Here is a 72,089-nt window from a genome sequence, read left to right on the forward strand (position 1 = left end):
CCCCCATCCACTCTCAGAGAGGGTAAGACACACTGCTTTGGGGAAGGTCCAAGGCCCTCCCTACTATATCTAGGCTGAGCAAGGTATTCATCCAAAGAGAATAGGATCCCCAAAAGCCAGTACATGCAGTAGGGATAAAGGCTGATGACACTGCCAGTGGCCCCACAATCTGCCCCAGCCATACAACTGTCACCCACATTTAGACTGACTACTTTGGAACTATGCTTGTTTATTCCATGTCCAGCTGGAGTTGGTGATCACCTATTAGCTCAGATAAATTGTTTCAGTGGGTGTCTCCATCATTGAGGGGGAAGGAGAACTTGGGGGAATGGGATTGTCAAGTTGGAGGAAGGGCAGAGATGAGATCAAGGAAAATATTATTTTGATTGAGGGGGAGCCATTATGGGGCTAACCCCATAATGAAATCTGGCTCTAGAAAAATTCCCAGAATTACACAAGGATGACCCCAACTAAGACCTTAAGCAATAGAGAAGGTGCCTGAACTGGTACTCAGACTGGTGAATATTTTAAATATCTCCATAGAGATTAGTTCTGAATCGATGAGGTTTCATAGACATTCTCATGAAAGTCAAATGTATAGAATACTAGTGAATAAATTATTTGACTAGTTTTAATATGGGGAAAATGTCTAAAGCAACTAAAATGTGTTCTAAGGGATTTGGGGTAGGATGAGTGATCACAGTAAGTTGAGATGCATTTTGCCTTTCCATTTATGATTAGAAATAAATGGTTAAAACATTACATTTTTATGTCCACAACATGATGGTAAAGATATTACTGAATGAACAAAATACTGCTGTGCTATGCATTTCCGTATATTCACTAAGGAGAATCATTTGTCTTGAACATTCCAAACAAATGAGTAAGAAGATATAGGGTCTTCTATTAGTAGCGTCCCTAATGTCTTTTCTGAAGCTTTATCTATTTTTCACATTGGTTGGGACTTAGTCCTATATTTATATTCAACCCTACAGGAGACTTGGAGATGGGCTTTTATCTTACACTTTGAGATATTGCATCCATGAAAAACTAAGGAGAAGGTTAGACAACCAGGGGACTTTTTAAAACCACTTCCCAAATCTTAACAAAGTGATTTAGTTAATTAGGAAGCAATCATCTATTCAAACCCCTAAACTGGTTTACATAGAGAGATAATTTGTTAGTTTACATAGACTAAAATCCAAAGGAAAAATGCCTTGTAGGCATAGTAAAATCCAGAATTTAATTATGCTAATTAGAATTCATATTCTGCCCTGCCAACAAGAACTTACCTTAAATGATTTCTTTATAATTAAGCTGTTGACCCTTTCTGTGGTTTTAACTTCCATCAAGTTTGTGCACTTAGAAAAAAGAGAAAAACTTTACACCCAAAACATAGTTCTTTCAATGTTTAGAGATATTTGTACATGAAAATACATATGTTCATGAAAAAACAACTGATGAATAAGGAAAGCCGTGGATTTGAGGGAGAATGTGCAGGAGTATATATGAAGGTTTGATGAAGGAAATAGAAGTGAGAATGTTGTTACTGAAATACAAACTCAAATATTAACATGAAGAAAAGCAGAATGCAATAACGTATGTTAAATTATTTCACATATAAAAATTTGAATCTCACCGAATGGTGGTGGCACAGGCCTTTAATCCCAGCAATCAGGAGGTAGTGGCAAGAGGATCTTTGTGAGTTCAAGGCCAGCCTGGTCTACAAAAGCTCGTTCCAGGACAGGCTCCAAAGCTATAGAGAAACCCTGTCTATAAAAACCAAAGAAAAAGAAAGTTGAAAGATCTCACATTTTACAACAAGAAACTCTGTTCCCCAAAAACAGCCATAATGTACAAGACTTGTAGATTAAGAACTTGTAGGTTTATAAAATTATTTTTCATGCTTTTATAGTTATAAAAAACAGACCACATATAGTGTAGCTGCACCTAACAAGTTACGCTATGTTAATTTGTACTAGTTGTATGAGACTTATAGTATGTGTACGGTTGCAAACACCTCCATGCAGAGAAGTCTAATGCTATGTCTTGATTTTTAGAATGATTTCTACCTTTAATTTTTCATTTGCCAAATATTGAAATATGCAAAATAAGAATTGACAGCGGTGCTGGAGATATTGCTCAAAAGTTGAAAGCACAGGTTGCTCTTCCAGAGGTCATTGGTTCAATTGCCAGCAACTATGTGGTGGCTCAGAACCAACTATAATGAGACTTGGCACCCTCTTCTGACCTGCAGAAATACATACAAGCAGAACACTGTATATATAATAAACAAATAAACAAGTAAATCTAAATAAAAAGAGTGTAATCTGTGAGGAGTTTATTTAAAAAAAAACAGACAAACAAAGACTGAAGGAAATTCGAACTGAGAAGTTAATCCTATCTTTGATGTTACTTAAGTAAATATTTATGCTAATTTGACTTTATAATTATTCTAATGTCTTAGAAACCGCTAGTTACCTGACACTGCAGCAAATAAGGCACTGTATTCAGCCCAGATAAAATCACTTAACAGCAAATAAGACCAGTGAAGTGTCAATGCTGAAAATGTTCTTTGCATTACTTAGTGAAATGGAGGAAAGCCTCATTGTACAAATGGGTTTCTATAAAAGAACTAATGACACCAAGTTATTAAGCTAGCCTCTTTCTGCCCCCCCATTCCTTGTGTAGATGCAATAGACACAGCTTTAAAATTATGCTTTGTTTCATAATTTTGTGATATCCTTCTAACCCAAAGGTAATTTCCAGGGTTTATGATTTTATTGTGTTCAGGGAAAGTAGATGGATCCATGTCAGATTTACTGAGGAACATAGAAAGTACTTTCTGAAATAAATAACTTTTACTCACTACTCATAGTGGACAGTTCTATTATTATCTGAGATTCCAGAACTATACTAATTTTCCAGACCACTCATATCCACCATTCTCATACTTCTTGTTTCTTTTGAATAAAATGATTTTAATAGTTATAGTTTACATAGGCAAAGCTAATATGAAGAACTTTTACATTTCAATAGGTTAAAATTTATACAAAACTTCTAGTCTAATTTGTCTTTGAACTAAAATAGTTAGTAAGTGAAGTGAAAATTTCGTAAATAAGCATCAGAAAATTGGCATAATTTTTAATTCTTCCAATTAAAGTACAAGTTTTGTATTTATTGACAAATTTGGATGCTGTGATTAGAAATTTAATTATTTTAAAATATATCATAAAATGCATAATGCAGTTATGCATTTTAGTAATAACGGTACTGTTGTACTTTGAGTAATAAGTTTTTCTATTGAAACTACTATATTTTTTGGATAAAATTTATAGCACTTTTGTTTTTCACTGTTAAAATCTTTCCTAATGATATGGTTCGAGAAAATTATAGTATAAAGAGAATTTATTCCTTAACATCTGGGTCAACTAATATTGAATTTAAATTTGAACTAAAGGGAAAAAGACATACAATTTGATACTGGAACATACTTTAATAGCTTTACAGATTTTTTTGTTTATTTCTTTGTTTGTTTCTAGCTTTGTTTCTGTCCTAAGTATTATAGAATGCATAACAAGAAAGCATCAAATGTAAGTTGTTTTGACAACTTTATTCAGATCCTTGATGTGCATTTGTTTCATTTCATTCTATGCTAAGATGCCTTCTTAGCAGACCACTAGAAAAGCAGTTATACTCTTGCTCTTCCTGTATTTTCACTGTACCTTTATATTTCACAGTTTCCCAAGGTGTGTGCTCTGCATGGATATTAAATATATTGGTTACTTTTCTTGCTGCTGTTACAAGTTATCTGAACAATAATCAATAACAACAGCAGCAGAAAGTAATTATTTGAGTTTGTTACTTAAGAAAGTATCAACCATAATAATTGAGAGATGGTGGAATTAATAGCTGTACCCCTGTTCAGCTTAGCATTTTCCAACACTTGCAAATAATAATGTAAAGAAAATGCAATGCTTGTGATGTTCAGGCTTTCTGACTCATTTCTCTCTATCTGTCCTCAGATAAATATTTGAGAATTTCCTCAGAGGCACACCCAAAGATGCTCTTGGATAATTTTAAAATCCAACAAAATCGGCAATATAGATTGATCATCCTAGATAAATGAATGCTATTTTCTGATCTTGCCTATGAATCATTGATGTCTCTAAAGCACCAGAAAACAAGAACATTTTAGGAATAAACAGAATGATGATTCTTTGTGAATCTCTACTTAAGTATCCATAAGATGGAGAATGTGAGGGAAATAAAATATTATCATTTACTTTTCTAACTTGTTCTAAAAAAGTTTTAACAAACACTTCCCTATGATTTATTTTCACTTTATTTTTGTTCTATTATTTAAAATATTTTAAATATTTTTACTTTATATGGACAATTATGTAACGATTTGTCTTCCTTTGAATGAGATATCAGGTTTCCCTGTGTTCACTTCTGCATAATAGTGGAGGTGAGGGATTGGGTGGTCAGAGACATCTGGTCATGAAGCTATTAGTTCAAAAGTTCCAACATCTTTCATTCTCCTATTTATAAGGTCCCCTAGTGATAAATATGCTATGTGCTATACAATCATTAAATATCAGATAAACATTACAAGGACAGTAATTTTGATATTGATGTCCCAGGTACTCATCCCATGAAGCATTTACATGTTCTTAATTCTCCTTATATTTGTATCTTGTATGCTTCTATAAGCCCTTTCAGTGTCATGTCTTTGCCTTCCAAAATATGCAAATTATTTTTAATCATATTTTGATTTTTCTCTGTATCTGGAGAGATGTCTCAGGAGTTGCAGTGCTTGCAACTCACGCAGACCACTACTGTTGTGTTGCCTGCTCTTATAAGGAGGTTTGCCAATGCTTATAGCTCTAGTTCCAGGGCCTCCAATCCTCTCTCCTGCTTCTGTGGACATCCTCCCACATATGATATGAATTCATAATACAGTCATAAACATATACACTTTAATGTAACAATAAGTTAACAATTTAGTTCTTGGAGATTTACGAAGATGGAGAAGATGTCAAATTCACTAACTTAACCCATGTTTTCCAGTGCTAATACCCTTGTACAACCATGCCTCATATTGATCTTAATTCCACAAGTGAGAGACTGGGCCAAAGATTCTATTCCAGTCCACCTTTTTCAGGAATTGACAACTTCTGAATCTTGGTTGCTTACTTTGGAAATCCCTGACAATCCATATACAGACACTAGCCAGTTTGCTAGAGATACCACAACCAGAAAAAAACAGAAATATAAGGAGGACAAGCAAAGGAAAAGTGTGTGTATTCATGTGTGTATCCAATTGTGAATATGTGTGTATAACAGCACATGCACATATGTATGAAGCCCAAGGTCAGGACTCATCATTCCTCTACATTTTTCTTGAGGCAGAGACTCTCAATCAAACCCAGAGCTCATCAATATGATTAATCTTGATAGCCTCCTTGCTTTAGGGACCCGATCTATCTGCTTTCCCAAGTTGAAATTACAGATAGCGCACACTCAACAAGGATTTACATGAACTCTGGGGACCTAAACTCTGATCCTCATGATTCCACAGCAAGCACTTTAACCACTGAGCAATTTCCTCAGTTATATTTGATTCCCTATTTATTTTTGAATGATAAAATATTAGATTGAAGAAATGTAATGTCAAAAACTTTAACTCTATCTAATATGATATAATACAGTAAGTACAGATACACATCAATTATCATTTTATTCTCTCATTTGCATTTAGCTAAATTGCTAGAGACAGACTTATGACAGGAGCAAATAGAAGCCACATCTTGTATTTTCATTATAATTATATTTCAAACAATTATTATAGATTTGATTTTTATGTGGGTTTTTCCCAGGAAACAATTATTTGATTTTATGAACATCTTTGTTAGAAAGATGTTCTGCTTCAGTTAAATAAGTATGTGACATCAGTTTTTAACCAAAGACTCTCCAATTCTCCAAAATTTGGCATCTTATGTCTTAAATATTCTTGCAGAGGCTAATTTTCAGTAACTATTAAAGGTAATTTTCACCTTTTCTAGCATGGCGATTTGGTGCCTACAACAAACATCTAAAAATAAGAAAAAAATCATTTTACTCACCTTTTTTACTTGTTCTTTAAATAACCAACCTTGTTGTGTAGTTGTCTAAGATTCTTTCTTTGCATAATGTTCCAGCCTTATCAAATATTTTAAAACTTGAGCCAATAATATCATCTACAAAGTTCATGTTCTAGGACCATATAACAAATTTACAGTAAATGAATACAGAGTCACTTAATCTTTTCAGTAAATTTAAATTTTTGTGTTGAGTTACATTCAAGATATTTTTGTATGTTGTTGCTCCTGATAGCTTTTAGACACTTTTTTAAAACAGTGTTTTTCTTTGATCATAGCTGTCCTGAAACTCACTCTATAGACCAGGTTGACCTTGAACTCACAGAGATCTTCTGTTGTCCACCTTACAAATTCTGGGATTAAAGGTGTGCACCATCACTGTCTGGTCCAATAGTTTTGCATAACTAAAATGTAACTGTTATTTCCAATACTTAGAAATTGTGTACCAACAGAAATTTTTGTTATGTTTCTGAATTAATATATGATTTATGCTGTTTCTGCTTCTATCATATTTAAGATGAATTTTTCTTACCCATTCTACTGCAGCCTTTATATTTCTGCCATTTAACATTAACAGGAAAGCTAAATAAATGATTTCTTATGATGCAAGTTATAATGTAGAATATTTATTTTTGAGCAAACATTTTCCACATCAAAATCCCAATACTTACTTGGTAAATTTTGTCTTCTGCAATGTATGTTTATGGACTTGACAAGCCTCATAATTCACCAGTTTTGAATACTGGTAATTTCCATTTATTACATTATGCTATGTATGTGGTTTGGATTTCAGTTTATTTTCATGACATTTTAGATTCACTTGTTGATATTGCTATATTAACAAAGAATACAAGGAGACAAGTAAGTAGAAGAAGGAAATGTCAGAAAGATACAAAAATAAAGGAGATTTTAGCAAGCAGATTTCTATGTGGTAACATTTTGTCACATAGACATTGACTCCTGGACAGCTTTTTTCAGAATGGGACAGTGAAGACAAAACTTAAAGGTTTAAAATAGAAGGAAAGAATTGAGAAAGTCAAATAAGTATGCAAAAAATGACACAGATACAATACACGATGTTAAGTTTTTAAGACATGTATGGTCCAAGTTCAAGCTGTATGTATATCAGTAAACATAAATTATTGATCTGTTCTTGGCAACATTAACAAAAAATGGTTTAAAAAAATAAAACCACATGTGTCCTTTTAACATTTCCCAATCTCCTCTCTTGCCTTACTTCTCTCTCAGATTTCTTTCTGTGTATAAATAATGATCTTCTTCCCTCCCTATACCATGGTCTATTAGTTAGTCATGATAAAAGGATACACTAGATTCTGTCCCTGATTGGTGCGGGAGAATTGTCTGTATTCTGTCAATCATGTTTTAAATAAACGCTGATTGGCCAGGCAGGAGGTATAACCAGGAAAAATAGGAAGTGGAAATGATGCAAGGAGAGCAGGAGAATTCTGGGGAGGAGGAAGTTGATTTCTTCCACTCCTGCCGAGAACACCGAAGCAGCAGGATGTGAGCTGCCCCACTGAAAAAGGTACTGAGTCACATGGCTAAAATAGATCAGAAAAGTGGGTTAATCAAGATGTGAGAGTTAGCTAATAAGAAGCCAGTCCTAATGGCAGGCAGGAGGTATAACTGGGAAAAACAGACAGGAAATGGAAATGATGCAAGGAGAGCAGGAGAATTCTGGGGAGGAGGAAGTTGATTCCTCCCACTCCTGCCCAGAACACCGAAGCAGCAGGATACGAGCTGCCCCACTGAAAAAGGTACTGAGCCACATGACTAAAATAGTTCAGAAAAATGGGTAAATCAAGATGTGAGAGTTAGCTAATAAGTAGCCAGACCTAATGGGCCAATCAGCTTTATAACTTACAGAGATCCGTGTGTGATTTTTCTCTGGGACAAAATAGCTGGAGGGGCAGGTCGGGAAAGAAACCCCCAAACAAGCAGGCTCCCTCATGTTACACCTGATGACCCCATTCTGCCCAAAGGCCGGATGCATGTGCACTCACTGACATACACACATACTCAAAATCAAAAATAATTAGCTATATAAAAAGATAACTATAAAAGTTATATATAATGGTAATCATATAGTATTTTATGTACAACATGTAGAAGTATTATTTACTTTATATAATTATCTCAGTGATTTCTGGCTTGACATATCTGAGTTTAATGAGATATCCAAAAGAAGAGTTAATGTCGTATTTGGAAAGCAGCATTTCATGTTCCTCAACAGAACACTCACTGTCATTGATTTAGTTATCACCGGCCTGTGGTAATCCTGGTCATAAAGATTATACAGGAAATTCTAGAAGTAAAACAAAATTTTAACATCTTATTAAGCTATACGCACAATCGAAGAACTAATCTCAGCCACACTGCTTGTCACACCACAGATATGACCCTTTCTATGTTTAGCATATAGCATGCTTATGCCATATACACCCACATCTTCAGCAGCTCTCTCAGCCTTCACAGTGACCTCATTGGAGTGCTTGTTTTCGAGTATGTAGAATCCCAAGGTGATATTACTTCAGAGTAATTCTCTTCAAATCATTTTCTCAAACTCACATTGCATCATGTTATACTACCACAAGAAAAGGTGTTTACAGTAAAGTGCTTTTTGAAGGAAAAGGCATCTAGATAAGAATTTCCATTTTATCATTGTGCAAGAACAAGGATAGTATAATGTAGGGTTTGTTGGCATCTAGGGTTTTAGTATCCATACAATTTATTTGAAAGCAGCCTCCATGGAAGGACTCCTATTAATTACTCTCAATACCCTTAACTGATTGATCAGAGAGCATGTATACTGTCAAATTAGTAATTATCCTCAAAATAAGTTCAATTAAATGCTAAACAATCTTAGCATTCCTTTATATTTTAACATTATCTGCACCGATATTAGAACAAATAGCCAGGAGCAGTAGCATAGACAAGTTGGCACATAAAATTACCCATCTCAAGTTAACCTGCTGTTTTTCATCCCTTAAGTCACAAGGCATCTTTCTTCTTGTTAAAATATTTCCCATGGAATGTCCATCATTTTGATTTCAGGAGCTGGAATAAAAAAGAATGCTTTGTGTTTCTCAAATTATTATGATTCTCAGAATAGTAATTTTGTCAATTAAAAATAAGAAACACTATCTGCCACAACTTTAACTTCCTAAGAGATTCCTTGTAGATAGAAAATATTAGTCTCTTGTGTGTGTAATTATTCAGTACTTTTAACATATATTTTAGTTTATCTTATACAATTTATTAAAAATACCTACATTTTACATTCATGTTATAAGAGCTCAATTAGTTATTTATGTTCCCACATACATTAAATATTATGTAATATTATGAAACTTTAAGTTTTTTTTATTTTTATGTGTTTGAAAATTCTATGTGTGAGCTCTGTATGTACATAAATTTCCCATTTCTTCTTATTCTCAATTTCTCTTTTATCTACCTCCACTCATTAAAAATTGATGACCTCACCTTTTTCATTATTATTGTTAAAAAAACAAAAGCAAAAATGAAACAAAAAACAAACAAATGAAAACCCGCAGCCTATCCTCTCAAATGTATGTGTGTTTAGGACTTGCCTCTTGGTATTGAATAACCAATTGAGAGGCTTGTCCCTGTAGAAGACTGATTCTCCTTCTCTCTGCAGTCAGTAATTGCTTGCAGAGCTTAACGTAGGATTAGGGCTATATGAGATTTCCATGATACACCCTGGCATTGCAACTGGCTATCTAGCTCATTGTTTAGGTTTTAGTCAGGCAAACATATTGTTGAGATTTCTTACATGCGGTTTGGCTCTCAAATATAGACTACAGCACTAAATAGCCCCTTCCCTAGTCTTCTGGTGTTTGCAACCTTCCTAGCTTGCTTTTGTGACATTTTCCTTAATTAAACTTAGGTGTAGGAGTTTTGATGTAGTAGTTTTGCTCATTCTCTGCATTTATTTCAGGTGTGTATTTGAAAGGATTTCCATCTGTTGCAAATGAAAGATTCACTGTGATTTTAAGTATTTAGGATAAGTATTTAGGATGCAGGTAGAGATTCTTTTGGTTTATGAAAGAAGTGGTAATAGTTTCTCTTCCAGGTTCTGTGGACTCAACAACTATGGCAAATTTACTATGCTTTTCTGAAAATTTCACAATTTTGATGTTACTTCATAGCTTAATAGACTTTCACTGCATATGTATCATGTTTTCATGTTGACTCTTCAGTTGAAGGACATTTAGGTTGTAATTATCCTAACTATGAAAAGAATGACAATGAACCTGGCTGAGTAAGTGATGATGGAACACTAGAACAAGTTTATTGTGCATAGAAATTCAACAATCGGTGGGTCTCATGGTTAGTCTTAAATTATGTTCTCAGCTAAAACACTATTTTACTGATAATTATCTTTAAGATTTATTTATTTTGGTATTCAATTATGTTTATGTGTAGGTCTGCTTCTTTGCTTGTGTTAGGATTTGTGAATAGAAGAAAATTGGGTGTGAAAACCAAATTTTCCATTGTAACATGAAATACATAGTTAAATTCTATAATAAATTTTATATTAGATATATGTTGAATAATTTCTATGCATTATATTAGAGGTAAAGTAGTTTTGATAAAGGCTATACCTAGGGAAATTTGGTACATATAGAAGTATCAAATATGTCATTTCACCATATTTTGGAACTACTCACTGAGAAGTAAGCCTAAATGAACTAAGGATAAATAAAATGTGAAAAATTACACACATTTTAAGTTTGCAAGTCAGGATATTTACTTTGGAAAATGTGATGTGCAGTAAGCTGAATCACAAAAACTACTTAACCGCTGTAAGTTAATCATTTAATATTGATCAGAACCTCTCCTTATAATAGATGAGCATCCTGCCTTCACTCTTACTCTCCGTGTTTCTTGTAGCTGTCCTAATGCTTTAATGACATTACTGAATTTTTTTGTGTGTAATAGCAGCTGATCTTCAGCTAACATTTCATAAGACAAAAATACAAATCAAATCCATTTAAGTTTCATTGATCAGCTGGGGATAGCTTTATATTAATATTAAAAATACCAACTTCAGCTGGGTGATGATGGTGCACGACATTAATCCCAACACTCAGGAGGCAGAGACAGGCAGATCTCTGTGAGTTTGAGCCAGCATGGTTTATAGAGTAAGTTTCAGGACAAGGACAAAACTACAGAAACAATGCCTCAAAAAATATATATATATACATATATATATGTATATACATGCCAACATCAACTAATACAGTAAAGAGCTTCATGTTTTATGAATTTCTTATCAATATTCTTTAATAAACTGCAATGCTGCATGTTGAGTGATCATTGTTAATTTTATTATATCATTCATATGTATTTGGTACTTTTATAATTATCTTATTGCCTTGATAGAAAATATCTAATTTTGAAACACAAACTTCACACCTGCTTGAAAATTAATTTAAATAAATACACAAATAGTGTGATTAAATGTTTATGTTTGGAGTGACTATGATTCTCAATATGTTATTTCTGTTTAGCCACTATTTTAAACATAACAGCATATCTATACTAACATGTTAACAAATTTCATAAGATTATTTTCAAGTGCTTTTGTATTTTCAGTATATTGGAAACTAGGGATTCCTTGTGCAACAATGCAAAACCTGTGTTTTCTTTCTGAAATATCCTTGTGAGAATTTTCAACAGATGGAGACACTAGGGTTCAGTAATTTGAAGAATTAGTTCAATTATTCAATCAACTATGCTTCTGAATCTTCCCAAAGTATTTATTGTTCTGTAGATTTGAGAACTTCAATTTGAAAAATTAACCTCCTGTATTAAGTAAACTCAAAAAATGCATACCATTATTCTAAGGAAGCAATACTTCATAGAATGAAATATAATTTGATTTTCACTAAATATATCATTTATAAAGTTATAAAATGAAATAGAAATATGTACAGGAGTATTCTGACCTACTTCTGTGAAGGTAAAAATAAATTAGGTAAGAAATTACCTTTTATTCATGAGTAATGGTTTCATCAATGATTACTAACAACTAAAGATAATATTGCATGGAATAAAAGACTCATCACACTAAGATGTGCATTAAAGAATATAAAATGACACAGCAGTTGGTGTACACACTAATATAATAGTAGGTTCAAAATTATACAAGTTACTACATGCATACTTATATGATGTAAGTGGAGTAATATAATTAAATTCATTATTAAAATGCCAATTTGAAAATGTGAAAGCAATACATAGAATTTTAAATTAAGAGTAAAGTCAGATATTAACATATTGATTTATAAGGAGTTATGATGGAGGAGGGTTATCTGTCTATTGTGTTATTTTCATTGGTCAATAAAGAGACTGCCTTGGCCCCTTGATAGGACAGAAAATTAGGTAGGTGGAGTAAACAGAACATAATGCTGGGAAGAGGGCTATGAGCCAGATGCCATGGAGCCAGCCACCAGGTCTGACATGCTGAATCTTTTCCAGTAAGCCACCACCTCGTGGTGCTACAGATTATTAGAAATGGGTTAATATCAAGATATGAGAGTTAGTCAGTAACTAACTCTCTAGAGATAATGGGCCAGGCAGTGCTTAAATGAATATAACTTGTGTGTTATTATTTCTGGGGCTAAGCTAGCTGTGCGGGAGCCGGGCAGGATTAAAAGCAGGCCTGCCCGCAACTCCTTTCTACAGAGTTACTAAATACACAAACATAAAGAAAAAATATAACATTAGAAAACAAAGTACAAGGTGAAGCAAAGTTCTCAAATTATTTTCTTTCCCAAGAGGTGGGGTAGGTGGCTTTTGCCCATTCAATGGAATGTAAATATTTGCGGTGTTTGGGCGGGGGGATTGCAAGTTATTATTGGCAATAGTGAGGGAAAAAAGGATATAGATATGAGAACATAAAAGGTAGAATATTGAATCTACTTTTAAAAAGCAAGCAGCTACTAGTTTTAAAGATTTTATATTGAATTGGACTTTTGTATATTCCTTACAAACTTTTTATACTGATATACATTTCAGATTAATTCTAATAAAACATACTGTACATCATTTTCTAATCTTGATCAAGGTGTTGTACCTACAGCTCATTTAATAATGTAATACAAATTTTTAGTCTTTGAAAGTTATTGTTACCAAATGTTTAGGATAATAAGGAAATGTAGGTTAGTAATGTGTCACCTGTTAAAATCAAACTTGTAGTCACTTTAGGTATGTTTTCTAGGTCAAACAAAGATATATTATGGATAGACAGGATATCTTTAAACACTTCAGTGATCTACAAGATATAACATTTAAGATGTTTTAATAACAGAAACTCTTTTTTATGACAATGAGACATGTCTGCTCCTGGCAGCACCAAGATACTTCAGAGAAGATAATGGACATCGAAGAAATTCCACATGGTATTTACTTTCATTGTAGCAAAAGCAAACCACTGGGCAAGAAAATGCCCTTGCCTTCAGTGTTGACAGTATACTGTTCTAATTAGACAAGCAGGATGTAAAAGAATGTGACTGCCAAACATTGTCAAGACGAAAAGTGACAATATTTACAACGTCCTGATTCACAGAATAGTCTCTCAGATATACTAGGCCTGCAGGCCAAAGATGGATGCCTCAACGTTACACAGAAAACTTGGGTGACTGTCCGGCAAGAAGCTGGTTTTGTCATTTCTCATAGTTTTTGCAAGTCACATGGTTGCACTTCCTGCTTACTCAGTGAAAATTATTACGTTCTTGGGTCTCTGAGTGATATAACTTGATATAACTATCAAGACTAGATAGTTATAGTTACAGTTTTCCTTGTTCACCAGATGCAGAAAACAAGTTATAATAGAAAGTAAATTAGGTACAAGACTTTGGACTCACCAAGATATTTTAAATATAGAGTATTTTCTCTAAATGTTTCAAATAAACTATGCATTGTTGATGTAAATGCTGCCTGTACACAGTCATTTTACTTATTGTATATAGTTTATCTCATATTAGTTATAGCCTTTTTATTTCAGGCAAAACAGGGAAATGTAGTGACATTTCATTTGTATTTTATTAAATAAAGTTTGCCTGAAAATCAGAGAGTGAAACAACCCCACTGATCAGTCTTACAGACCAGGAAGTAGTGACATACACCTTTAATACTAGTAGCCACACTAGTTTGCCATAGAAACCAGGCAGTAGTGGTGAACGCCTTTATTCCCAGTCCTAGAGAGGAATATAGGATGGGAGGAGACAGCTCTCGGGCACCTTCTCATTCCGAGGATATCTGGAGGCAGGATGTCCGTTTCGAACTGAGGCGGAGTTAAGAGTCTGTGACTGGTTGGTTTACTTTTCTGACCTTTAGATTGAACCACAATAACTGCCTCTGGGTTTTTATCAATAATGCTACTCTTTGTTAAGCCAAGGAAGTTTTTATTTTGTCTCAGTGTTTCACAGGTCTCAGTTCTTGATCATCTAATGTCACTGTTCTTAAGGACTGAGGCAGGAGTCAAGGAGTCATGATGACAGGATGTGGATATGAAAGCTGCTCATTTCATGGCAACCATCATAGTTAGATGATGGGCTGCATACTAAGATAAACCCTTTATAATCTGACCTTTGAGAACCACTTCCTCTAACTAGGTCCCATCTTAATACTCCAATCAGCTACTAACTCACCAATGGCTCAGACTACTGAAACAGGGAGCACCTTCACTGTCCACTAGTTTATCCACATGATAGAGACAACTCCTCCAGCACAGGTGTCTTAGGGAGATAAAATGCATGTCCGAAGTACAATAGTATGATTTTATTTGTTTGCATTAGCTTAATATTTTTGAGTAGGTGCTTGTTAGGAATAATAGTGCAACATCAACAATTTGCAGAAGAATGCCAAAACAATGTGTGTCATTTCAATATGTTTTTTAAGATTTCCTTTTATACTGCATAAAGGAAAGTTCCAGAAAGAAATGACTATGTTTATATTTGTAACACTTTTTTTCTGACTCATTGTTTCTAAATGCACTTGTGCAATGCTCATACAAACTTGAAAATAAGCTGCATTCTGAAACAATTTTTAAAATTGATTTTAGTTTTGAATTTCCTGAATACATAAAGTAATTTATATATAAGTACTTAAAAGTCTACCTACAATATTTAATTTGTTCATTTGTTCCCACTTACATATTTATTCTATGAATCACATAAAATTTTACACTGATTTGGTAGATACTTCTACTTTCTCATCTGACAAAGAGAGGAAATTCAGCATCTTCCCTGGGCCTCTTCAACATCACTATTTTTGACAAATGCAAAAGCTCTTTAGGTCGCATGATAGTGTTATTAAAATATCACCAAACTTACATCTAATATATGTGAGATGACAAATAAATTTATGACTCTACCTTTGGGTATATTATCCCTTTCACGATTGCAGAGCCATGAAGTATTAGGATGACTATTTTCTGAATTTTTATTTTGTGTGCATTTATATACATATTTATCACTTTTATGCAGATATTTAAATCTACTATATCACTTCTAAAATTTTCTGTTACAAATTTTCAAAGGTGGACAAAATAGAGAACATTGGATAGAAACATCCATATTCATATAACCAAAATTCAACCTTTATCAGTTATTTTTAGTAAACTAACAATGACATTATGACACCTAAAATTAGTAATTTCCTGATATTCTCTAATTTCTAGTTGTCTCACATTGCTATTTTTATAGTTGTTCTATTAACTTTAAGTATTAAAATTAACACTTAAATTACATATTGTGTTCAGTTGGAAATTACATATCTGTACTCAGATAGTTCTGCCTTCATATATTGCTTGGTTATTTTTCTTTGCAGCTTTAATACTCTTTGGTTGTTCTGTATGTTTAGTGTTTTGATTGTTATATTTCATGGGGAATTTCTTTTCTGGTCCCACCCATTTGGTGTTCAGTATTCTGATTTTTCTTTTATAGGCATCACCTTCTTTAGTTTAGGAAATTTTTCATTTATAATTTTGTTAAAATATTTTTTTGACTATTGACCTGGGTTGCTTTACCTTTCTCTATTTTTATTATTCTTAGATTTGACTTTTTCTTAATGTCCTAGATTTTATGGAGGGCTTTTTTCACAAGATTTTTAAATTTAATATTATCTTTGATAGATGTATCCATTTCCTCTGTTATTTCTTCAGTTCTTGAGAGTCTCTATTCCATCTCCTGTATTCTGTTGGTGAATTTTGCCTCTGTAGTTCCTGTCCTAATTATTAATTTTCCATTTCTAGAATTCTCTCATTTTGGATTTTCTTTATTGATCCCATTTATATTTTCATGTCTTGAACAATTTTATTTATTTCCTTCCACTGCTTTGTGTTTTAGGAGCATTTTAAAAGGGACTCATAGAAGCTGATTTATGTCTTATCCTTGTATTTTGTGTTTGAATATTCAGGGCTTGTTGCAGTAGGGTGACTGGGTTTTAGCAAAGACTTATTCTTCCAATTATTGCTGATTGAGTTTTTAAGTTGGTATCTAGGCATCTGGGATTGGAAAGATTATTGATCTATGTGCTGATTTTTCTTTGTGGAGTGGGTATTTCATTTCTTGGCTTGTGTTGTACCTTGGATTTTATAAAAGTGTGGTGGCTGTGTGTTCCCTTGTGGAAATTTTCTATGAATCTGATATGTATAGAAACTGGGGATTCAAAGTACAATGCATTTGGGGGTATTGGAAACCAGTATGTAGGAATGGGGTTAACTGAAGTGTATGAAGGGTTTCACAGGAGGGAGGAAAGTAGAGTGTTCCACTGGGATCTGTTTATTTTGTTTCCTTTGAGCTTGATCAGAAAGTGAAGAAACATCATCCAGATGGTCTGCTATAGAGGTGGGGATAAGACTGAGACTTTGGATCAAAATGAATGAAAAAAGAGGTGAAGATCTGCAATCATCATCCCTGTTTCCCTGGCAAGAATAACATTTACGTTAGTAGGGATGCCAGGTGGAGTTTGGGCCAGGATAAAGCAAAGAGTGGGGGCAGGAGGTTAGGAGTGTGAGATTTATGCATTGTACAGGAGACGGGGAAAAGAGGAAGGAAAGTTTTAATAGATGTTCTGTTGTAGAATTTGGGATGAGAAATGAGGGTTAGATGTGGAGGAAGAAAGGGAGATGTGAAGATCTACAGTCAGCCTACCTGCTTCCCTGGCAGGAGTGGCTTGTGGGTTAATAGGGCATATCTGATCCATCTGGGGGTGGGATAAAGGAGTGAGCTGCAGGAAGGAGTACAAAACAGAAGGAACTGTGAGATGCTCTATAGATGGGATTTGGGGAGGCTGCCATAGGTGTTCTATTCCAGAGGTAGGGATGAAATTGCAAGATTGTGTCATGCGCAAAAGAGGGAGAGGTGAGAGAAATGTTCAGTCAGCCTGCCTGCCTCTTTGGCCTTCTTAACTGCTGTGTTCCAAGGGAATGTCTTCTCGTTTTAGAGTCTGAAGTGATGAAATGAGTTGGGGAAGGAAACTTCTAAAGGAGGATCATTGTGAGTGAGTGGAGATGAGGGCAGAGAGGAAAGGGAGACCTAAAGAAGTGTTCGGATAGATTAGACTGGGGATTGGATTGTAGAATCGGAAAAGGTGGTTAAGGTTTGAGTCAGTCAGCCTGCTTCCCTGGCAGGAGTTATTTGTGAGTTGGTGATTACTGCTTGTTAGAGTTGTGGCCTGGGGTAAAACAATGGGATGGAAGGTTCGACAGGAGTTGCTGGCATGATGGGGTTTGGGAACGAACACTACAGTAAGCGTTCTGTTGCTGAAATAGGGATGAGACAGGGTGATTGGATTTGGAGGAGAACGAGGAGAGGTGAGATCTGTAGTTAACCTACCTACTTCCCTGGCAGAAGGGACCTGTGGGTGAGCAGAGAATACCTGGTGGACTTGGGAGCTAGAATAAAGCAATGAATGCGGGGAAGGAGTTTAGAAAGAAGAAAAAAAATGTATAGGATCCTGTAGGGATAGGATGAGGAAGGCTGCCCCAGATGTTCTGCTACAGAGCTGCAGGTGAGACAGGAGAATTGGATCTGGAGGAAAGAGGAAGATGTGAAGATCTGGAGTCAGCCTACTTATTTCCCTCTTCTAATGATTTTCTTTACGTGATCACTTGGTTCAATTTATCAAGGTATTCCTATGAGAAAAGTCTAAATTAGACAATATATCCTGAGAAAATTGGGAGTGGGGGGAAAGAGAGGACAGAAGACGAGAGGGATGGGGTAAGGGAAGGAAGAAGGAGAGCAATAGGGAATGGGATGGTTGAGATAGGGGAAGGACAGAGAAGGAGAGCAAGGAAAAAGATATCTTCATTGAGGGAACAGGTATGGGGCTAACAAGAAATCTGGCACTAGGGATATTCCCAGAAATCTACAAGAATGGTTCCAGCTAAGACCCTAAGCAATAGTGGAGAGGGTGCCTGAACTTACATTCTCCTGTAATCAGATTGATAGCTTCCTTAACTGTCATCAAAGAACCACCATCTAGCACTTATGGAAGCAGGTTCAGAGATCTACAGTTGATTACTGGACTGAGCTTCTGGAGACCAGTACAAAAGAGGGATGAGTGATAATATGAGCAAAGGGTCAAGACCATGATGGGGATAGCCACAGGAACAGACCTGAACTAGAGAGAGCTCACTGACTCTGGGCTGATTGTGGGAGAACCTTGCATAGGGCCAAACTAGGCCCACTAAATGTAGGTAGTAGTATTATGGCTTGGGTAGTCTATGGGGCCACTGGCAATGGGACCAGGATTTATCCATAATTCTAGAACTGACATTTTGGAGCCAATTCTTTTGGATGGATTCCTTGTTCAGCCTAGATATGAAAGGGAGAGCTCTAGTTCTTAAAAGAGATGTGTCAGGTTTTTTTGACTACTTTTGGGGAGTCTTAATCTCTCTGAGGAGTGGATGGGGTCCTGGGTTTGGGAGAAGGTGGTGGAATCAAGAGGAGGGAGTTGGAAACTGTTATATGTATGTAAGCTGAGAAAAGATTGTTTCAAAACATAAACTGAATAATAAAAAGTATGCATTCTCTACATGACAAAATCCTTCAATTGGATAGGAGTAAACTGAGGCTTGTATGTAATCAGAATAAGGGAAGGTCTTTTAGCTCCATACAAAACTTACAAAAGCCTGAGGGAATGAAATCTGCTCTCTGTCAATTTGCTTAATTATATCCATGTTTACGTTATTTGGAAAAGAAAGGTATAAGTAAAACACATATACAAAATTTACTATCACTAGCAAAGTAAACACAATCCTAACAGTCTAAAGTCAGGAAAACAAGCAAGAAAAGAGGGGAAAAAAAGGAAAATGAGTTTGAAACATGAGGTCAAATGATGGATAAATAATTCAATATGATACCTGATGAGTAACCAATCATCAGTATTGTCCAGCCATTATTCTGTGAGCTATAATAAGGTCCAGCAAGACAAGACATGCCATGTCTACCAGTACAATAATGGTATAGATTTCATGGGAAAACCAGCCATGATTTGATTGGAATTAAATCCCACATACTTAATGCCACTGTCAGGTTAAGAACCAGGACAGGACAGATAATATGCTCTAGGGGAGAACCTATAACTATTATTTTGATAAATGCACAAACATTAAACTGATTGTTAATGGCTCACAATTCTAGCTTTAAGTAAATGCATCTAAAGAATTTCTATTTGTAGTTGATAATGATCTACAGAGAGAGCCACAACTAGCCAAGCTGTGAAAAGAAGAGACTGCAGAATGTCCAGCACCAAATGGGTCAGTAGATAATATTCCACTTATCAAGATTGAAGAATCATAATGGATAAAGGAAGAGAGAAACAATAAGAGATGTTGAGGAGAATGACTACCTGGAAACAGTGTTTCCCAGATTCATCAGGGCAGCAAAAAATATGAACTGAAATCACTCACGACAATAGGTACAATGTATGTTGTAACTCAAGATTCACCAACCCCAGCACTACGAAGAGAGATGGGCATGAGGTCCCTCTCTTAGCTATGGAACAACTAGAAAGTTGTAGTTGTTGAGAGAAAGAATAAATTTTCACTAGTTATAAAACTTGGCAAGTCAAAAATGCCCTTCAGCAGAAGACCACACATCTAAGTTTATATGAAAAACATAAACTGGATTGACTATGACAAGATCAAAGATCAAGATTCTAACAAATATGGGGTAAAAATAAATTGTAGATGGTATATATACTAAAATCAAAGTTAAAAACATAATAATTATGAAAAGATACATGACTTAAATCTAAGAAAATAAAAAAAATAGAAAATGGTGTTAAAAATGTATCCAAAGTTATAATAGAAGACAAATTAATATAATTAAATAATAATGGAAGAACAGTCCTTTAAGATTGCATCACATGACTAAAGAAAAAAAATTATGTATTACTAGAATGCTTGTGCCATACTGATTTGAGTATAATTGTCCTAAAGCATATTTTTAATCCAGTAATATAACAGATACAAATTTATTTCTTTTGTTTAATCATAAGTCTAATTAAATTATTCAGGGGCACTTTAGTTTAAAACAGATGTCAGGAATGTTTTTCCTATTTTTGTGAAATACATCATTAAAATATTGGTAAGGATTGAATTAATTTGTTTGTTTGTTTGTACAGATTTTTATTTCCTTTCAACAATGCCTAGCTTCCAATAGATGTTTTTACTTTCATTGTCATGTTTGTTGAAAAATATAAATTAGCACAGATAGTATAAAAAAAGTATGAAGTTATCTCAGAAAGCCAAAAGCTAAACTACCATAGTATGCAGCAATCACACTTCTGGGAGTGCTTGCAAACACTGCTGGGGGTGCATGCAAATGAAATGAACTCAATGTAGTGAAGGGCCATCCTCACATATGGCCTTGCAGAGTTATCCAAATTAGCCAACATGTGGACTCAAATTCACATAAGTATCTCTCAAGGCATGCATGGACTCAAAAGAACTTGGAATACTGAAACGATGGAAATTAGTTAAAATGTTCTGATCTGTATTTGTAATTTAAAGGCATGGACCTCACTGAATCAGAAAGTAGATTGGGAGGAGGCATGGCATTAGAATGTGGGGAAGTCATTTGCATAAGAAAGCAAAATACAAGTCAGAAAAGAACAAGGAATTAAAGAGATTTATCATAGATTGTTCTGCAATTATAGTGATGTAATATATACTTGAAAATTGCTAAAAAGTAGATTTTTCAGTGCATTCAGCAGATTGAAATAAATGCTTTAGTTAAAACATATCAATTCATCTCTTTTAGTCACTTCTCAACACTTACCTATTTTGAGCTCTGTGATTCTTATTTACAAATTAAAGTAATTCTTGGAAGTGAAACTTAATTCATAATTTAGGTTTTAAGCTTCAAAGCTAAAGGAAGTATTTTGCATAGAGATTTTTGTGAAAATGATTCAACAATTGAGACAGAGTTAAGCCTGATAAAATTTCTCCAAAAGATGAAATTCCCTAAGTAAAGAAACTGTGTTTTTAGACTCTACCTTTAAGAAACGGTTGAATTCTCTTGCCATTTGATCATGCATTTTCTATTAATATAGGCAAAGGCATTTATTTCTAAGAAAAGGGGGCTACTATCAGAATTACTTTTATGGAAACAAGAACATATTTTGTTTATGTCCTACATTTATGTGGAAAGTAGAGAGCTCAGGACTGTCATCCTAACAATGACAAGTCACAGAACAAGCATGTTAAGAATGTTGCCCATCAGACAGCTGGGGACACAGAGAAACCTAAATCAATAAAGTCACAGAAATGGAAGACAATTTTGATTTTTTTCCATTAAGGAAAGAGAAAATCATGTCTTGATTTGAGCATGAAATCTTCACGGTGCATAGTATTTGCACATGTTAAATAAAAGGTTAGGCATCATTATCCCTCCAGGGATTGTCAAAATATAATACAATGTTTTGAATAGTTGACAAAGGGAAAATCCTTCTTTGCTTACCACAGTTATCAAATGTGTACTGCCAAATGTTTTTATATAGCTCATGGCATAAATAAATCCTGCTAGAAAAAAATACCCTGTTTGACAGACATGTGTGTCCACTGTATTTCATTGTCATCAGAAGGGTTACCTACAGTGCAGAAATTAAGAGAATAGGACATATGTAGTAAGAAGGCTGCTTGTTCATTTTCAAGCTTGTTTGCTAATCACACAGAAAGTATATTATTTAAATCACTGCTTGATCAATAACATAAGTATATTGCTAGCTAGCTCTTACATCCAGAATTAACTCATCTCCATTATTTTATATTTTACCATGAGGCTCTTGGTATCCTGGCAAGATTTCAGTGTGTCTGTTTCTGGTGGCCGTCCCAGGCTTCTCCACTGATTCCACCTTCCTTCTCCCAGCATTCAGTTTAGTTTTCCCTGCCTTGCTCTTTTTCTACCCTAACAGACCAAGCCAGTTTCTGTATTAACCAGTGATATTCACAGCATACAGAGAGGAATCCTACATCAGACATAGACTGTAGAAACTGCAAATCTGTTGGGTTATAATCACTTGAGTATTTTAAATAAAAAACCCTGTAAATTAGAAATAGTAAAATTATATTTTAAAATATAATATTATAATGTATCTGATTAAATAAAACAAATTAATTTGATGAATAAGGACTATATTTCTTTAACTTAAATGGATCGTGTTTCATTTATTTAAAGGTAATATTTCAATGCATATAGTAATTTTTAACAAAATATATAGTTTCCATTAAAGTTTTATGGTCTTCATAAAATAAGCAAAATATTAATCACTTATTGGAATAATGACCTTTTTTAAACTTATTTAAAAAATTTCCAATTTAAAAAAAAATCAATACTACATGAGCTATATAAAAGTTTTATTGATGAATACTTTTTCTTTTCTTTCAAAAGTTTCATGTATTATTTTTAATATATTTGGATTCTAAATATAGAATTACTGATATAAAAGTAATTCTAATGTTTCAAGTATTATTCAACTCACTATTATACAAATGTAAAATCACAAATATTTCACAGGGGTTTAATAGAAATGTTGCTGATTTATGCAATCTTTCTGTTTTTCATCTCACAAATATTCTTTTGACATGGATTCTAGAAGCAGAGCCTCATGCGTTGTAAGAGTACCAAGTTCTCTTAACTGTGAGCAAACTCTCCAGGACCCACTAGGTCCCTTTAATGTTTGAAAAACAAGCAATATATTTGAAGCATGTAAACATTAGAAAGTGATGGAAAAACTATTAATAGTGTCTTACATTGTGATACTAAAAATGACTTCTAAAAAGATATCTTTTAATTTTAAGTATTAGACACATTTCCTAATGAATGGATATTATATGTATAAGAATTCCCAGACCAGTGATTCATTGCAATGAAGATTTGCTAGGAAAGCTATTTAGACAAAAGGATATACTATGTGGCACACCACTCCCAGTGCCGCCAGAATGAACGAAAATGTATTGGACAGGCAAAAAAGCTGGAGGAGCTAAGAGGTTTTTTGTTTTTTTTTTAACTTACTTTGTTTTTGTTTGTTTGCTTTCTCTTTTTGAGTGGAATTGCAGTGCATGATGTGAACATCACAAAACATCAGTAAAGAAACTGTCTTTGTTTCATGTCTTCAAAATTGTCTGTTTGGTGTTAAATCATCTACTCCCTCCATGACATCTTTTTCTAAGAACCATGAAGTTGCACATAGATCTAGTTTTTGTTCTATAAACAAAACCACAAAGCATGTATGTGTTATTAAAGACACAGAAAACAATAGACTCTCTAATATAAGTCCAACTCCAAAGAACAGGAAGGTCAAGGAGAAGTTTCATTTCTGAAGCTGCATTTCTGTTAAAAAACAAAAGGCCAGTTCTAGACAAGGCAAAATGAGACTAGGTAACAGGCGTAAGACCTACCATATGGCAACACAAATGCACTGGAAAGAGCAGGTTTCCAAAGGATAGGAGCCTAATTTCTTCACTGTTAAAGAGTTTAAGGATTATAGGTTAGTATTTAACTAATAAAACCCTGCGATTATTCCTTCCTCTGAGCTGAAATCACGAAGATATTTGGCACTGATGTAAAGCAGGAGAAGATCAAGTGCTGCTAAAAGGCCAGAACTGAGTGATCTTGGGCTTTGGGTTTGTAGTAAGTGTTTAGTGCTGTGGAATAATGCTCTTTTTTACTGTTAAGATTTGGCATTTGAATTGGTTTAACACAATTCAAACAGTAGTTTAACTACTGTTTAGCCAGTAGTCAGACAAGAAGTATAGGAGGGGTGACATAATTAAGCATGATGGAAGAAGTGTAGAGTCAAAGAGATGGCAGTCGCTGAAAACAAGCAGGATGTGTAAAAATGAGGTAACAAGCCATGATTCATGTGGCAAACCATAAGTAGAATTATGTATTAACTCAAGTGTAAGAGTTAGCTAGTAACAAGTCTAAGCCATCTTCTGAGCTTTTCTAATTAACAATAAGCCTCTGAGTCAATTATTTGGGAAGCAGACACCGGGTATTTGGGAGCAGGAGGGTAGGAAAGAAATGTACACTTATAGTTTAGACTTAAATCTACATGTTTAACAGTAGGAGAAAGACCACTCCATAGTGAAAGATACAAAGGAATCAAAGCACAAAAGAATAAAATAAAGGTAACCACAGAAAATACACATGATGGTTTCACAGCATCCAGAGTAAATTGCTACTTTGATAAAATATATAAAGAAAAAGGTGGGTTTCTACGTTCAATATTGAGAAAATATAGTCCAAGTGTGTGTAAAAATACTTTTGTGGAAAAGAAAATTCAAATTCTCGTCACGTCACACATACATACTAGGTGATGCTAAATAAATTCTTTAGAAAAATAAAGGGAATTATATTTGTGCACTTTATATAGATGTACGTATAAATATATAAATATACATAATATAAAATTATATAATATATATAAATATTTAAGTACATTTATACTTATGTAGAATGGATAGACTGACAGGTATAGAGAGATAGAAAGACAGGAAATAAGAATAAAACAGCAAATATGACATAGGTAAAAATCAAAACTCAATATAGCAAATATGAATGTAGTTAAACTTCACGATTAATATAATACTAAAAACGAATGCATAATTAGAAATGTAGCAGGAGGAAATATGATCTTTATATAAAATATAAATATTACCATATTACTCTACACATAAATAAATAACTCTGCTAATAATCACAAAGTACTCAAATTAACTGTTTAATAAGCTGCATACATATAATTGAATATTATATAAACTATATAATATTTTTATAAAAATTAGCCAGAAAAATCACAAAATTTAGGTTAATAGAAAATGATCATGCATCTCAAGGTGTATATATTATAATTCCATTGATATATTTGTCTCCAAAGTAATGTATTCTGACCGAAGTTCTCAGTGTGTAAGTGAAGAAAGTCTGGGACATGATAAGGGATTCAGAACTTATAAATCTTGCCTCATTTTCTTATTGCCAGTTTTATAGGCTTGTCAAATTTGGTAAAATTTATTGTTTTATATTCATATTGATATACTTTGTTGTCATACACATATTAAATATAATATATATAATGATCATAACTTACATATTATCAAAGATAACTACCACCAAGTCTGTTAAATTTGTTAGAATTCTATTTCACATGCATGCTATAAAAGTAGTGCTCAAAATACAGATATACCCTCTTTTACATTTATAACATTATTTGTTCACAAAGGATTTCTTTATTTTCTTCTTGCTTTGATTGTTAACTAGCAGAAAAAAAAAATGTCAGATAATCTATTTCTGAGTGTAATCTGAGTGTAAGCATATCTCCTGAGTTTTTCAGTGTGTACTACAGGAGCATGGAAGCAGAAGAGGAAATTCTGAATTATCCATTGTGAAATCACACACACTATGAATGAGCAAAGGTACAAACTTAAAGCCAGTCTGCATGGAATGTACTAACCATGTTTCACAGCAGTCTTGGAAGATTGTCACGCTGTATTAATTAAAAGTAGACTAAAGAGACATTAATTAAAATAAAATAAATATATGGTCATTTTTGGGGGGAACTTTTAAACTAAAACAACTTTGGAGATTCATTATAGTGTTGCTATTACAGCAACCTTGAAAGTGCAAAATCTAAAGTCCTAGGTGAAATATCAGTGACATATATAATTATTATGTTCTCCTAAGAACATGTAGACATATGTTTTGTTCTATGCCTACAAGTGAAATGAAACGATTTGTTTATTTAAAAACTGCACATGGACAGAAGTCATTTGTTGAGTCCTCTGACCTTCTAATATGCCATTCTTTGCAAATGTCTTCTCCCCAACTAAATCATTTTCATAAGGCTAGAAGATTCAAGATATATTTCCAGACATCCATTACACTATTCATTCTTATTAGTTTTCTTCTATGAAAATAAATATAAATAACAAATGTATTTCTTAGAGATAATTTTAGATTCATGTTGAATTGATCTCATGAGTGTATATGGAAAATTTCTAGCAAACTCAGCTGAGAATTGAATTTCTAATCATTCTCTCGAGCCTTATTGTATTGTACTATAACCTTGGATTTATCCATAGTTCCCCCACAGCCTGAGATCAGGTTCTAAATGCAGAGGGGTGTCAGCATAAAGAAATGAATTGTCCTACCCCATACTCCAGAGGAGTTTCACAAAAGTGACTGCTCAGGACAACTCAAGCCATCTTTATTTATACTTCAAAGACATGCTCTCCCATGTTCAATGTTAACCTCCTTCAAAAACAAATAGGCCAAATATCCCTTTTCCCAAAATTTTGCATCAAAACATCTTTGAAAGCAAAAACAGCACTTATCATTTTGTTATTTTGTCTAATATCAAGCCATGTACATTCTGTCTTTACAAAAGTAAAGGGTGATTGACATAGGCACAGAATTTCAAGAACAATTGTATTATTCAATATTTAAGGCATATCTACTAAAATAGAAGCGAATTGCCCCTAATACTCTCAGCACGGAATCAGGAAGGCTCCTGTAATGACAGCTGTTGTCTCCAGAAAAAACCTGAGAATCATGGCTCCAAAAGAAATTCAGGGACACATTTGAGCACAAAAAAATGGGGTTTCCAGGAATGATCGCATCTGTCCCATGTGTGACTGGAAAGGTGACACTAAAAATGGTCACGAAAATCATCAATATTTTGAGAGAGAGAGGAGAGTATGCAAGGTGAGCAGTCCCAGCAGTATTCTAAATCCACTGGTTCTTGCAGGGTGTGCCTGTCCCCATGGACTTTGCCTAGTCTGGAGATCCACAGAACAAGTACTCATACACTGGTCTGAAACCAGGCTGCAAGACTCCCAACATTTTTAGTTTAGTATTCTTCACTTTATTTGCCCACAGTTGACCATATTTTCTTTTTCTATTTGATAAATTATATTACATGGGTTTCTGTTTGATTCAATGAATGATGTAGGCTCCCAATATTTTTTCAAAGTGTCCAGTGCTTACTTTGAATAGTATGCATCTTTTAGACTCCAGAATTATGTGTTTTAGCATACTTCTGTGAAATTGTTGCCTTTAAAACACTCACTAAAACATTTTTAAAAAGTTTTTAACTACTTGATCCATGCATTCAACTCATGTTTATTTCAGAATTGCCTCTAATTCAAGTAATTTCACAATATTACATTATTCATTCTTATTGTTATTTATATTTAACTGTGAGAAAAATATCTTGGGAAACTTACTTGCAATATATGATTAAAATATAAAGTAACTTTAAATTGTTAGTAGCAGAATTTAGTATTTTGCCATTAGTTTTGAATTTTAAAATAAAAGTGGGAAGTGTATTTGCAAGCACTTTGTTAATGGCCTTTTCAAGCAGTCTAAAATCCTTGCAGCGCCATTAATCTCACTTGGCCGTGCAGTTCCCTGTTAGTGGAAATTATAAGTGCTTTCTCAAGCTCCTTCAAGTTTTTAGGTGAAGAGACAAATGATGGTATAAATGAGCATGTTTTCTTCTTCATATAGTTTTGACCATTATAAATGTTCCTAATTTTGAATAAATAGTTCCTTTTTCTCTAAAACTTTCAGATACTGGCATAGACACATGTAATACAATTAGTATTAAATAGTCAGGGTATTTTGGATGTAAAGTGCTTAGTGAAGTATTAAAGAAAAGAAAAGAAAAGACAAAAAGAAAACTTGGTTTGAATCACTTTGGACATCTTGAGTTCACAATAATGACACACATTTAGGGAAAACAGGAATATTTACAGATGTTTTTCCTGCTTCAATTTTCTTTGACAAGAAAGAATGGGAAAGGCAAGGGTTAAAAAAACAAGTACTTTGAATTTAAGAATGGCATTGACATAGTCACATCTCTGATGGGAGAAGTCTGTTGAAGGTACTAGAAAAGGAGGTTAAATAAGCCACTGTAGAATACAGGAGATCAAATTGTTAAACCCAAAGTTCAGATTCCAAAAACATCACCAAGAGACCCTATCCAATGCAAAAGCAAAGTGTCTCTACTGTGAGGTAAATACACATCTCCTGTCTTGTTTTTAGGTTTATTTCTTTATGTTTGTAGCCTGAATTTTCAAGTGGTCTTCCTCAATCAAACCTGATTTTTCTTAGCCTAGAATGAATCCACAGCCTCTTATTTCCCATAAAAATAACACCATATACTCACCCCCAAAGTAGCGTACCTATTGGCATAAATTTGAATTCAAGATTATTTAAAAATACATAGATTGGCTTAATATAGCAGTTTTTATAATCTAAGTTGTTTGGCAGTCAAAAAATTGAAAGACATTAAAATAATATGCATATTACAGATTCTCTGTGTATTTTACATCTTTATGTAACTTGTTATATATTTTGTTACTTTATTCCCTTTTTAAAGACTTTCCGTACCTTTTTTCTTTTCTTTTCCAAGCTTTTATACACACACACACACACACACACACACACACACACACACACACTTAATTTGTTCAGAGTTTTTCTTTTGCCTGAATTTACCTTCTGCATACCTCTTTTTTTTTTTTTTTTTTTTTTTTTGACCAAAAGATTCTTTAAACTACTAAGCGGTGGCATGGCTAGGACCAAACTTGCATCAGATGGTTCCATCACACTGAGCTTCCAGAGAGCCTAGCTTCTTGTTCCAGGTGCCAACAAGAGTCACACTTCGTGTTCCAACTCTGGAAAGGTATTAGTTCCATGATACCACCAAGTCAGCTGCAGCCCACTTCCCATAAACCACATCCAAGTGCTCCATAGCAGACCTTCTCAAAGGAGCCCTTTGTGTTACCGGCATAAACCAGGAAGCAAGCTGCTAAAAGAGTCACATCTCTGTTTCCTGTTCACAGAGAGCCAATCAGAGAAAAGACAGTTACCAAGAAGCTGCACTTGAGTCTGTTTTGTATGTTTAAGTTTTTTTTTTATTTTTTTATTTTTTATTTTTCGAGACAGGGTTTCTCCGTAGATTTTGGTGCCTGTCCTGGAACTAGCTCTTGTAGACCAGTCTGGCCTGGAACTCACAGGGATCCGCCTGCCTCTGCCTCCCGAGTGCTGGGATTAAAGGCATGTGCCACCACCGCCCGGCTTTTTTGAAGTTTTTTCAGCTCTCCTGTGGACTTTATAACCTTAAGTTTGAGGACCATATGTAAATGAAAGTTTCTTATTTTGACCATATGTTCCCAAATACCACACACCCCTTCCTAAATAATTGACTCAGAGGTCTAATATTACTTACGTATGCTCAGCTGATAGCTCAGGCTTATTACTAGCTAACTCTTACCCTTAAATTAATCCTTATTTTTATTTATGCTTTTCCACATAGCAATAACTTTATTATGTTCATCTCCTGTTCCCTATGCATGTGGCTGGAGAGTTCTGATACCAAGTTTCTCCTTTCCATCACCCTTTGTTGGATCACTTGCCTATACTTCCTGTCTGGCTACCAGTCAATCATCACTTTATTAAAGCAATTTGATTGGCAAATATTTACGCTTTACAAAGGGATTCTTCCACAATAAATGAGTTTTCAAGTTCATGAAGAGCAAAACATGACAGATCTTTATTTGAGAAGTTGCATTTTATAGGAAATTAAGGGAATTTGTATATTATATTACCAAGGAAAGAATTATCTAACTCTTGCTTTTTTTAGTATAAAGCATAGTAATTCTATTTTACAACATTTTTTACATCAAAGATTAAAATTCAGATCATATCTACCTCTTTGAGTCAATTTTCATTCCATTTCCAAATGTAAACTCATACTGTAAGAAGTATTTTGATTCAAACATATTCCATACATACCATGTTTCAATAAAATTGAGCCACTGCAGGTATGTAAGACTGGCCATCATGTTTTAATATTTCTGAGGACTCACTGACAAAGAAACTTTCTTCATTTTCAGAAACATCTGAAAACAATGAAACTTTTAATGGAGTGTTTAGAATTATGGATTTCATAGAAGCTTTGCAGCTCATTCTGCTTGTTCCTGCATCCTCAAGGCCCGCTGAAACAGCAGGAATTTGAAACTGGCTCTGAAATTAGATTTTTCTAACATGAGCAATGAGAGCTGTCATCAGTCTGATATCTACAAAAAATTATTTTAATATCATGGTATTTTGATATCTCCAGTGAATATTATCTTCAATCCTAATATGCAAAGAGAGATGTACTTCTATGTATTTAAGGGTTTTTTTTGGTAGGTTTTGAGCTCTAAAATTACATTCCCTCACAAGATTTTATAAAGAGTCTACCTAATGAAAGAGAAGAGGGGAACTTCCTAAAAACAAAGTTTTTTTTTTAAAAATACTCTACTGTCAAAATATTTTACATTGTCCTGAAAATGATTTGTAATCTTTTTGTTTTGAAATTGTGATTGTGAGATCTTATAGACCACCGATTTGTTACACCAAACCCTCCTGTACTTTGCCCGTTTAAATGGTAAGATAATGTTCACATTGGTGAAAGTTCACCATTTTAAGCTAAATCAAAGCTCACTTTTTGAAGTTACAAAAACCATGGGTATTCATTTCTTTTGGTGCTGATTTGTTTATGGTTTACATTTTTGATGATTTAAATCAAACTCTAGTCATTGGGCATGGTAGCCAAATAATCGACCACTGATCGGTGTCTCTAACTCACAAAGTTAATTGCATTCCAATTTGACTTTCTTCATCATATTTGTTACTAATAGTTCATACCAATTAACAAATGCTCAACATTTTTACTTTTAAAGAGAAAAATGTTAGTTATTGAGTTTTGGGATTATTATAACATTTTGATATAATAATTATATACACTTCTTAGAAACTACTGAAAACTTTCTGTGAAGGTACTTACCTTTAATATTTTTCACCTTAATATTACATAGTTACATTGATGTCCACACAGAGGAAGAAGCAGACACCCCTTTCAATTTAAAACTAAACCTGATTTACATTCAAAATTAACCTAGAAAAGGAGAGTCTAAAGAGTGATAAGAATGTCAGACAAAGACAATGGTCATCAAATTGCATCCAGAGGGATAAGATTTCATAGACAGCCAGGCAAGCTGTCTCATGTATATTAACCCAGCAGGCTGGTCTACAGACTAGGTTATGTGCTAGCCAATTCTACATTACATGACCAATTATTTTTAATCCAATGATGGTTGAAGAGTGCATTTATCTGAGACTATAATAGTAAGTCATTTGAGTGGTTTATATTATGTCTATTCAACAGAATAAAAGTAACAGTCACCCACCATCACCAGATCCTATGACCTGACTAGCCACAGGTTCTTGGCCTGATACTGGTAAGAAAAATTTATTTCAACTTTTAAAGCAGGACTTAAATCATAAAGTGTTTGTTAACTATCATAATGTTTGTGCTAGTGTGCCACCTCTGGGAACGTCTTGTCAGCCCAGCCATTGTTGTAGTTCATGGCTGGGTAAGGTTGCTGTTTACTTTTCTCCTGTGGTAGTTTTTATAGTACCATCCTATACTATGAAGGATAACAAGTAGTAATGAAGTTTCTAGGTGATAATCAGCTTGCCTTTTTCTGTGTTCTGTGTTCACACAACATAGCATGTGTTATCTTCAGCAATAAACCCTTAACATCAGTTTCTGGAGGATGGCCAGTGGCATTAGCAATAGCTTGAATTGTTTGGGTATCTTTGGGGATGTAATGGCTTACAGCTTTAGGAGAGATAGGTCATTCTGGGTCTCGTGCTTTTGCTAGCCCTTGGTGTCTAGTAGGGGCATATCTCATCATTGTGTAAACAAATTTTAACTACTTTAGTGTGTGTGTGTGTGTGTGTGTGTGTTCTACAGTAATAGACTTCCATATGACTTTTTAAACAGGTTATTAGTGTAATTTAGCCCTCCCTTTATTCAATTCCATACACTTCCCATCCTTTATCCAAAATCAACCCCTCTGTCATAAGCCATCCTTTCAGGGTGACTTTTGTCAGGGTCCTAGCAACAGAGGATTTGAATGTTCCAGGGTAGGATCATAAAGATTAGAATTATTAGGCAAAAGCAACATAGATACAGGAGAAATAAGAAACAGAAACACAGAATAGTATTGAAAGAGATTTCTAGTGAATACTGAAATCTCCTGTGTTTAATTTTCATTTGCTTAAAATACCCTAACCCAAAAGGTAAAAGTAAGTAAAAACTGCATTAACACAAGACAAGAAAATGAACAGACCAGATGAAGGATTGTTGACTACATTCTTAATTAAACATTCTGTTGCCAGATCTAGACAAGTAGTGCTCACATCCTAGGCTAAAATATCCTGAAAGCAAACAACTCCTTGGGTGTAATCCATTGTTATCTCCCTAAGGGAGTAGGAACTTAGTTGGATCCTTAGATATGTGTTTGTGGTAGAAACAGATTTACTTATTAAAATCTGAAATACCAAGTCTGGATATTAGCCACACCTATTGACAATAACCTTGAAAGAGCAGAACTCTCTGGTCTAAATCAAAGAGGTACCTTTGTTAGAGGTAGAAACAGACAATACTCTTGAATGACCAGAAGTAACTTCCAACTCTCTGACCAATAGTTAAGATAGAATGGACACATATATATGGGCGCTGTCACCCCTCTTGTGCCATTATTTCCTATTATCATTTTATACAGTGAGTTCTAAATCCTCTTAATCATTGGTTCCCTTGTCATGAACTCATACTATTTCCCTAACTTCTATAGTGTGGTGCCTAATCTTGATTGTCAACTTGATACATATGGAATCAATTAAAACCAAATGAGTTGAGCACACTGTTGGATCCTAGAGTCCAATCACTGAGGAGGAAGAGGAATCTTTCCCCCAGAGACCGTCTCTTACCACCACAGCTGATGTAAAAGTATGAAGATTTTATTAATTATGTCATGACAGGGTCTTTCAGTACTAGAGGTCAGAAAGACCCTGAATCACTGGTTGGTACAGGCTATTTTTAAAGCAATAAGCCACAGAAGGAAGGGTGTGTCTGGGGGTTGTTCTTTAACTATTATGATTGGCTTATTCAAAAAGGATATTACTAATAATTGGCTGGACTGTGGTTGCCAGATCAGATGAGGTAAAGGGAAACTTCTGAGGGTCACTTTGCCCCTTTCCTAGGGACTAAGTCAAAATATCAGTAGTTGAGTCAACACCTAAGGGTTATCTTGCCCCTATTCAGGGACATCGGAAATTCCCAACATCTCAGTACATGCATATATAGCTGTTATGTCCTTGGTTCCCAGGGGAGGAGGGGAAGTACTGAGAGGGTTCAGAAATGGCTTCAGAATTGTCTTAAAGTTTTACACACACCTGTTATGGTTCTTTATTATTATTTTTGTTTTTGTCTTATTTTGTTCTTTGGTGGGATCATTGAAGGTGGGTTGTCCATAAATCTGGACTACACTTCCTAGTTGTAACCCATATACAAAGGGTATAGATGAATGAAGCATTTGGTTTTTGCTTGAATGCTCTTACTTTCACAGCCAACTTCATCCACCCTCCTACTAAGTCTTCCTGTCACTGGCATTAGAAGCTATTCTTTGGGATAAAATCAGTATCTTTCTAGAAACTCTAAGGTCTACTGAGATGTAATAGACGCTATACTGAACAGCTACCGAATTCTTTGCGGTATTAGTGGGAGACAGGCTTTTTGCACATATATTTTTATGTTCATGATGTATATACTTATATGAATTTATTCCATCGATTCTGTTATTTTTGAAAACCTTGAATAACCGTATGAGTACATGAAATCAACACAAATATATCAAAACTATATAGATTGTAAGTTAAGAGCCAAATGAGAAAAAATACAGTATTTTTCTTTCTGTGTGTGTTTTAACTCAGTCAAAATTATTTCATTCATTACCTTCAAATGCTTTCTGTTAACAACTAAATATTGATCAACTAATCTGGGACACAATAAAAGAACCAAATCTAAGAAGAATAGGGATTGAAGAAGAAGAACTACAGATCAAAGGCCCAGAAAATATATTCAACAAAATTATCGAAGAAAACTTTCCCAATCTAAAGAACGATATTCCTATGAAGGTTCAAGAAGCATACAGAACACCGAATAGACTGGATCAAAAAAAAAAATCCCCTCGCCATATAATAATCAAAACACAAAATATACAGATTAAAGAAAGAATATTAAGAGCTGCAAAGGAAAAAGGTCAAGTAACTTATAAAGGTAAACCTATCAGGTTTACAGCGGACTTCTCTATGAAAACCATGAAAGCCAGAAGATCCTGGATAGAGGTACTGCAGAAACTAAGAGACCATGGATGCAAACCCAGACTACTATACCCAGCCAAGCTATCGTTCACTATCAGCGGAGAAAACAAAATATTCCAGGATAAAAATAAATTTAAACAATCCGTAGCCACAAATCCAGCCTTACAGAAAGTAATAGAAGGAAAATCGCAACCCAAGGAATCCAACATTGCCATCACTGCCTACAATAACCCAGACATTTAGCGACCCTTCACAACCACAACACAAAAAAGAGAAACACACAAACTCTACTACACACACACACACACAAAATAATAACTGGAATCAACAACCACTGGTCATTAATATCACTTAATATTAATGGACTCAATTCACCTATAAAAAGGCACAGACTAAGATATTGGATACAAAAACAGGATCCAACATTCTGCTGTTTACAAGAAACACACCTCAACCACAAAGATAGACATCTACTCATTGTAAAGGGTTGGGAAATCGTTTTCCAAGCAAACGGACCTAAGAAACAAGAAGGTGTGGCCATTCTAATATCTAACAAAACTGACTTCAAACTAAAATCAATCAGAAGAGATGGAGATGGACATTTTATACTCATAACAGAAACAATTCATCAGGAGGAAGTCTCAATCCTGAATATCTCTGCCCCTAATATAAAAGCAACCACTTATGTAAAAGAAAAACTTTTAGAACTCAAGTCAGTCATCAAACCACACAAACTAATAGTGGGAGACTTCAACACACCTCTCTCACCAATGGACAGGTCAATCAAACAGAAACTCAACAGAGAAATAAGAGAATTACTAGAAGTAATGAATCAAATGGACTTAACAGATATCTATAGAACATTCCACCCAAATAAGAAAGAATATACCTTCTTCTCTGAAGCTCATGGAACCTTCTTGAAAATTGACCACATACTCGCTAACAAAGCAAACTTCCATAGATACAAAAAAATATTAGTAACTATCTGTGTCTTGTTGGATCACGACGGAATAAAGTTAGTATTCAATAACAATTCTAACACCAGAAAGCCTACAAACGTGTGGAAGTTGAACAGTCAACTACTGAATCACCCCTGGGTCAAGGAAGAAATAAAGAAAGAAGTTAAAGTCTTCCTTGAATTTATTGAAAATAAAGACACAACATACGCAAATCTATAGGACACAATGAAAGCAGTGCTAAGAGAAAAGTTTATAGCACTAAGTGCCCAATTAAAGAAAACGGAGAAAGCACATATTGGAGACTTAACAGCACACCTGAAAGCTCTGGAAAAAAAAGAAGCAGACTCTCCCAAGAGGAGTAGAAGATTGGAAATAATCAAACTGAGGGCTGAAATCAACAAAATAGAAACACAGAAAACAATCCAAAAAATCAATGAAACAAAAAGTTGGTTCTTGGAGAAAAATCAACAAGATTGACAAACCCCTAGCCAAACTAATCAAACGGCAGAGAGAGAACACTCAAATTAATAAGATCAGAAATGAAAAGGGAAACATAACAATAGCCACAGAGGAAATTCAAAGTATCATCAGATCTTACTACGAACGTTTTATTCCACAAAGTTGGAAAATGTAAAAGAAATGGATTGGTTTTTAGATAAATACCATTTACCAAAGTTAAATCAAGACCAGGTGAACAATCTAAATAGACCTGTCAGTCGCGAAGAATTAGAAGCGGTTATCAAAAAACTCCCTACCAAAAAAAGCCTAGGGCCAGATGGTTTCAATGCAGAATTCTACCAGAACTTTCAAGAAGAGCTGATACCTATACTCCTTAAGGTATTTCACAATATAGAAACAGAAGAGTCATTGCCAAACTCTTTTTATGAAGCTACAGTTACCCTGATACCAAAACCACATAAAGACACAACCAAGAATGAGAACTACAGACCAATCACACTCAAGAATATCGACACAAAAATTCTCAACAAAATCCTGGCAAACCGATTCCAAGAACACATTAGAAAAATTATCCATTATGATCAAGTAGGCTTCATTCCAGAGATGCAGGACTGGTTCAACATACGCAAATCCATCAATGTAATACATCATATAAATAAACTGAAAGAAAAAAACCATATGATCATCTCATTAGATGCTGAAAAAGCATTTGACAAAATCCAACATCCCTTTATGATAAAGGTGATGGAGAGATTGGGGATACAAGGATCATACATAAAATAATAAAAGCTATTTACAGCAAGCCGACAGCTAACATCAAACTGAACGGAGAAAAACTCAAAACCATTCCATTGATATTAGGAACAAGACAAGGCTGTCCACTCTCTCCATTCCTCTTCAATATAGTTCTAGAATTTCTAGCAATAGCAATACGACAACATAAGGGGATCAAGGGAATTCGAATTGGAAAGCAAGAAATTAAACTCTCGTTATTTGCAGACGATATGATAGTAAACATGAGCGACCCTAAAAACTCTACCAAAGAACTCCTACAGCTGATAAACACTTTTAGTAATGTGGCAGGATACAAGATCAACTCCAAAAAATCAGTTGCCCTCCTATACACAAAGGATAAAGAAGCAGGGCGGGAAATCAGAGAAACTTCACCTTTCACGATAGTCACAAATAGCATAAAATATCTTGGGATAACTCTGACCAAGGAAGTGAAAGACCTATTTGACAAGAACTTTAAGTCTTTGAAGAAAGAAATTGAGGAGGATACCAGAAAATGAAAAGATCTCCCTTGCTCTTGGATTGGGAGGATCAACATAGTAAAAATGGCAATTCTACCAAGAATTGCCTCATTTTTAAGTTCCTCTATTATTTTCATAAAGTTCCACTTAGAGTCGATTTCTTCTATTTCTTCTGGAGTAAGGTGTTCAATTCTGCTAGTTTCATGATCCCTGGATTCTGGTAATGTCATGCTGCCTTTCATATTTTTAGAGGGATTCTTGCATTGGAGCCTGCCCATCTCCTCCTCTCTGGATAGAACTCCTCAGCACTCTCTGGATAGAACTCCTCAGCACTCTCTGGGTAGAACTCCTCAGCACTCTCTGGATAGAACTCCTCAGCACTGAAAAAGGGATGTCTGGTATTCCAAGGACACAGGAGACAAAAGGGTGGCAGCAGTGGGGGCCGGGAGGCTTCCGGTGTAACAGCTAAGACCCTGCCACAGAAGCTGAGGGGGGAGGGGCTGTGCTCTCTTCCAGGACAGATCGCCCCAGCGAGCACCCACTCACCTCTCTGGAGAGAACTCCTCAGCACTGCAACAGGGATAGCTCGTATTCCAATGACCCAGGAGACAAAAGGGCGGCAGCAGTGGGTTCAGGGAGGCATCCTGTGGAACACCGAAGACCCTGCCGCAGAAGCTGAGCTCGTGATTGATTCTATCCAAAACAATTCTGTACAATAAAATAACTTTACCCACACACCTTCGAACGCCTGATATTTGTCAAAGAAACAAAAAATATCAATTGGGATAACAAAGCATACTTAGCAAATGGTGCTGGCTTAACTAAATATGAACATATAGAAGAATCAAAGTAGATACATATCTATCACCATGTACAAAAAAGTCTAATTGATCAAAGACCTCAACATAAAGCCAGCCACACTGAACCTCATAGAAGAGAAAGTCGAAATATAACACTTGAAGACATTAGCACAGGAGACTACTTTCTAAACATAGACCAAACACTTAGAGAACCAATTAAATAATGGGAACTCCTGAAACTGAAATGCTTATGTAAAGCAAAGGACATTGTCAACAAGACAAAATGACAGCCTACAGAATGGGAAAAGATCTTCACCAACCCCACATCAGAGATAGGTCTGATCTCCAAAATATATAAAGAACTCAAAAATTTGGTTATCAAAAGAACAAATAGTGCAATAAAAAATGGAGTATGGACCTAAGCAGAGAACTTTCAACACAGGAATCTAAAATCGCCGAAAGACACTTAAGGAAATGCTCAACATACTTAGTCATCAAAACAACTCTGAGATTCCATCTTACACCTATAAGAATGGCCAAAATCAAAAACACTGATGACAACTTATGATGGAGAGGTTGTGGGGTAAACAAGACACTCCTCCTTTGCTGCTGGGAGTGCAAATTGGTACAGTCCCTTTGGATATTAGTATGGTGATTTATTAGAAAATTAAGACACAACCTTTCTTAAGACCCAGCAATACCACTTTTGTGTATATATCCAAAAATCATGCCACAGCGGCATGTGCTCAACTATGTTCATAGCAGAATTGTTTGTCATTGCCAGAAACTGGAAACAACCTAAATGTCCCTTGACCGAGGAATGCATGAGGGAAATGTGGTACATTTACACAATGGAGTACTACACAACAGAAAAAAATAATGACTTCTTGAAATCTGCAGGCAAATGAATGGTTCTAGAAAACAACACATTGAGTGAGGTAACCCAGATACAGAAAGACAATTATCACATGTACTTGCTCATAAGTTGTTTTTAAACATAAAGCAAAGAAAACCAGCCTACAAATCACAATCCCAGAGAACCTAGACAACAATGAGAATCTTAAGAGAGACATACATGGATCTAATCTACATGGAAAGTAGAAAAAGACAAGATCTTCTGAGTAAATTGGGTGCATGGCAGCCATGGGAGAGGGTTGAAGGGGAAAGGAGAGACAAGGAAGGGAGCAGAGAAAAATGCAGAGTTCATTAAAATCAATAAATAATAAAAGAGAATGGATAATGAAAATTTGTATAATTTAGACAATGCAGTACTACTACTAAGTGGTTAAAAAAAATAATGATATCTTAAAATTTGCAGGTAAATGGTTGAAACCAGAAAAAGCTTCTGAGTGAGATAACCAATACCCAGAAATGCAAACATGGTATATAGTCAATCATAAGTAGATATTAGACATAAAGCAAAAAATAACCAGGCATTACCCCTGGTAATGAATTACCCCTGGTAAAGAAACAGGAAACAAGGAGAACCCTAAGAGAGACATACATGGATCCCCTGGGAAGGGAAAATAGATAAGATCTCCTGAGAAAATTGGGAGCTTGGGGATCTGGGCAAAGGGAGGGCAGAAGGCAAAGGGGAGGGAAGAGGAGAGGAGTGAGGAGAACATGAGTGAATGAGATGGCTGAGTTTGGGTAATGACAGAGAGGGAGAGAAAGGAGATATCTTATTTGAGAGAGCCATTTATAAGGTTAGCAAGAAACCTAGCACTAGGCAAATTCCGAGAAAGCCAAAAGAATGACACCAGTTAAGACCCTAAACAATACTGCAGAGTACACCTGAATGGGTCTTTCTCCTGCAATCAGATTGATGCCTATCTTAATTGTCATCATAGACCATTCATCCAGCAACTGAGAGAAGCAGGTGAAGAGATCCACAATGAAGTACTGGGCTGAGCTCAAAGAGAGGGATGGAGGAGTAATAAATATGAACAAATAGTGACCATGTTGGGGACACCCTCTGACACAGCTGACCTGAGCTAGTGGGTGCTCACTGACTCTGGATTGACAGTGACGAAACCTGCATAGAACAACCTAGGCCCACTGAATGTGTGTTACAATTGCGTAGCTGTGGTAGTCTTTGGAGCCACTGGCAGTGGGACCAGGACGTACCTCTAGGGCTTGAAGTGGCTTTTTGAAACCCATTCTTTTTTTGAGGGAAACTTTGTTCTGCCAAGACATGCACAGAAGAGCCTTGGTCCTTCAAGCCTCAAGGTGATGTGCCAGGCTTTGTTGACTTCCCACAGGAAGTGGATGGGATGTGGTTTGAGGGAAAGGTGTGGGGAGCAGGAGGAGGGGAGAGAGTAGGAAATGGGATTGCTATGTGAAATAAGAAAAGATTGTTCTAAAAAAATAATAGCAAAAGAGAAGTTTAGGAACAAGGTCATGAAATATCTGTTTTCCAAACAAAGGAATGTATCCACACCAAAACCTTTGTTGTTCAACTTAAAAAAGCACTTTTCATTCCCACTATCAGTAAATCTATTCTTATTTACATTGAATATTACTTCAAGTATTTATAGGGAACCTTCAATGGTTAGATACACTGGGTTCTACTATCTTTATTTTTTTTTATTTATTTTTTTTAAAGTAATTTTATTAAATTATAAAAGTTTCCATTTACGCCCCTCCTCCCAACGCCCTCCCACTCCCCCCCTCCCTCTCCTCCTCCCTCTTTGTCCCTAAAGGCAGTCAGGGTTTCCTGCCCTGTGGGAAGTTCAAGTTCCTCCCCCCTCCCTCCAGGTCCAGGAAGGTGAGTATCCAAGCAGACTGGATCCCCACAATCCAGTATATGCAGAGGAAACATGTCCCAGTGTCATTGTCAATGGCTTTTCAGAAAGACTCCGGGCCAGCCACATTCAGAGAATCCGGCCACATTCAGAGAAACTGGTTGGATCACATGCTCGTTCAGTCGCAGTCCAGCTGGCCTTGGTAAACTCTCATTAGATCCGTCCCCTGGTATCAGTGGGTGATAGCATCCCTCGCAGACATTATTTCCTTTTTTCATTTTCTTCCTCCTTCTGCTCCACATTTGGACGTTGGGGGGCTGAGTCTGGTGCTCCAATGTGGGTCTCCGACTGTATCGCCATCCATCGCCAGATGAAGGATCTGTGGTGATAAGCAAAATATTCATCAGTATGGTTATGGGCCAAGGCCGGTTCAGGCACCCTCTCCTCTGTCCAGAGAACAATCTGGGGATCTCTCCTTGGACCTGGGATCCCATATATAATTAAGTCTCCTGTAAACCCTAAAATGACTCCCTTAGTTGAAATATATTCTTCCCTGATCCCATATTCAACCTTCCTTCCACCCCCCCATCCCGGTCAACCGAGCTTTCTCCATTCCTCCCCTCCTCCCTCCTCCCTAACCCTCTCCCCTTCCAACGCCCCTCCCACCCCCCCCCCCCATGCACCCGAGGTTACCTGGGACTCTTGACTAATTCCTACCTCCCGGCAGGTAGCTAAATAATCTTCATCAGGTTCGTCTTCTTATTTAGCTTCTCTAGGATCACGAATAATAGGCTCAAAACCTTTAATTATGGTTAGAATCCACTTATGAGTGAATACATACCTTGTTCCTCTTTTTGGGTCTGGCTTACCTCACTCAATAAAGCATTTTCTATTTCCATCCATTTGCATGCAAAATTCAAGATGTCATTGTTTTTTACCGCTGAGTAAAACTCTAATGTGTATATGTTCCACACCTTTTTTAACCATTCTTCTACTGAGGGGCACCTAGGCTGTTTCCAGGTTCTGGCTATTACAAATAGCGCTGCTATGAACATAGTTGAACAAATGCTTTTGTAGTATGTTCGGGAATCTCTAGGGTATATTCCCAAGAGTGGAATTGCTGGGTCCTGAGGGAGGTTGACTCCCAGTTTCCTGAGAAACCGCCACACTGATTTTCACAGTGGCTGCACAAGTTTGCATTCCCACCAACAATGGATGAGTGTTCCCCTCCCCCCACATCCTCTCCAGCATAGGCTATCATTGGTGTTTTTGACTTTAGCTATTCTGACAGGTATAAGATGGTATCTCAACGTGGTTTTGATTTGCATTTCCCTGATCGCTAAGAAGGATGAGCATGACCTTAAGTGTCTTCTGGCCATTCGAAGTTCATCTGTTGTGAATTCTCTGTTCAGTTCAGTACCCCATTTTTTAATTGGATTAATTAGAGTTTTAGTGTCTAGTTTCTTGAGTTCTTTGTATATTTTGGAGATCAGACCTTTGTCTGATGAGGGGTTGGTGAAGATTTTCTCCCAGTCAGAAGGCAGCCTTTTTGTCTTACTGACAGTGTCCTTTGCTTTACAGAAGCTTCTCAGTTTCAGTAGATCCCATTTATTCATTGTTTCTCTTATTGTCTGTGCTACTGGGGTCCTACTTAGGAAGAGGCCTCCTGTGCCTATATCTTGTATACTACTTCCCACTTTCTCTTCTATCAGGTTCAAAGTGGACGGATTAATGTTGATGTCTTTAATCCATTTGGACCTGATTTTTGTGCATGGTGATAGGTATGGATCTACTTTCATCCTTCTACAGGTTGACATCCAGTTATGCCAGCACCATTTGTTAAAGATGCTTTCCTTCTTCCATTGTATACCTTTAGCTCCCTTGTCAAAAATTAGGTGCTCATAGGTTTGTGGGTTAATATCCGGGTCTTCTATTCGATTCCAGAGGTCGACTTCTCTGTTCTTATGCCAATACCAAGCCGTTTTCAATACTGTAGCTCTGTAATAGAGTTTGAAGTCAGGGATGGTAATGCCTCCTGAAGTTCCTTTATTGTATAAGATTGTTTTGGCTATCCTGGGTTTTTTGTTTTTCCATATAAACTTGATTATTGTTCTCTCAAGTTCTGTGAAGAAGTTTGATGGGATTTTGATGGGGATTGCATTGAATCTATAGATTGCTTTTGGTAGAATTGCCATTTTTACTATGTTGATTCTCCCAATCCAAGAGCAGGGGAGGTCTTTCCATTTTCTGGTATCCTCCTCAATTTCTTTCTTCAAAGACTTAAAGTTTTTGTCAAATAGGTCTTTCACTTCCTTGGTTAGAGTTACCCCAAGATATTTTATGCTATTTGTGGCTATCATGAAAGGTGATGTTTGGGTTCTACTATCTTAAATAATTCATAATATCAATGGTCCTTTTGATGTTTTATATTCTTAAATGAGAAATAGCATTATTAAAGTTTTAATTCATTTTGGACAACCTTCAAAGTATAACAGAATTCCTATTAATTTTATTACATAATTAAGATATTCATTAGTTTTCAACTAACTATTCATTAACATTATGAATAGGTTTGCTTTATTCTTTAAACATTCAAATATAATTTTATAAATCCCTAACAGATGAGATCTTTTTGATGATATTTGATTTGTTTTCTTTTGTGAAAATTGACATTAGTTTTAAAATTCAATTGAGTTTATAATTTAAAAAATGAAAATTAGAGAGTTCTGATACATTCCCAGAAACTCCACTTCTCTTATTGTCATCTTGTATTGGTTGACACTTTTTTAAATTGATGTTCCATTTATTAACTTTAAATTTATATAAGTTGAAGAAGAAATCCTAGGACTCAATGCAAGTCATAACGAAAACATACTATGGGGTAACCACATGGGTGAGAGGATAAATAACACTGAGGAAGTTTAAAAAATCCACAATGAATCATATAAGTTTATGTTTTTAAATTGCATATATATTATATATATATGTATAAAAGATTAAACATAATATGGTTATAGAGGACTGCAAACTAGAAAATTAATGTTGACAACTATTTTGTTGTTGTTGTTGTTTTGCACGCAAAGAAATCCTAGTTCTACTCTGTATCCTATTATTTGAACATCAGAATTTACTTGATTTTATGAGTCTTTTGTTTCCACTGTGCTATGATTCATTTCCTCACTGACTAATAGTGTTTTTAGAATATAGGAAGCAACTAGGATATTAGAAAAGACAATTTTTGCAGAAACAAAGATGTGTATGATATCACAATGCCAAAGTGGGCTATAATATGGGATGGAGAAACTAACAGTCACAAAATTAAATTCCATTTAGAAATAAGATAAATGATCTGATAAGTCCTTCTGTACATGTTTTGCTTTTATTGGTTAATGAATAAACCAGTTTTGGCCAGTGACTTAGCAGAACAGGGCAAGGCAGAAGTTCCAAGCTGATAGAGGAGGAGAGAGTAGGCAGAGACAAAAGCAGCCATATAGCCGCCAGAGCAGAAAGACACAAGCTGCCAGTTGGAACCTCACCAGTAGGCCACAAACCTCATGGCACAGTATAAAATAACAGAAATCAGTTAATTTAGGATGTTAAGAGCATACAAGCAATACGCTTAAGTGAATGGCCAAGCAGTGATTTAAATTACATAGTTTCTGTGTGATTATTTCCTGGGAGGCCAGGAAATGAACAAGCAGTCTCCCCCGACTGATAACATTTTTTTTTGTATATTTTGAACAAATATATCCCTAAGTTTCTGTAGTTACTTGTAAATGACATCAGACTAAGCTTTAAAGCCTTTGGCGTACAAATTAGATAGACAATTGTGAAAAATATTCTAGGAGGACCAGAAATGATAGCTCATTCCTTATTCACAAGTTTATATTTCACGTCTATATTAAAGATCTAGGATTTTTTAATGTTTGCATTTTGTTTTTTAAAGATTATTTAATTTTTCATTATGCATGTGTGTGAATGAGAGTATGAACACTTGAGTGTGGATAGCAATGAGGAGACCAGAGGCACATTATCTCCCTAGAACTGGAGTGATAGGTAGTTTTCAATTGCCTAATGTGAGTGGGAGCCAGAAACTTAACTCAGGTTCCATGCAAGAACTGTATGTAACCTTAATCTCTGAGTTAGCACTCTAGTCTAATGGCCTGCAATTTTTAATCAAGAGCCTCTATTCTACCAGTTATACATTAATTATATATGGTGATCTGGTGCTTGTATGCAGGCTCCACCCCCTACCTTCTAGTATCATTGATTTAGAAAGGCTACAGAGAGAGAACCCTTAGCAACAGTTCCACTATAAAACCTTTGACCTATAATCTGTCCTGGAGACAAGATATGCTGCAGCAATGGTGACACAGAACTTGTGGGAGTGACCATTCAATATCTGGATTTACTTGTGAACCACGCCACTAGTGGTATGGCCCAGGCCCTACACTGCCTGGATAGCCAAAAACCAGAGAGTAGGGAGCTTTAGACCTGGGGAGAAACAAAACACAAACTGTGGGGAAAATAAAATCAATAAAATTATTTCTCATGATTTTCTACTATACTCATAAAACTGTGCCAGGTCCAGTCAGCATTAGAGTGGCTTCCTCTGGCAGCAGGTTGGACTGGGTGAGGAGATCCATAGTCAGAAATGTGGAGAAAAGTATCCATTGTAGTCCTTCTCTCAAATATATGGAACACCATGGAAGAGGGGAAGAAAAGATTGTAAGAGTTAGAGGAGATGGAAGACACCCTGAGAACATGGCGATTTAATCAACAAAGCAGGGCTCACATTGACTCTTATAGTGTGACGTGGGCTCACAAAGAATAAAGCAGTTGGCACTGGGCTTGAAAAAGTCTAAACCCTTTCCATATATGCTATAGCTGCTAGCTTGGTGTTTTTGAAGTGCTCCTAATGGCAGCAGATATTTCTCTGGCTCTTGCCTGCTCTTGGAGCTCTTTTTCTCCTACTGGGTTGCTGTGTCCAGCTTCGATAAGAGGACCTTTGCCTTATCTTATTTATGTCCTGTTTTGCAATTTTGGTTGTTGTCTCTTAGAGGCCTGCTCTTTACTGGAAAGGAGACACAGCAGGGGTGGATCTTTGGGAGAGGGAAGTTGGGTGAGGGAATGGAAGGAGTAGGGGTAGAAAATGGTGGTAGAGATGGATTGTGTGAGGGAAGAATATATTTCAATTAAAGATATAAAAATATAATGTGTTATACCAATTAATAGTAAACACAAGTAGAGTGTTCCCTTACTTTTAGTTAATCATTTCGTTACTTCTGAAAACCTCTTAACTAAGTAAATACCACAAGCCTATATACTTATCACTAAAGAGTAAGATCAGCTCTATAATTTTTTAAAAATAATGTCACACACTCTCTCTCCCTCCCCAACAAGTGTGTGTGTGTGTGTGTGTGTGTGAGAGAGAGAGAGAGAGAGTGTGTTAACCTCAAGTATCAATCCTCAATTTTTATTCCATTTGAGACAGTTCTTCTTTGTTGTTCTTTCTTCCAGACATCTGTCTATGTGCAGCCCAAACTTCTGGATTCTTCTGTTTCAACTGCCATCTTCTCACAGAAGCACTGGTATTAAAGATACATTATATCTTATTCAGTGTATGTCTATGTTCTGTGGATTCAAACTAAGGTCTCCACTCCTGCACAGAAGCATTTTATCCTTTAATCAATCTCTCTCGTGAGTGCTTCTAAGTCTTACAAACAGCATTTGGATGGTAAGTCATCTTAAATTCTTCTTTAAGTTTGTCTTTTTTTTTACCAGATAAACTGCAGATTATATATTGACCATTAGGCCAGTTCTCATAATTTTATTTTATCACAATTTAAAAATGTTAAAATATATAAAGAACAATAATTTCTAAACAGTTAATTTGTATGATTCTAAAAATCTAATATTGGCACAAATTAAGATGTCATTTTACTTGGAAATGACATTATTCCCATTAGGAGTCTCCTAGAGATTTCTCAAGTATTTTTTAATGACTTTGTCTTCGCTTAACACAATTTTATTGACATTATTCTTCTAAAATTGTCTTATCTTCAGAGTTTATATAACCCAATTAGTTACAAATAATTACTAAAGATAATTTTTCAGCATTAAAATATGACTAGTAAGTGAATTCTTTTTTGAAATGAGTCATCAAAGGATTGTGATTAATATATACTCATATAAATAATTTTGTTTAATACATAAAATGTCTATTAGAGCTGAGATTAAACATAAAATACAAATTAATACAAAGAGTAGTGGGAGACATATTTTTGTATCATTTCAACCATTCTCAGTCCTATCTGATAGTTGCTTTGTTTTTTAAGGATGACCAATAATTATTGATCCTCCTTCCTCGATCTTCCAATTGCTAATATTACAGGTATATGCCAACAGTTTGTAAGTGTTCCTTGTACCATTTCCTATGCTTATGCTTTTTTTATTTTATTTTAACAACAATTTTACATACCAAACCCAATTCCTTCTCCAGCTCTCTGCTCCCCTCACCTTCCTCCCACACCTCCTCTATCCACTCCTCAGAGAAGGTGAGGCTTTCCATGGTGAGTCAACAAAGTCTGTCACAACACTTGAGATAGGACTAAGGCTCTTGCTCCTGTATCTAGGCTGAGTAAGGCATTCCTCCATAGGGAATGGGCTACAGAAAGCCAGTTCATGAACTAGGAATTAATACTGGTTCCACTGACAGTGGCCCCATAAACTGTCCAAGCCATAAAACTGTCATCCACAATCAGATGTCCTAGTTCGGTCTTATTCAGGTTCATTTGCTGTCAGTTCAGAGTTAGTGAGCTCCCACTAACTTGGGTCAGCTGTTTCTGTTTGTATCTCCATCATGGTCATGACCCCTTTTCTCATATTATTGCTACTCTCTCGCTAGGAATGTACTCCGGGAGCTCAGTCCATTTCTTAGCTGTGGATCTCTACATATGCTTTCATCAGTTACTACTGCATGAAGGTTCTATGATGGCAAGAAGAGAGTCATCAATCTGATCACAGAGAAAGGACAGTTAAGTCACCCTCTCCACTATTGTTTATATTCATAACTGGGATCAGTCTTGTGCATTCCTGGGAATTTCTTTCAAGATCTCTGAGGGGATGGATGCAATGGAGACCTCCACTTTAGAATCTCTCTGCTCGTGTCTGATTACGGATCTCTGTACCCATTCCCACCTGCTATCAGAGGAAGCCTCTCTGATGACAACTGGACAAAGAACAGATCTATGAGTGTGGCAGAATACCATGAGTGAGGCAGAATACCATGAGGAGGATGAGAAATTTCTCTAGTTCCAGGTCTCTTGCTAACCCCATACTGTCCCCCTTCATCAAAATCTCTTTTTTTGCTCTCCCTTTTTCACCTCCCCAGCACTCGACCTTCCCAATCCCTCTTGTCCTCTTTCCCCTCCCCTTTACTTGTCCCTACCTCCCTCCATGCTCCCAATTTCCTTAGAAGATAATATCTATTCTCCTTGTCAGGGGTATCAATGTATATCTCTCTTAGTGCCCTCCTTGTTCTTGATTTGTTGATTAAGTGGGTCATGTTCTCCTGGTGTTCTCCATCTCCTCTGACTCTTACAATCTTTAATTCACCTCTTCTATAGGGTTTTAGGTATTCTTATACAGCTGAATACATTAAGGTCAGAAAATATTTCACTATGGTAGCCCCACTCTACCATTATTTATGCTATATTTATAAATTGCTAGAAAAGAGTTTCAATTTTAAAAATATTTTACAGTAAATAATTTTAGAAAATGTTTTATGAACATTGTTATGAAGTCAAGGCTCAGTAACTTTCCTAGGAAATACTCAGAGCCTACAAAGTACATAGCCTGTGATTGGTTTCCTATATAAAGGAACTCAACAGTGGTCAGACTGATATCATGACAACAGGTCAATCAGTGCACTTTTCATTCTGATTCGTAATATTTTAGTGAAGAATAAGTTAAAAATGAATAAGGTGGAGACTGTAGAAGTTATTACTGACTCTCTATTGTATTCCTACAAGTAGTACTTATCTACTTTGATTGAAAGCCTATGTTCGTTCACCCATATTTTCATACATAACTGCCTAACAAAACAATAACAAAAGAAACATGTGCCTTCCCTACCAGAATAACAGGGAAAATGTGATGTTCTAAATAAATTTAAATCCCTATGAACCTGGACTGCGAAATGGACCTTAGTTGTGAGTCAACAAAAAGGTTTGTTTAGGAATTAGTGTGGTTGGAAAAATGAGATGTTTTAACCTTGTGCCATATTATTGCTTTCCCTTCAGTTAACTCTTCTTCAATTTGGTTTAATTACGGTAGACAATTTTCAGAAAAATGTTTGTAACAATCTAACCATTGTGAGTGTGGTCTAGTAAGGGACCAATCAATCTATCACACCAACAATTTGAAAGTCCCAAGCCACATTGTGTGACATGAACTTTGTCTTGCACACAGTCTGTTATAGGCAACAATGGTTAAATACTGTGAATCTAGAGAATAGCTCTTGCTTGTGATTCATGATAAAGTGCTCCAAACTAGGTGACATCTGCAGATGCTTGGTACCTTCACTCCTTTCTGACTGTTCAGTTCTCACGTTTGTTATTGCACAGATACAGTACATTTTAATAATACTTCAATAGAAAAACATTTCATATTTCAAAAATCAGCTCACTGGAACTGTTTTTCACTGTAATTTGAAAAGTTTATGACATTTAAAAGTATGCCACTTTTCATGTATGCACGTTCATGTTGCTAAACTAATCATAGCTAATCTATGCCAAACATATTTCTTCCTAGGTGTATGACACATACTGCCATGAACATGCTTATTTCTTTATAGGTGTGTATATTTATACACACAAAATGTGAAAAGGAAAACTGATGACAACATTTTCTCTCTTCCAAAGGATCCCTAGACTCCAAGGAGAGTTTGCAAAGATCTCTCAGAAGCATAATAATGAATCAGAATTTGGAACAAAACATTATTATCAAATGAATAAATGTCTATTGTGAAGTTCTCTCCCTATCATGTTTTGACTACTGATATGTGTTAAGTTGGGAGCTTAGGCCCCAGCCCCTTGCATCTATCCTAGCTCCCTGACCCTGAGAGTAAGTACTCTGGACACCAAATTCCAGCGGTCCAAGTCTTGACTCCTCTCTGGGGTGGGAGGTTAGGACCACACCCAAGAGTATTTAAGTGACCTCCCAAAAGAGGAACACTTGGTCTCCTTTTCTTCCTCCTGGTTTGCTGGGCTTCCCAGTTTCTCCTCGGGGCCACCCAAGAGCGCAAAACTCCCCATTAAACCTGAATAATTTGGCTTGTTTTGATTTGGCTTGATTAGGAATTTGCATCAGTGGAGAGCTAGCGTTAGGAAAATATTCCAAACAATGTGGTGTGTCTATCTGTCTTATATTGAAGCTTTTATTCTACTGAACCGCTTTGAAAATCTGAATTTGTTTTGTTTATTCATACCTTAAAGGAAGTATAAATAGTACACAAAAACCTGACATTCTTCAACAGCCACTGAGAATATGGCATTCTCCTTTTATCAAACTTAAAATTGCTGTGAAGAACATTTGTTTCCTGCCAAGATAAATATGTCAAAAACATTTGCTGTATCACTGCGATTGGAGCTGCAGATCTTGGATCTCCCTGAGAGAAAGGTGCTTCTGCCAATCATTTGTTTCTCCTGTCTGACATCGACAAAATCAGATCTGTCAGTAAAACACAGATGACGCCTTAGCCATGTAAAGTGGGACAGGAAATGAAAGCAGACAAAAGTAGCATGGGGCAATTAAGTGGAAGTTACCTGAACTGTTCTTAAAGTGCCTGCAACCCTGAATTTGAAGATAAAACCTTCCATTTTCAGTGACGTTAGCAGAAATACAGTGGATATTCATTGCTATTTAGGGTTAGTTATTCTGATGAAGATAGTCCTCCACAATGTATATGTTCATATGGAAACTCTGGATATTGAAATTTCTATGTATATAAATATATATATATATACATACACACATATACATATACATATATATATACATACACACACACACACGCACATATATATATATATATATATATATATATATATATATATATATATATATATATAACTTCAAGTTTCTGTGGGGTGGGGGTGGGTGGTTATATATCAAATGACAACATGCAGCAGTTGAATCTCTCCTGATGATAGTCATCATCAACCTTTAACCAGTAAACCCATCTTTTGAAATTATAAGCAAAGAAAAACACAGCAGACACACTAAACCTAAAGTCATTTTGTCTTTAAAATGCATTGTTTTTGTTCACAGCTACTCCTGAACTTTGACTTCTCTCAAACTTTACTGCAATTTCAGCATGTATATTTGACAACCCTGAAAAGAGGCTAATGTATCCAACCATTTGTCATTGCCTGTAGAAGCTCGGTGATTTATGCAGTTTCCAACTCATAGTGCAACATCTTTGGGAGAAGGCTAAATAGAAATAAATAAATAAGGCCAATAAATTTCATAATCTTCTTCCTCCATATTTATTCTGTAGAATGTGCTGTTTTCCATAGTCATGGCAGGCTATGTTTTTCAAACTGAGTGAAATTGTCTGGTTCTAAAACATAAATTCATATTATAATATCGGAACTAACCCAGGTAACTATTCCCTTTGCCTCATGGGAATTATTGTGAAACAAAAACAATGAAATTTCAACCTGCTGAGCTACAGTGAATAATGCAGCCATCAAATGAAAGTCAATAGTATAGTCAATAATGTGATTATTTATTTCTTTGGGTTGAGCATTCAAAATATTTTCTTCTGAGTATTTCCAAAAGTGTGAGAAGTTATTGTTAAATTCAGCAGAGTACAGCATTACAAAAGTATTATTAAGATAATAATTTTCATATACATAAAAGTTTACAAATAGTATGAATATTCATACATTAATTTGTATATATGGTATGTGTGTATATTAAAAGAATAATGAAATTTAGTTGCACTTCAGTAAAAAATTTAATTTTACAATGAATTTTGTCTTATAAAACATTTAAAAGAGTCATATTGAAATGTCACCATGTTTTTTAAACATGTTTTTATTTAGCTTATGCTTTCAGTATCTAGAGATTTTCATTAAAATATCCCCAAACAAAATTTTATTGTTTTTCTAGTTTGGCTCCAAATGCAGATGTCATGGAAAGCAATCACACACACACACACACACACACACACACACACACACACACACACACAGAGAGAGAGAGAGAGACAGAGACAGAGAGAGAGATACCTACCTGCCCACACACAAGCCCTCATATTTAAATATTTGAATATGTACTGTCCTTTAACATAAAAATCATGTTTTATCATACAAAAATAGAAAATAAAATACTCAGTATATGATATAATATGCAATGGCTCATACAAATATAATCTCTCATGAAATTAACTTGAATGTTCTTTATGCTATGAGGCCATTTTCATTTAACTGTTTATTTTGGGGGGGCATGTGTTACCTGTTTGCCATGCAGGTATTGAATTTCATAAAAACATATTTTTAGTCCACGTCTTTAAGAAGTCTGTTTTGCTCAGTGGGAGAGGAAATATCCAATTATAAAACCATCTGGCATTTTGATTTTCAGTTGTAAATTTAAGGTTTCATGCCTTACCTCCACACGCAGTTAAGCAAATGAAAGAACACACGGCTTTGAATTAAGTTACAGCCTTTTGGTGGTTGCTTTCAGTACATTGAAGAAAAGAAATAGATAAAAGAAAAGCAAACATCTGTCTGCTCCAGCTGCTATCATGCAGAGGAGATAATAGAATCGCTGAGTCTAGATATTTTGTGTTTACTGACAGGTGAGGCATCCTGAGTAGCTTTTTTCAGGATATGTCCACTTTTCTATTAAGGGAATCAAATTCAGGTTAGTTGTATTTTCTCTGCTCTCCATTAGAATGTCTTGAGTGCTTCCTCTGAATGTACCTGGTTTTACTATTTTAAATAATGTAGAAAAATAAAATTAAATTATGCTATTACCATTAACAAATTTTAGGGACAATTATAAGTCATACATATTCATGCTCTATGACCTAACTAGCCCCTTGAAAGTAGATTGGTTTCCAGTACCAGTACGAGGCATGATTTCCCTCCCTCCTCTACTACTACTTTGCTTAACCGACATAAAGCCTTGTTCTAGTTCAAATCTTCATCTATGGCCAAAGGCAAGTTAGCAAAGATCCTGATCAAAGAAGGTTCTGTTTGCAGCAGTTGAAATTCATCACAGAAAACTAAAACTGTATACATAGAAAAGATCAGCAGATTGTGGGGATCTTAGCTGAGAATTCCTATCAATATTCCTGCATCATTATCTGAGGGAACATGGCAAAAAGGGGGTTGGAAGACTGTAGGATCCCAAATACCAGAAGATCATTATGAAACAGTCTCTCTTGAACAGGCTGCATAAAGAGGACTGGAAAAATCCCACTATATAGGTACATGCCAATAAGGAAGGAAGAATTCTTCCAGGGTTCATTGCATAGATGAAGAGTGAGAGAAAGACAATTAACCTCTTCTAAGATTTCCCTTTACTGATTGTTGAAACAAGTCAGTCATTCTTTTAACCATATTCACACAAACAAGGACAGACTCACAATGTTTTATATATATATATATATATATATATATATATATATATATATATATATATATGAACATACATATACATATAAGAGCTTTAATCAAAAATTGATATCAACTTGAGACAGTGATGGGAAAGGTTTTTGAGATCTGGAAAATGTGAGGGGATTGATAAAGAAAAGAAATAAAGGGAACAGATAAAAATATACTTTAAAATATATTAAAATATAATTATACATTTATAAGTATCTCTGCAATATAATATTCTTCTAAAATGTTGTAAGAAGTCTCTCAGAATTTTTAGTGTATTTCAAATAATTACTTACAAGAAAAAAACTGTTTTATTACATCATTTGTGAAAATAATCATTAGTTTTAAAGTATTAAAACTTATAAAACAGTATGACTTAAAAGTTTAATAAAACCACAGTTTAGAATTTTGAAGTTAGATTGATAAAATAATATAACTTCATCTTGAATTTGTGGTATTTTTATTATTATTAAGAAAGAAATTGTCTATTATTTTACAGTATGTCCATAGCAGGAACATTATTTTGAGTCAAATAGTTCTTCAAAAATTGCATTGGGAAAGTTCTCTTTATTATTTTGATAACAGAGTATTAACACAATTTTTAAAGTTTGATTTATTTCATATATATAAAGTGTTCTGCCTGCATCTATGCCTGTGTGCCACAGAGGACACCAGGTCTTATTACAGATAGTTGTGGGTTACCATGTGATTGTTGAAAATTGAACTCACAACCTCTGGAATAGCAGTCAGTGCTCTGAACCTCTGAGCCATTTCTCTAACCCTGCTAACATATTTTTATGTATTTTAATTGTTTTGAAAATGGTGGTTGTTTTTGAATGAAGTAACTCATTATAAGTAAGAAATGGAGATTCCCCTTCTCAAAGACATGAAAATGCAACTATTCAGAAAGAAGTTACAGATTTTATAATTTCTGGGATTTTGTTCAGCAAGCATACGGGAAAAACTAACAATGATTCTTCTCTGTGTTGGACCTTGCATGATATAATACCTATCTCCCGAGGTAGATTTGCTTACTGAAACAGTAATGGCACCAACTACTTACTCATTGGATCTGATACTTGCTCCACGTGAAGTATCATGCTTGAAACTACAGACCTGGTCAAAGATAATGGTTAGGTAGATTATAGAATGTAGATATTCATCTACTGATTTTGTTTTGAAAAATGTGTATAAGTATGCATTAGTGTTGTCCTCAGTATTGATCTGGAGTAGCTTCTTTTTGAAGGGAATGACAATGATGTAGATATTCATTGCTAGTAAATATAAAAAGAACAAGAGATTTTAAAATGCTCAGTCTTATATGGGACACCAATGTCACCCATTCCAAGGCTCACTTGACCATCACAGAACAAGGAACCTAAAGAATGTAAGAACAGAATTAGTGAGGGAGGGCCTTTGGTGTCTAGTTCCAAGTTCCTTTTCAGGGTGCAGAGTGAATGCTATGGCAAATAAAAGACACTTATTGCTTCTGAAGGATAACAGACTCTCTTACACCATAATGTTTCAAACAACTTCATTTTTTTTTGCTTCTATTATTTTTATGCTGTCATAATTCTAATTTCTCTTATCTTCTTATCATCTAGCCTAAAACTCTATTTCATACGAGAGGCTTAAAGGAATAGAAAATTATAAGAGTTCTTATTGATCAAAAGCATATTCCTAGGGTAAGCAATAAGTAGATGTGCCATTTAACATGGGAATACAATGTTCTAGGTTACAGGAGTAAGATTGTGACCAGACCAGGGATGAGGAGAGTGTCCAGTGACAAATTTTAAGTCATAGTTCTATTGTTAGCTAAACTTTGCAAGTAAAAAGTTGGCAAGCTTTTCTTAGGGTACTTTGTGTAGCAACCTTCTTTATATACCTTAAACTCTGACCCTGCATAGCTGTAAAGTTTTGAACTTATAATCTATTTACAAAAATGTCTTTAGTTGGGTATGGAGGGATGGCTCAGAGGTTAAGAGCACTGACTGCTCTTCCAGAGGACCCAGGTTCAATTCCCAGCACCCACATGGCAGATTACAGCTGTCTGAAGATCCAGTTACAGGGGATCTGACACCTTCACACCAATGCACATAAAATAAAGTTAAATAAATCATAAAAATATTTAAAAAAATGCCTTTAGTCTAGTTTGAATTTGCTCTGAGGTAAAATTGAGCTAATTGTGTGCAGTTAATCAGAACAAAAGGAACAAAGCAGACTTTTAAGTGTCTACAGTCCTCATGGAACAATAGATCTACTTATGAAGCATGTACTTGTATATTTTCTATATACCAAAAATTTACAGTTACAAAAGAAGCCACCTTCCTAACCACCCACATATGTATGTGCCCATAAGATTGAAATGCAACCATGAGATTACATATACATTTCACATGAGATTTTAAGCTACAGTGCATGTATCGGGGAGACACCAAGCTTCTTTAGCCAACATAAGAAATTGTTTCCAGAGTAGATGTTCCTGCTGGTACTGCCTGGATAGGAATAACCTCCATCAGAGAATCTCTTCTCTGGTAGATTGACATCTGAACACTAGTTGCCATCTTTTGTCATTCTTATGGCTTCTGAAACAGAATGATTGGGGAAAATGTCATACAAGATTGTCTTTTGGACATCACATTATTATTGCAACATTGACATACAATTTTAGAGTTTATTTACATGGGGTCTGTATAATTCAGAGTCATTAAATATTCAGTCTTTAAAAAAGATCTTTGAACCCTCCCTACTAAAGGTAGTGATAGTCGAGTGTAAATAAAAGAGAGGAAATCATTGTTTTCAGTGATCTAGCCAACATTCTTTAATTTATGATCAAAGGATTTTAAAAATTATGTTTTATTTTCATTATTTTCTATTGAACTTTTAAAAGGCATAGGAAAGCAGTGAGTGCCACTGATTCAGTGGTGACACCAGTAGTTATACCCCGAACTGCAAGAAGAGTAGAACTTGGCATGTCATGCCACTCTAAACCCTGTGAAAGGAATAAACAAGGATTCTTCAAGGGAGTAGAAGCTGGGGATGGTGTCCCAAATCTACTTTGAAAAAAAGGCATAAATCCCAGACCAGCCAGCATGTAGGCAGTGGTAAACTTGTGTGCTGTAGAGAATTGACGGATTGTGAATGTTTGGAAAAAAGGACTGGATGGTAGTACTAACGATTAATGTATTAGGTCAGTCTGTGGAATCCAGGATGCAAACAAAATGTGTTTCTACGGAGTTAAAGCAGTCTGTGATACTGAAGATAAAGATGTGGGACAGATAAGGACTGGTAGTTATATTTGGCTTAGAACAACTAACAAGTAGTGAGGTAAGAGAGTCGAATAAGCCAATGGGCTAGGTCACAAATGATTGTCAAGAGTTTGATCCAGAAACTTTACCAAAGAACTCCTACAGCTGAAAAATACCTTTAGTAATGTGGCAGGGTACAAGATCAACTCCAAAAAATCAGTTGCCCTCCCATACACAAAGGATAAAGAAGCAGGGAGGGAAATCAGAGAAACTTTACCTTTCACGATAGCCACAAATAGCATAAAATATCTTGGGATAAATCTAACCAAGGAAGTGAAAGACCTATTTGACAAGAACTTTAAGTCTTTGAAGAAAGAAATTAAGGAGGACACCAGACAATGGAAAGACCTCCCCTGCTCTTGGATTGAAAGGATCAACATACTTAAAATGGCAATTCTACCAAAAGCAATCTATAGATTCAATGCAATCCCCATCAAAATCCCATCAAACTTCTTCACGGAACTTGAGAGAACAATAATCAACATTATATTGAAAATCAAAAAACCCAGAATAGCCAAAACAATCTTATACAATAAAGGAATTCTGGAGGTATAACCATCCCTAACTTTAAACTCTATTACAGAGCTACAGTATTGAAAAACAGCTTGGTATTGGCATAAGAACAGAGAAGTCGACCTATGGAATAGAATAGAAGACCCGGATATTAACCCACAAACCTATGAACACTTGATTTTCGACAAAGGAGCTAAAGGAATGCAATGGAAGAAGGAAAGCACCTTTAACAAATGGTGCTGGCATAACTGGATGTCAACCTTTAGAAGAATGAAAGTAGATCCATATCTATCACCATGCACAAAAATCAAGTCCAAATGAATTAAAGACCTCAACATTAATCTGACCACTTTGAACCTGATAGGAGAGAAAGTGGAAAGAAGACTGCAAGACATAGGCACACGAGACCACTTCCTAGGAAGAACCCCAGTAGCACAGACAATAAGAGAATCAATGAACAAATGGGACCTCCTGAAACTGAGAAGCTTCTGTAAATCAAAGGACACTGTCAGTAAGACAAAAAGGCTACCTTCCGACTGGAAGAAGATCTTCACAAACCCCTCATCAGACAAAGGTCTGATCTCCAAAATATACAAAGAACTCAAGAAACTAGACACTAAAACTCTAATTAACCCAATAAAAAATGGCGTACTGATCTGAACAGAGAATTCTCAACAGAAAAACTTCGAATGGCCAAAAGACAATTAAAGTCACGCTTAACCTCCTTAGCGATCAGGGAAATGCAAATCAAAACAACTTTGAGATACCATCTTACACCTGTCAGATTAGCTAAAGTCAAAAACACCAATGATAGCCTATGCTGGAGAGACTGTGGAGTGAGGGGAACACTCATCCATTGTTGGTGGGAATGCAAACTTGTGCAGCCACTGTGTAAATCAGTGTGGCGGTTTCTCAGGAAACTGGGAGTCAACCTCCCTCAAGACCCAGCAATTCCACTCTTGGGAATATACCCAAGAGATGCCCTATCATACCACAAAAGCATTTGTTCAACTATGTTCATAGCAGCACTATTTGTAATAGCCAGAACCTCGAAACAACCTAGGTGCCCCTCAATAGAAGAATGGTAAAAGAAGGTGTGGAACATATATACATTAGAGTTTTACTCAGCGGCCAAAAACTATGACATTTTGAATTTTGGATGCAAATGGATGGAAATAGAAAACACTTTACTGGGTGAGGTAACCCAGACACAAAAAGAGAAATATGGTATGTACTCACTCATAAGTGGATTCTAGCCATAATTAAAGGTCTTTCAGCCTATTATTCATAATCCTATAGAAGCTAAATAAGAAGGTGAACCTGAAGAAAACCATGTAGTTTTCCTCCTGGAGATTGGAAGTAGACAAGAGTGCCAGGCAACCTTGGGGCACGGGGAGGGGGTGGGTGGAAGGAGAGAGGGTTGAAGAGAAGGAAGTAGGGGAGGATTGGGGAAAGCTTGGAGGATTGGGATGGGAGGGAGTGAGGAAGGATGGATATGGCAACAGGGAAGTACATATCTGAACTAAGGGAGCCATTTTAGTGTTTAAAAGAGACTTGATTTTAGAGGGGTTTCCAGGTCCAAGGAGAGATCCCCAGATTGTTTCCTGGACAGCAGAGGAGAGGGTTCCTGAACCGGCCTTGGCCCATAACCATACTGATGAATATTTTGCATATCGACATAGGAACTTCATCTGGCGATGGATGGAGATAACGACAGAGACCCACATTGGAACACTGGACTTAGCTCCCTAGGTCCAAATAAGAAGTAGAAGGAGGGAGAACGTGAGCAAGGAAAGCAAGATCAGAGGGAACCTTCACCCGATGATGGATGGAGATTGAGACAGAGACCCACACTGGAGCACTGGACTGAGCCCTCAAGGTCAAAATGAGGAGCAGAAGGAGGGGAACATGAACAAGAAAGGCAGGACCGTGAGGGGTGCGTTCACCCACTGATACAAGGGGACTGATCTATTGAGAGTTCACCAAGGCCAGCTGGACTGGGACTGAACGAGCATGTGATTAAACCGGATTCTCTGAATGTGGTCGGATTCTCTGACTGTGGTTGGCACAGGGACTATCCGAGAAGCCATTGATTATGGCACTGGTACTTGTTTCCTCTGCATGTACTGGAGTTTTGGGATCCTAGTATGTTTGGATGCTCACCTTCATAGACCTGGAGGGAGGGGGGAGGAACTTGAACTTCACACAGGGCAGGAAACCCTGACTGCTCTTAGGGCTGGAGAGGGAGGAGGAGAGGGAGTGGGGGGAGTGGGAGGGTTTTGAGAGGAGGGGTGGAAATGTAAACTTTTATAAATTAATAAAAAAATATATATATATAAAAAAAGTTTGATCCAGGAGGGGCACCCAAACAACATTTCTGAAGAGGTAAGGAAGAATGTTATTTAGTAGCTGATATGCAATTTGAACAGCCTAGATTTGCCCCAAGGTATTTGCAGGACAATATCGGTTACTTATTTAAGACTGTGGACACTCTACAGTATTCTTCATTTTGGTCACAGAGAAATCAGGTATAGAATATAGGTGAGTGAAGGAGAGATGAATAAGAGAGTTATAGGGAAACACCTTGATTAGAACACTTTCCTAACTGTATTTGAATGGGATGATGGATAGAGGTAGGGTCTCTTGGAATACAATCATATACATATAAGAGCTACCAAATGAAGTGTAGATAGGAAGAAATAGAGGCGAGAACAAGTTTTGATATAAAAGAATTTCAGATCATTTGTTTTTGCAGGGACAGAAGTTTTCATCATTGAAAATCAAGCATGACAATTTTAGCCATTGAACTGTGCTGAGACCAAGCAATTTGTCACAACAGAGCAAGGTTTTAATAAAATTTGAGTGCATGAAGGAAGAGAGAAGGGTCACAAAATGAACTTAGCCAAGGAAGTCTCTACTAGCTTGCAAAGTGCACTCCACTAAGGGAGTTTCTATTACCTCCACAAGGGAGCTAAGAGGCAAGAAAAAATCCCAGGAGGTCATAGCACAGCTGTGAAAATTTCAGGATGGAGACGAGAGATAGGAGTTCACAAGAATTGAAGAAAGTTGCAGTGTTAGCAGGCAGCTCCTTGTGAGAGGAGTCCAGGAAACAGAAAGTGTTCTGATATCAAGAGAAGACCAGGTGTCTGAATAACTAGAGAGTTGCCCACATGCTGAGGCTCCAGAGTGCATTGTAGGCTCCAGGAGCCAAGGAGGAGACATGTACTGACTAGGTGAGGATGGATTGAGGAGGAGGAGGAAAGGAGCAGCTGCAGGTGGACGCCAGAGTTTGGAAACTAATATGATCGATGGCAGACACCAGCAGAAATAAGAAATAAGAGTCAAATTAGCAGTTTGAGTCAGTCTGAATATCAAGTGATGGGCATGGCTGAAAGGTAAGTTTATCCTCTATCAATGCTACCTGCGGAGAAAGCAGTCAGGAAGGGTGTACTGTTTGGAGACCCTTACTTATATGTTCAAAGGTACAACAGGGGATAGGAGAGAAGCAAGTAATAGGTGTTCCAAGGGTTAATGTTTGTTCTTTTATATTAATGTTGGCTGCAGACAGAGGTACAGTCTTATATATGGATGCATATATAGGTGTAGATTTAATATCTTATTAAGCAATCATTCTTTTTAAAATCTTATCCTTCATAAATGGAATCCAGTGGCCAGAAATCTCAGAGATAAATTCTGAGCTCTGGCTATCAAAGAAACTACAGTAAGGAGCGTTAGTGTCAGTGGCTGGCAGTTTGCAGCAGAATGAAAAACAAAACCAATAAGCATCAAACACACAACACTCAAACACTCAAAGAAGATCAGTCAGAATAAAAAGTTCAGGGGCCACCATCGTTCGTTCATACATTCAACTGAGACAGATCCATTTCTGTCTCAGATCACAGGTTTACAATGCAACTTACAAACATTCCAGAAAGCATAGACCCATCTGCACACAGAAAATAGCTTTCCAACTATTTCCAACTATTTTCCAACTGAATCAGACAGTTGTTCTTCATCCTGCCTGTTGCCCTGGGTAGGAGAGAAAGGGCTTTGTAATTGGATAAGAATGGAATGTTTGGCTATAGAGGGCTTTAGGTGTACCACAGCTAGGAATCCACCTGAGAGTTCAATAAGGGAAACGATGTGTCAGATTGTGTGGTTTGGAAGAGAATGAAGAGGGGATGGTTGGTGAGTCTGGTGTCAAGCAGAATATGGATCTCTTACTTCAAGGGGACAGACAGGTTGGTACAAGTAAGAAGGATTGTGTAAGGGTGATACCCATACAGAAACATCTAAGTGCTACGGTTTTATGAGTCTGGCAAGCCATTCTACCTACTTTGTCAACAGAGTAACAAGAAGGAGGGGTGGGTCCCCAATACTTCACCACATCTGAAAAAGTGGCCCAGTGTCCAGATGAAAGGTGTTGGATGTACCTGATACTGTGATGACTACCCAAGGCACCATGCCAGAGATGACCAGGCCAAGGGAACCCATACCCCTCACCATTATCCGTGGCCCGACCTCGGAATTCAGTTAGAGGGTTATTTGGCCCAGAAGTTCTCAGACCATGAGGGACATGAGGGCAGTCAATACCCCAGTGACCTTCTTGTTAGTGTATTGGACATGGTTGAGGTGGTTTATGATAGCTCAGGCAGCCCAGGCCTAGTGATTCACCTGCCTGAAAGCATTTGAAATAGAGACCTGAAGCTTCTCAGGGTTTGGAAGCAAAGGAGCTGGGCAGCTGCTATCCTAACTGAAAGGCCTTAGCCAATGTTAGTCATCAAAGAATGTGTGCTAGGTTTGTACACAAGGCAGCTAACTTGTTCCTTGACTTTCTCCCTCTTCTGTTTGGTTAGGCTTCCAGATCTCACTTTGCAACAAATTTACAGATTCACCAATGGTAACTTATTAAAACAAAATATTTGCACAAGGTCTGATGGGGGGGTGGACAAACAAAACCAAACAGGGTGCCTTAGTTTTAAGCTTACTGTCACTGTGAAGAGACACAACAACTCTTACAAATGAAAACATTCATTAGGGGTGCCTCACTTATAATTTGGAGGTTCAATCTATTATCATCATAGTGGGACATGGCTGTGTGCAAAGAGACATGGCGCTGGAGAAGTAGCTGACACTCGTACATCTTGCAGGCAGCAATATCATACTGAGCAACACTAGCATATATGAGACCTCAAAGTCGACCTCCACAGTGCCCACAATGACACAATTCCTCCAACAAGTCCATACTAACTCCAACAAAGTCACACCTCCCAATAGTGCCAATCCCTTTGGGTCCCATTTCCTTTCAAAATACCACAGAGGGCTTGCAGTGGAGAAAAGAGAAATCATGAGCATATGGAATGGGAAATCTCTTTCCATTTCCTGATCACCTGTAGTAGTCATAGAAGTCCTGGGTAATACTGTGATCTTAGGTGCCATTAGGTGGTACCCAACTTTTCCATGGGTCAGATGCAGGAAGGAACAAGTCACTGAAGCCTGTAGCTGTGGATGTTCCAAATATTCAGAGAGAACCAAATGAGGACCAAGCCATTCAGTGAGTCATTGTTGCACTCAACTGCGGTGGGGGTCAAGGATTTGAATTGGCTAACCCTAAGGAGAGTCATGGAACCTGGTACCAGTGCTTTCCTGAAGGCCAGAAGCCAAGAAAGCAAACCAAACTCTAGGGCTAGAGTCTTGGAAACGGTCAGGAAGAAGGTCGCCAAAGTCACCAGAGACTACATGAGCTGTGGAATTTTGGAGGCCAGAGGGTAAGGGGAAATAGAGGTAGCTCCAGAGAGAAAGCAGGAGAAGAGTGCAGGGATGGGTCACAATAGCCTATTTGGGCCTTAAGAAACTTTAGGACTTGTTGCTGTGAGGGTAGGGGATAGAGTCAGGAGAAGAGGGCCAGCTGTTGCCTTAAAGACAATGACTGGGGGCTTTTCCACCTCCAAGAGAACCTGAGGGATATCAGACATTCAGTGGTCATTTCCTAGGACCCAGGTAAGTGTGTATACCAACCAAAGGGGAAACGTAGCTAATTGCCACAGGTAGATGAGGTGTTATATGACTGTGAACTGAAGGTTAGTCTGTTGTATGTGGACCATAGATGAAGGATAGGGCTTCTCATCTCAGATCCTAAGGTGGAGCATATGCAACAAGGTGAGTCTATCTGAGTCCCAACATCAATACAAGTGTTACAGATCTGAAGGGAAAAGTATTCTTGCAGTTCCTGAGCCAAGGAACTCTAGAAAGTCACATCACACAAGAAAGCTCACAAAAGAGATTCATAGGGAAAGACAAAGAGGATGGCTGCCTCTGCTCAGGGGAGAAGCAGCAAAGAACTGAGCAGGAGGAAGGCTTGCTGTAGGGTTTCTGGGAAGGCAGCCCTTTCCAGAGTGGCCTGGATTGGTGGGATTCTGTGACCTGATCTTAGGCTTTTTTTCTCTCTTAGGGAGGACTTAGTTACCTGCGTCTTGAGGAGCTGCAAACAGTCATCAGCCTTGAAGTAGACTGGGTGGGAGACAGGGTGAAAACGGCACCTTATCCTCCTTGAGGGATTCACAACAGTTCACCACATCCAATTTTGTCTTCTCTGTATCTCTCTCCCAAACCAAGAGAATCTAGTACTTGTTCGACACATGCTATCAGGTCTGGAGACTACTCACGAATATGGAATCCAGGACTACTTTACTCATCCAGTCTTCATGCCCCTAAAGCTAGTACCACGCAGATTATTCTACCAAGTTTAGTTTTTCCCTAATCCCAAATCATATTAGCAGCAGAACTTAAATTCAGTTGCTATCTAGTAGCAGAACCCTTACCTTGTTGGTGCCTTGCCCTGAGGGCCCCTTTCCTTCGATTCCTTTTCCTCCCAGCTGGACTTTCCTCAATGGCATGTTCTTTTATTCTTCAATATGTTCCTTTTGTATTTCTTTATGTACCAACTTGCTCTTTTTCATTGTAGACCTGCATACATTTTATTAATAATAACTATTACACAGATTCAATATTACATTGCCTCGAAATTCCTCTGCCAAAATCATTAGTGATTGCCTTTTGATTTAGGCTCGGAGAAATTCGTGGAGCAAGGACAGAATGCCAAGCAATTTTTGTCTACATATCCCAGGAATATTCTATTGCCCTCTTTTAAATATTCATTTGAAACTTATTAATCTGTGCCTTTACGGTCTACACTGCTTTGCCATTACTGTCTCCCAAGCTTTTGGTAGATACCTCATTAAATCCTGCTGATAGCATTCAATCTAGTTCAAAGCCCAAAAGTCTTTCAAATTCCCTCAAAAGAGCAACACAATCAAGTTCTTCATGAGTCCTAATCCCTGGTATCAGCTTTTAAATTATTTAATCTTCTGTTGCTGTGATTAAAAAGTCATGGCCAGGGATACTTTTGGAAAAATAGTTTATTTTGGCATATACTTCCATATAAAAATGTGTTATGGCATAGAGGCATGACACCAGGCAGAAAATGGAGCAGGAATGGAAGGCTGATCACTCACGTGATAAACATAAAGGAGAAAAGGCAAAATGGAAACAGGTAAGGCACTTAACTCTCAGAACTTGTTCCAAATGATTAAATTCCTTTATTGTGCCCTCACCTCTGAAATTTACCCCAAATGGTGCCCCTAGCTGGAAACTATTATTAAAGTATGAATACCTATGGGAAGGATTCTGATTTAAATCGCTACAAGAGATGAATATAAGAATACGGCATTGAAATTAGTTCAGACATATACAGCAGCAATTTTCAACCTGTGGGTGGTGACCCCATTGTGGGTTTCATATCAGATATATTCCATATCAGATATTTACATTATGAGTCATAGCAGTGCCAAAATTACAATTTTGAAGTAGCTAGTAAAATGAAATAATTTTATTTCTGGATGTCACCACAACATAAGAAACTGGATTAAACGGTCACACAATTAGAAAGATGAAAACCACTAATAGAGAGCAACATAATAGCACAAAAGGGTGAGACAGAAAAGATACATATTTTTGATAAGGGGCAAAATCAAATGTAAGCAAAAATCAATCTTTAAGAAGTGGTGCTAGGAAACTTTAATATCTGCATGAAAAATAATGCAATTAAAAATTACTAGAAAACAGCCACAGATAGAAAAATGGAACCTGTAGCCTAAGAAACAAATGCCTAACTAGGATGTCTATAGTTCAGAAAATGAAAACAATATGACATATGAGTTCACAACAAATAAAAACATTTCAGTAGAGCCAAAAACCAAGAGACAGCCAGTGAGATGAGAAGTGTTTTCCAGCCCTTCATTTGAAAGAATAATGATACCTCAAAAATAGAATGAAGTAGTAAAAATTAATTAAAGGACAAATAGGAATGTAATCCTAGAATATATTCATCACAAGTTTACAAGGACAAAGAACATGCTATAAAAAATGAAGCTATTTATTTCAGTTCTTTAGCAACATGGAATATGTAAATCAAAACTGCATTGATATTGCATCTTACACAGGGAGAATTGACACTGGTAAACATTAAAACTTTTATTTAATTTAATAAAACAAATTACATTATGAAAGGATAAAGAACACTATATTCCTGGTAATAGTGTAATTGATCTTCTGCTTTAAAAGTTAAAAATTTATTTATTAAAATAAAAATAGAATGCTGTGTGATCCCTGTATGGATATTTTATAACATTTTCCTCCAAGGAGAAACATTCAGTCGTTAGCAGTGGTTTATTAACACTCAAAGATCACATTTTGATTTTTCTGGAAGTTCCAAATATTAATAAGGGACAAAGACTAAGGTTATAAAAAGCTATAAAAAAATGACTGGGGAGAAAAGATTGTGACACTTTTGGCACTGACACCACGTTGTGCATGAAGTTCCAGAATTCTGTCTTTAATGCATCATAACCCTTTCTTCAATACTGGGATGGGAGTTTTGATGCTTTGGTTGACACAACTTAGCCCTGTAAGTAACTCTTCACTGTACTTCTGTAAGGGACTCAGTGAACACATGTCAAGGTCATCAGCTGGATTTTGTGGAGACATTAATCCGCAGTCAGACTACAGGGGTGACTAAATATTTGTTCATGTCTCCCCATAAAAGGCCATACAATCATCTCTTAGTATATTTCTGAAGGTAACAGCTCAGCGTGCATAATATACACATGCTTATGCTGCCACTATTCACAACAGCCAAGCTATGAAGTCCAGGGTAGTTTCTCATCAACCTACATATTGTGTGTGTATGTGTCTGTGTGTTTGTGTGTGTGTGTGAGTGTACCCACATCTTATATGTTTAGGATATCATGTTAAACTAAATCAGATGCATAAAGACAATGAAGTCATGTTTGTGCCCTCATGTCCAGGGCAGAATAAAAAAAAAAGTGAATCTGAAAGTGACAACTACTATAATAAATTAATAATAAATAAAACAAATTGATAACCACGCAGAACAGGCAAGAATTAAATCATGTATGTATGTTTCAGAACTATAGTAAGGGTTTCATTTGAAAACTAAAATCTCTTCAATGAGTAACTCTGGGAAATTGGCCAGTTCCGCTCCGATGGACTAGTGATGTGAAGTTCTTATTTACAAAGGGCAAGGACTACAATGACATACATATACTAATACATACTCATTAGGAGGCACTAATACACCACTCTTTATATATTCTGGTAACTGAAATGCAAGTCAAGCGAAAATTTGACTATACAGGAGCCATAAGCAAAAATTAAATTTTGGGAGTAGGAAAAAATTCCTTCGTTATTGACCAAAACTTCTTAATTATGGAACAATTGCACAGCATTTCCACAGCAGAGAAAAAAATGGAATAGTAAGTAAAAATACAGAAAATTAAGATATGTTTTGTTGTCATTTTAATACTTATGCAAGCATAATGGTACTATCATATGAGATTCGCTCACTTATTACCCACTCTAAAGTCTTTTGTTCATAGCATATGGGAATGTGAGAAAGTGTTCTTCCCTTCTGAAAAGGAGCTGCTTTCTTATTGCCAAGTAAGTTCTTGGCCATGGTTTACCTTAGATGTCAACACTAGAAAATTATCATTTCACTGAAAAATGGTGGAATAAAAAAGTGTGACATAGAATCAAATTTGGGAGGTGCTTCATCAGGATAAGCCAATGTTGGGTCAGTACATGAAATGGTAAATAGTACCCCAGTCATGAGAAAAATAATCCTGAATGATGCAGAGTCTTTTGAGATTCAACTGACCTTTAAAAGGCTTCAGATAGTATAAGGCCACAAAATTGCCATTTTAGCTTTGATTTTGCCATTGCTGTCTTTCCTTACTGATAAGAGATTTCATGGAACTTGTAGGAGGATTTGCCATCACTGCTGACTCTCCTGCTGCTTTCTATTGATCGTTTTCAATCTGCGAATCCTCTCTGTATTGAACCAACTCAGAATGCTGTGTTTAAGATGGCGTGTTTACCAAAATTGCTTCCCAGTAGTTTAAGACACTGGATTGAAAAAGTCTAGCATGAACACTGACCTCGTTTAAGCCCAGTCCCACACTAAGACTCTCACAGGCAGCTCTCTCAAAGGAAAGAAAACGAAGATTGATTGTCCTATTAACGAGGAAGAATCCACACTCTCTTTAATTCTACACACTGCATATGCTTCTGCTACAGAAAGTTTCCAATCTACTAAATTTAAGTTCACAGGAAAAAACTGAAGATACATTATTTCTCTAGTAAATTATTAGGAATATTTTCCTAGTAATGTAGAAAATATTAAGTTACTATAATTTAGTGAATATTGAATATGAGGTATTAGAATGAATCCACATGTTATGAGCATTTCATTGTGTACTTAGTCTAAATTAATTAGCTGCTCAGTGACAATTAAATGCCATAAAATGCAGCATGCTGACAGCATTTGATCCACGCATGTCATGGCCTCTCTAGCCCATGTAGTATTTATGAATTTGCGAAACATAAAATAAAACATTATACAAAAATCACGTGACAAGCATTTAGATTGATGGGAACTCTAAGACTCTGGAGAATGTACTGTTTTCTAGAGTCTGAGCTACAGTATTTATATTGTAACAGTTCTTAGTGTCAGTAACCTTGTCAAAAATTTGGAAATAATAACAGCAATGCTTCCCCCACAAATCTGTTGTAGGATACAATCTTATGTTGCATGTGAAAGTAATTGCTAAATTATACAACATATAAATGAAGTCTACCAATGAGTTTAAAATTCTACATAGATTTCTGTTGATGACAATATAAGTGATTGGTTCTTATAGAGAATTCTTAGTGAAGGCTTCTGGCAGTATGTCATAATGTAAATTGGTGTTTAAAATAATCCAAAAAAGTGTCAACCATTGAATATTATCCAAAACACATTAGTAGAGCCAAAAAGTCTGCTTTTCTGCCAATGGTATTACGGGAAGCATATCACAGTGCTGAAAGAATCAGCAGTGTTGGAATGTGCTACTGTTACTGGATAGTGTTTTAGATGTGTGAATATAAAACTTGATTGAACAAAAAATAACTGATGTCAATGATAATATAAATTACTTTTTCAATTTTCACTGGAATTTAGATCACAAAGGTGGGACATTAAATGAATCCAAAGGAAGTACTAGATGATAAGATTGAAAAATGTAAGAATGTAAGAATCATTACTACGTCTCTAAATGAGCTTGACATAATTTCTCCATGAGAAAGAGCAAAGTATTTTATTCTTTAGAAAATGTAGAATCTTGATCAGAGATTAAATGAGTCCTGTGTACCTGCTAAATTATTTAAGCTGTATATATCTAGCATATTATACAGTACTACAACTGTATTCATTTTTATAAACATATAAATGACAATCTAACTAGAAAATTCATATATCTGTAATAAATGAATCATCTGACTATAACCAAGGTGTAGAATCAATAATCCTTGGATCACATGCTGAAAGAAGACAACTTATTTCCTAAAATGTTACTCCAAATACATGAAATGCACACACAATTACAGATACAAATAAGACAAAGACGATAATGATAAATAAAATTTTAAAATGAATAATTTAGAAGCTTTTAACACAGAATGGATTCAGAAGCCATTATTCCACTAATAAATTATTTCTGTTACTAATTAACTTAAATAACCACAGAGGATTTGTGGGAAGAAGAAATTTTACTTAAAAGTTCGTCTCTGCTTCCTGAAATCTTTAGAAATAGATATTGTGGTCTCTCTAACTGAAAGGTAACTGGAGCATCGGTACTGCATCATTTTTAAGTGTTTAGTTGATGACCAAGCATAAAAACAGTACGCATTGCTTTCTAGCATATCCCAACATAGTTTGTAGAACTTTTATGTTCCTCATTCAATGAATGAAGATGCAGTATTTGAGCTTATTGAGGCATTAATAGAATAACATTTCACCAATTATTTAAAAGTATGATAACATGGCAACCTACGAAATGTTATGCTATGGAGTATTAGTTTAACATGAGTTACATGTGTTAATGCTGTGGAATATTTGTTTAATGATGCAAAAATATGCTTAACTCTGTGAAGCTATATTTACTTTGCTTGTCGAAAATACCTGATAGGTCTAATTAAGGGGTGACAAGTTAGTAGCTTGGCAAGAGAGGGAAAGGTGGGGCTGTCAAGCAGAGAAAGTAAATAGGAGGAGAAATCTGGCATCAAATGAAGGAGGAGAAACAAGATGAGAAAGTGAGAACAGTAGGGTCCAGCCACCCAGCTACACAACCAGCTATGAGTAAGAAGGAAGGAAAGGCATGACAGAATAGAGAAAGGTAAAATCCCAGAGGTAAAAGGTAGATGGGATAATTTAAGTTAAGAAAACCTGGCTATAAATAAGCCAAGCTAAAGTTGGGCATTCATAAGTAAAAATAAGTCTCTGTGTATTTATTTGTGATCTGGATGGTGAGCCCACACAGAGTAAAATAATACAACTTCATTTTAGCATACCAAGGTAAGGTTTGAATATCCACCTAGGTAGGGCCTTAGAAAGTTAAAAAAAAAAAGATATGGCTCCTTTAAGAAACTCTACAGTACAGCAGAATATTTAAACAGCTTCTTTCTTATTAAGTAAGAAAAAAAAAACTAAGTAAAACCCGCATGACACAGTGCAGGGCACTGGCATTTGAGAACTGGGGGACATGAAGCCATTCTTCATCTCCTATCTCTCACTAGGCCTGCTAGCTTTAAACTTGACTTTCTCAGAATCGCAAAGCAGAAAGTGAGAACTGCCAAAGACACAGCAGAGTTCCTAGCTGCAACACACAGCAGTTGAAAGACCCATGCTGTCATAAGAGGATAGAGATATGCAGTAAAGATAGAGCAAGATTGGGAAAGAAAACACCTCTAAACAGGTTACAGTGTTTTTAACAATATGTGTAGGCTTATGAAATAAAAGAGAAAGGGTATAGACAGAGAAAAAAATTTAAAAATATTTAAAGAAAGAATAAACATGAATTAAATGAAAAAAGCCACATATGATGGGAAATAAACAGGGAGGCTGAATCTTATATATTATTGTGTTGGTTTTGATTTTCTTGACTGCTTATAAGCAAATGACATTTGCTGTGAGAAATAAAATTTAAAAAGGGACAATTGAAATATAGCAAAAAAGACATTTTAAGAATTTCTTAACTTTATAATAGAAGTAAAGCTATACATTGTTTTGGAGGAAAAGTTTTGCTTTTATATCCACATGAAATAAGAGGCTATGGATTCCTTCAGGGTTGATTTGGATAAGGTTTGCTTGAGAGAGAACTCCCAATTGTTGACATAAGGCATATATCAACAAAGGTTACAGCTGCTGTTCCCAAGACTGGGCCATTATCTCAATTTTCTCAGGTACCCGTAAAGATGCCTTCACCCACATATAGCAAGAAGCTTTCAAGAGAATATGATGACCACGTTTCAAAGTGGTGTGTGTGGTTTCTGGTTATTTTGTGGGTAACAGATATTTGTTTTCATTTAGGGGAATATAGGAATATACAACAAAAAGACAACTATTAATCTAAAATATTTTATGTTGGTATGGATTTCGGCATATTGATATAAATTTAAAGTCAATTTTGATATACTGTATATCTGTTTCTAATGTTGTTTGAGAAGTATTGGTATTATGCAGCTCATTTTAAAATGCAATGTATAAATAAGAAATGAGGTACATAGTTAATGTGTAATAATCAAAGTTGTAGTCACATTAGGTCTGTTTTCAAGTTTAAATGGATATATTTTAGACAGATAGATGATTTTCAAACACTTCAAGGACCTATAGATTATGATATTTAATATGTTTAACAACTTTAATTTTTTCATGACAATGAGATACACCTTTTCCTGGAAGCACTGATTTACTTCATTAAATAATGATGGGCATTGAAGAAACCTCACGTGGAGTTTGTTTTTAACGTGTCAAGACTAGCCTTTTGTGCAAGAAACTGTTTTTGCC

This window comes from Myodes glareolus, chromosome 16 (genome assembly GCF_982192425.1).
Source record: "Myodes glareolus chromosome 16, mMyoGla1.1, whole genome shotgun sequence".
In the NCBI taxonomy this organism is placed as follows: Eukaryota; Metazoa; Chordata; class Mammalia; order Rodentia; family Cricetidae; genus Myodes; species Myodes glareolus.